General features: G+C 38.7%; 1 protein-coding gene and 8 non-coding genes across 10 annotated transcripts; 4 read left to right on the plus strand and 5 right to left on the minus strand.

Annotated features, from left to right (window-relative positions):
- Positions 1-771: 771 nt before the first annotated feature.
- Positions 772-48,990, minus strand: LOC142350226 (kynurenine--oxoglutarate transaminase 3-like). Of its 2 annotated transcripts, none has more exons than XM_075401987.1 (9): positions 48,739-48,990; positions 47,691-47,983; positions 44,755-44,921; positions 39,143-39,291; positions 36,307-36,527; positions 17,794-17,959; positions 7,741-7,868; positions 4,224-4,441; positions 772-1,159 (listed from the first exon to the last, which is right to left on the minus strand). In XM_075401987.1, the coding sequence occupies exons 1-9, from the start codon at positions 48,740-48,742 to the stop codon at positions 994-996; spliced, it is 1,512 nt and encodes a 503-aa protein (XP_075258102.1). In that variant the 5' UTR covers positions 48,743-48,990; the 3' UTR covers positions 772-993. The 2 variants fall into 2 exon arrangements, with proteins under 2 accessions (XP_075258102.1, XP_075258101.1); XM_075401986.1 differs by having other exon boundaries at positions 48,730-48,990.
- Positions 12,502-12,574, minus strand: Trnaf-gaa (transfer RNA phenylalanine (anticodon GAA)). The gene has a single exon. It is a non-coding gene; the product is annotated as a tRNA-Phe (tRNA).
- Trnaq-cug (transfer RNA glutamine (anticodon CUG)) lies at positions 13,204-13,275 on the plus strand. Its single transcript has one exon. It is a non-coding gene; the product is annotated as a tRNA-Gln (tRNA).
- On the minus strand, positions 13,383-13,454 carry Trnae-uuc (transfer RNA glutamic acid (anticodon UUC)). Its single transcript has one exon. It is a non-coding gene; the product is annotated as a tRNA-Glu (tRNA).
- Trnaf-gaa (transfer RNA phenylalanine (anticodon GAA)) lies at positions 15,205-15,277 on the minus strand. Its single transcript has one exon. It is a non-coding gene; the product is annotated as a tRNA-Phe (tRNA).
- Trnaq-cug (transfer RNA glutamine (anticodon CUG)) lies at positions 15,901-15,972 on the plus strand. The gene has a single exon. It is a non-coding gene; the product is annotated as a tRNA-Gln (tRNA).
- Positions 16,080-16,151, minus strand: Trnae-uuc (transfer RNA glutamic acid (anticodon UUC)). The gene has a single exon. It is a non-coding gene; the product is annotated as a tRNA-Glu (tRNA).
- On the plus strand, positions 39,708-39,779 carry Trnaq-cug (transfer RNA glutamine (anticodon CUG)). The gene has a single exon. It is a non-coding gene; the product is annotated as a tRNA-Gln (tRNA).
- Positions 40,299-40,370, plus strand: Trnaq-uug (transfer RNA glutamine (anticodon UUG)). Its single transcript has one exon. It is a non-coding gene; the product is annotated as a tRNA-Gln (tRNA).
- Positions 48,991-72,089: the final 23,099 nt, after the last annotated feature.

A 72,089-nucleotide genomic window follows, 5' to 3' on the forward strand; every position in this document is an offset into this window, starting at 1 on the left:
GTTCTTTGGTCGTGTCTCTTGAATTGAATTATAATTGTTGAAAAAATTAAGGTCGGAATTTCAACAAACATCAGGGACTCAAAAGTGAAAAACATTGATTTCAAAACCAATAAACAATAATTTTAAACCCAACGAAATCTATAAATGGAAGCTCGTTCAAACAGTGCCATCTCTTATTTTAAAATTGTGTCAGTCAGTTGTTGAGAAACTTTATACGGGACGAAAACTTGTTGAGGAGGTTGTTTTATGATCAACACGGTGGCTCTGATAACTACTGGCTAGAAGTTGCTCTGCTAACATTTCTGTGTGAGCTTTAAAAGGCCGCATTTCACCCTCATTGTGTAAAACATTGATGTCTCCATTTTACAAAGCGAGTTTTATTGCGAAGAACAAAGTTTTGTCGTGTTTGCAGGTGGTTCGTTTCCATTCCTGATTGTGGAATCCCAAATGGGAGCACCGTAGTTCAGTATGCCCCCACCGATAGCTTTGGAAGTCACTGAGAGTGTCTCTTCTTCAGTATTTTATTACGGTTCTGTATTTTCTCTTTGGTACTCCTTCTTTGGTGCTCTCAGGTTCTCAATTATGGACGCCTCTACGCGGCAGAACTACAAGCGGACAACCGCGCCCTCAATACACTCTGATGGAGTGCGAGAAACGGGTTTTTGCAGCGAGGCCAGGCAAGCCCAGTCTCTCTGGTCCCTAGTATGCATTTGACCAAAACCTCGTCTACTCGGCCAATAATTTTATACCCTTTAAAGTGTTAAAAAAAACTTTGTGGCCATCTTGATTTTTCAGTTTAAAAACATTTTACATGAAATCCGTAATCTCACGTCTCTTCTAAAATTAAAATTGAGGTCCTAGCATCAACGTGACCAAATGTCCCTATTTCATATCCCACGAAAGCAACGCTTTCCGACTTTCGTTTGAGAGCGATTAAACTTCATAACAAGACAAAAAAAGTTCAGTTTAAATATGGCCACTCCCATTCATCAATCACATTTCCTCCTTCCACTGTTTCAAGATGGCGGCCGCCTTGTCTAGAGTCTCTTTGTTCTTGATGAAGCAGAATCGAAGGAACTTCTCTCCAATGTGTTTGTGTTGTGGACTGTAGAATGCGGACACTGGGATTGCTGTCAGTTTTTTCTCCTTTATCAGCCATCTGATAACACAAAAACAACACTTCTGTCGTCGTTAATTATGAAACAAAGCTCTCCACTTTTTCCAAATGAGGGCTCTGCCTTCTAAAGCCCGATACTTTTACGACAGTTTTCTTTTACGCAGAAACAAACCTCACATCGAAACTTTCACGATGAAAAATTAAATAAAGCTAAGAAAATTATCGGAAAAAAATTGTTGTCAACAAAAAATTTTAGGTTAGCCATTAATTTCTGACCAACTGGTTTCTCAATTAGTTGGGGATCAATTAACTGCGTAAATATTTCCATTACATTTTCATTGCAGGAGGCTAAAATTATCATTTCCACTCGAATTACAGAAGGTACGCAAATTTAAAAACACAGCCGTCAAATTGCCCGAAAATAGCCGCCCTTGACGCACATCAGGATTAAAACAGAAAACAAAAACAATACAAAAATTCACACATTTTTCCTAAATTTTGAAAAAAGGTGTTCTAATTCGGTGTGCAGTTTCAGTTAAATTCTAAAATTGTACTTTCAGCTTCTAAACTGAGAACTAGTAAGCTTAATACTAATTTCAGCAAGCAATCGCTCTAATAAACTTGTAACACTAAGACTTAATTAGTGAAAAACATTCTCGCCGCAAAACCACTCGCTTTTTCACTCCACTTCCTGTTTCGGCGTGACCAAAATCATCGCTTCAATTTGACTTCAAAACTCATAAAAATGTGTAGAGATCTTAAAATAAACATAGCCAGAAGAATTCCGGAAATGACTCGAAGATGTCTTCGCCACAAATCAGCCTGTTGAATAAATAGTTTCCGACGGCATGGCATCAAGCAACAACTAGCATCAAAGAGGAGAAAAAACTATCTTAACTGAAATAAAAAAAATTAAAAAAGTACACAAAAACAACCATGCTTGGTACCAAAGAACTTGTATTTAATTTGCAACAGAAACAGTCCACGAGCATTAGGCTTACATTCAGTGACAAGTAAAAGCAAAATAATACAAAAATAGGCCAGAAATTGCTTAAATAACCTCAAAACCAGAGAACTAGTTGAAAAATCTTCAAATTAGCGTACAACTCATTACCCGTAAAACCCATCAACTACCAAAAACCTTCCAATCGCTGTGAAAATACCGATGTTTCAAAAAACAAAAAAACGCTCGAAAAAACCGCACGTGAACAAAAAAAATGCTCGCTTAAAGAAAAAAATTTTCACACCTATATTTCTCGCTATTTTTCAAAAGAAGTCATGAACAAAAACACTTTTCTCTGCTCTTCGAATTCGTTCACTGAAATAACTTTTACAAACTTTATTCACTCCCTGAAATTCTGGTTTCCTTACTCGCTCACTTATCAAAAAACGCAGAAAACCGTTGAGAGGCTGACGGCTGCTATTGAACAAATTACAACACATTTTTATCATTATCGAACGCAGAAGAAAGATCTCACTTAACAATGCTTAGCCCCGAAACCGCTTGTGCTGGTTTCGCAGAAACCTCGAGAAACTTTGAAGCTTTAACTAAAAATTTCTGTCAAAGACAAAAAAGATCTTACCTGATTAACTCTGACGTTGAGCCCATAAGGAGTGGCGAAAAACTAAACTAAACTCTAACTTTGTTCTGGCGCTATCATTATCTTATTGACCTATCAATAAGATCTAAAATTCTCTAACCCACAGAAATTGTATTCTAACATCCACTGACCTCAAAGTGATTCAGTCAATCTAACCAAGCGATTAAAATTCTCAAGATGAAATGATAATCTATATTAAGAAACAAAATCCAACATAAAATAAAAATTTCGCATGGACATCTTACTTTTTAAAAAACAAATTGAAAACAATCAGCATAAAGAAGAAACATGAACCGACTTATGTCGAAAATATTGCTCTCGAACGACAGACGGGTAGAAAAAATTTTGAACCCGCTGGGTTTCGAACCATTGACCTCCCGCTCCATAGCCGGGCACTCGTATAGATATGCTAAAATGATTTCATATTAGCAACAAGCTTTACTTCTGAGTGAGAGCAATAGAGATCACTAAAAAGTGAAGAACGAAAGCGAGAAAAGGTCACTTGAGAAGTCGAAGCTCAAAATGGTCAAGCAAAGAATTTGCATTAAAAAGAACAACACGTTTACAATAATTGCTATGAACTTCGTTCAAAAGCAATTAAACACGAAATAAAAGCAATATGCTTATTAGCAAGACCACGAGGAGGTATCATTGGTATCAGTAAGATAATTTTTAATATGAAAAGCTTAATTTGTAGAAAAACTGACCGAACGTTTTTTTAAATACGGATTTCAAGAGCTTTCATATGGTACTACTTTTATTTTTCTATGAGGCGAGTGAAATTTTCCGATTTGGCCAGGAGAAAAACGCCAGCCTAACAAAAATATTCCGCCATTTCTTTGTTCCACGAAGTGTTATTTAAAAAAATTGGAGAGCACATGAAGACCAGACACCTTAAAAAAACAATCTTCTACAGAAATTTTGAGAGTCAAAAAATACAACCAACTACGACTGGACGAATTTCTCCCGAACAACAGGGAAACGGTTAGCTTTGGCTATAACTAGCTTACACTTAGGAAGGCCAACTGCACAGCAACTTAATAGCCCCGATCTTTCCCAGTTTGTCCTATTTCTTTTGACGAAAATCGAAAACACATTCTTCAATATAAATTTCGAGCATCAAAAAGAAAGACACGACTACAATAAATGCTTCGAACTTTGTTCGAGAGCAATTATTAAGCTCAATTGATGACTAAATTCACCGAGAGAAATAAGTTTTAAAGACGACATTGATTAGCCTCCAATGAGAGCTAGAACTATAAACGATTATCCATTTTACTATCCAAAGAAATTCAGCAAAAATGCTTTAAGTTTTCAATTACGAGTCATAAATTCTCTGAATATTTTTAAACGTTTTTTTTATTTTGCCTCTGAAGCTCAGCAAAGGATTCTCATTTTATTTCATCGAAACAATCGTTGAATATGTTCTTTTTTGCTGTAAGTACTCCTTACACATATATTTAAGTTTTACACATGGTTGTTATCAATTCAAAAAATTGATCAACCTGACGATTTTGAAGTCCATTAAACTGTCATCATTGGGATCTGCATCAGATAATGAGATTGGCAGCTTTGAATACTCTGCCATGACGAAGTAGCCACCTTGGGGCAAATGTGGTTCGAATCCGACCTCGACCAGAGATTTTGTGAGCATGTCTCTCGACTCTTTCAATTTCTCCTTGATCCACACGAAGTAAGAGTCTTTCTGGCCCATTATGGATTGCTGCAATGAGACGATAATTACCTTCACAGACCAGTTCACTTCATATTGAGAGCCATTATGTAGTTTTATATCAATGAGGAAAAATTTGGTATCTTATCAGCGAATGAGAGCGGAGCTATTAAAGAAACGGAGAGAAAATATTGGTCAACGAGATAGAGAGTACAAAATCGCCACATTTTTGGCGACTCTATTGGGTGGATCAGCCAATAATTTATTGTAAAAACCGAACTATAAAGGAGAACTCAATCTGTTTTAGAAAATTCCTTGGCTAAAAAAGACGAACAAAATTATTTTCTTGATTTTCATACGTTAGCATTTACATAAAACGAAAGTGCATATCGCAGCTAACAAAGAATTTGCTACATCAGACAAAACCTAAATAGGCACTGAAAAAAGGAATATATACATGCCATCTAACAATTTGTCTCTGAATCATGTCCTTTTTTACTCTACTTTAGTACAACCACGGGCAGCCATAATGCCAGAAAAGATACAACAAAAACCCAAACTACTAAACATATTTTTTCGAGGCTAGAAATTAAACGCGTGGCCATCTGACGCCTGAAGAATCGTTCTAACATCTGGAGGGGGCTCTGGCTTTTGTATTCCCTAGCCTCGGCATAGAGAAGCTAGCCAGAGGAAGGGCGTCCAATCCCCCCAAAAAAATAGTTTCACGCCTTGAATTCATACCTCTCTTCAGCTGTTTGGCAGAACTTCCATTTATGGACTACTGAAATTTTAAGGGAACAGGATATCAGATTAATGCCTTAAGCTTGACCCGTTTATCTCGGTTCTCAAAAACCAAAATTCAAACTGTTAACTTAAATATGGGATAAATACGGTCAGGATAATTAACACTAATTTTGCTAGAAAACAATAAAACAAAATTGAGCAAAAGTTCGGAAAAACGGAAAAAACCGATTTTTTAGGCAAAAATTAGCCCAAAATTTGCCCAAAAACCATGGAAGAAATGTTTCAATCGCTCCAATAATTGGCATGTGCTCATGGATCGCCGGTTTAGGGCCGCATGCAAAATTTCAAAATAATCCATCGGGTGCAATCCGAGAAAAACGAACAAAAACCAAAAAAGTGTGTTTTTGGGCAAAGTATACCCAAAAATTGCCCAAAACCTATGGAAGAAATGTTTCAATTGATCCACAAATTGGCATGCGCTCATGGATTGCCAGTTTAGGGCCGCATGCAAAATTTCAAGACAATCCATCGGGTGCAATCCGAGAACTTGACAAACTTTGCGTCTCGAGTAAAGGCCAATTCTTGTAGCTAGGCCCGCAGGGACCCCTACCCCCCGGGGCCCAAGATTCTTTTGCGCTGAAAGCTTTTGTAGTATCAACTACTCCTCAGAGCAAAAATGGCATCAAAATCTGCGGAGGCAATTTTATTGTCCTCAGTGGAGGCAAATCTCGCTGACACTAACTGAAAAAAAAACTTCCAGTAGAAAAATGTAAAAGTGAAAATTAATGTAAATAAGCACCAGCAATCAATGAAATATAGCCAGCAGATTGCCAGATACTAATGGCAAATTATACTGTTCAGAACTGTTAAAAGACAAAAGAAAAAAGCTGGTAGATTTCCAGCAAACAGCCTCGATAGCTTGGTGGATCTGCAGTCTCAACAATAAGAAATTGATTGTATAATTTATAACTTACTGTTCACTCTATTATCTGTTCTCACAAAACATTTAAGCAGAGTGAGACAAACTCAGTTGACCTGATCTCGTTGAACTAAAGTAAAAAGAGAGTCATTTTGAGCGTGTGAGGAAGTCTTTCTGAGAGTAAGGTAAGTCATATATGACCAAAAACTTACTCCCGTGCATGAACAAAAACTCACTATAGTTAGAGTGAAAAATCATATCATGCACTCAATTCAGTCAAAATTTCGTGAGGTCACATGGTCGTAACTAAAATTATTACGAAGTAAAAAAAACAGCAGGACAAGTTCTGACCAAAAATTCAAGGGATTTTCATTTACTAAACAAAAAACTAGACCTAAAAATGGCCAGGAAGGGCTCGGAGAACCAATTACAAAAAAACTATCCAATAAAAAAGAAAAATTGCCGCATCTGAACAAAAAAACCATTGGCCAGAAAATGAATTTTTGTTCAAACACCGTTTTCTTGCTCAATTTCAAAAGTGAAGTGAAAAATTGTCACACCTCAAAACCATTCAATTTTTCGCTCCACTTCTTGCTTCAGCGTGGCCAAAATCATTTCTCCAATTTGACTTCAGAAATCAGAATTCGAAAATGACTCCAAATTGACTGAATGTAAAAACCAAGAGCAGACCAATAACAACCCCAGCTTTTGTTTGCGGCTATTAATAAAGCAAGTTAAATTTTATGACCCTTCAAATGCAAATTTGATTCTAAAATGATTAAAAATTGGTCATTTTTAGAGTGGCGTAATTTTTTGAGTGAGGTAAGTAACGTATGATCAAAACTAAACTTGCTATTAACCAAAAAACTAACAAAGAACATAACAAAGAAAGAGAAATTGCATCACACAAAAATTTAGTTACAAAGCGTTAGAAGACATTTGAAAATGAAGAGTCAAATGGTCACAATAACACAAGAATCATCGATTATAACGAGGTATTGAATTGCACGTTCAAATCGGAAAAATACATAGTAAACTATCTCGTTTTGAAAAGAAATTGCACTAAAACAATACGAATTGACAGAATATTTATGAATCAAGGAGAAAGTCAAGTCCCATTTTATATCTAGTCAACTTGCTTCCATCGTTTTAAGCAGAAAAAATTGGATAGGCTGCACATGTGACCCATTTTAGTTCTCTTTACGCAAGCCGCTATCTGGAATGTCTCCGTGAGTACTCTGGTTATTTTGGTAAAACATTACTAGTGGCATCAGAGGCCACCGTTTTCCGGTATAAATTGACAAATATAAGGATATCCATCTTACTTACCAAAACGCCGCGGCAAAATGGGTTTTACCCATACATCCAAGTAAATTGAATCGCCTATTAAATATGCCAATTTATCCCTGGCAACGGACTGTAATTAGTATTAACAACTGAATACTTCAGCAGTTTTTGGATCTATTCTGTTTTGATTAGTTGTTTCCAAGCTTAGTGGGTTTATATCTTTTACGCCCCCATGCGTACGTGCTATTTTTTACATAGTAACGTGCCATACAACAACATATAAGTTGTTACTGGGGGGGGGGGGGCGTAAAGAACACTGGGGGGTGGCAAAATAGAATAGATCACAGTTTTTGTTAGTTAAAAAAACTATATTTTTAAATATATGATTTAAAAAACGAACCTCGTGTTCAAGACCAGCAGCTACTGCTTCTTGTAAGAGAGTGGCATTAGTGTATACTGTGTTCTGATGCAATCCCATTGCATACTTCAGCAACCCATTCGGTCCAATTGTCCATCCCAGTTTCCATCCTGAAACATCATTTTTATTATCAAGTATATTTCAAGTATACCTCAAACATCAAGTATATTATCATTTTTTTTAGATATTATCATTTTGATAACTGAAAAACATCGGGCGAAAAGATCTCAAACCAGAACCGGTGGGGAGGGAGGCATTATGGACTGTTTCAGCCGCTTCTAATCTTAAGGACTTCAGACTCCTGAAACATCATCAAACTGAGGGGGTCAAACTTTTAAGATTAAGATTAAGAACCGCCCTTCACACCATTGAATTGACTCCTCAAAACAGTTTTGGTGAATTGCATTCTTAGAGTATAGTTAGGCTAAGGGCTCTAATAAAACTTAATAATTCGTTTTTGAGGACAAAAAGTCAAATGAGAGCAATTAATCAAAAAGTATATTATCATTTTTTTTAGTTTATTTTGATAACTGAATAACCATCGGGCGAAAAAGATTTCAAATCAGACCCGTGGGGAGGGTGCAATTACAGAATGATTCAAAGGCTTAGTGACTTGAGTGATAGAAATTAATAAAACCTTATGAATTAATAAAACCTTATGATAATTGAAATTGAACCAAAATCAAATGGTACGCTATTTGAATTTAATATTTAACTGTTAACTATTTGATTTCGGACCCCCCCCCCCGCTTAGTGGGCTGATTAGTGAGACCAACAGAAATTTACGTTCGCGATTGCCTTTACATTCTGCGAAACAAAAAAGCCACTGATTTAAGAATAGATTACCAACCACTACGCCTCTTAAAGACGTAAAAATGTAAATTTCAGGTGCTTTCGAAAAAAGTGGAGCACTTATTTAATAGCCGCTTCTCTGGACGACGGCAGGTATAAAAATAAAAACAAAAAATAAATTGAACTCACTCAATTCCATTCTAACACAACGCAATAATTTGCACCAGGAGAGGATGAAATAAGAAATGTTTACCAAATCATAATTAGCCGGAAACTAGTTGTACCCGAAAAAAAGTTGTACCAACCAACGAGCCACAAGTTTCTCTCAGACAACTGGCATGAGTCTGGCTTTGATTGTTGCTACCCTTAACTTAGAGAGCTTACAACTTATAACTATAGGAATTACAACTTGGAAGTACAACTTGGAAACTATTGGAGTAACTATAGAAGAAAGAAAATTTCTCCGCTTCAAACAATATCATCAATTTAAATATAAATACAAATACTACAAGTAGTGAGCGGCTAGACAAACGGGGCCGTACAGACCCACCTAGTATCTGCCCCGTGTTAAAAGACATCTAAATAAAAAAAATTTAGAAGATAAAAACACCCTTTCTCCCATCTTTCCATTCCGATGCTACAAAATAATCTCAAAATATTTCGTTTCAAATCTTAGTTTGGTTTCTCTTTGTTCCACCACGGTGATGAAAGAATTTTTTACAAAAACACGTTTACTAAGTTCCTTTATTTTATCAGAAAACGGCCATTTCTCCTAAACAAGAAGAGCTAAAGCGGTCAAAATTTCTAACAACTTATAATTATAGCCAACTAACGTCCGGCGAATTACTCTCAAACGACAGGCAAACAATTGGATTTGTCAGTAGCAACGCGGCTTTTGCAGGCTAGCTTTAGCTTAACAGAGGGGGTTTGAGAGAGCATGATCGGGGAGAAGGAGGGTCAATGCGGGTGCGTGTTTGAAATTAAGGGTGGAATGTGTTGGAATTGGGGGGAGGGGTGAGGGGTGGACATGAGGGGCGATTGAAGGGGTTAAGTAGAGCGTGGTTTAACGGGGGATGAGTCAAATTCATATGCCTATCGCCGTTGGGATTAACTGGTTAATCTTATTTCTCCCGTCGCAAAACAAAATCGGTTGTTACAAAAATCAGGAACAGAAAACCAACAGGACTGAAACAATTGCAACACAATTTCTTTGGGAGCAATTAAAAAACGCAGAAACAATCAATATAAAAGAAAAATTAAAATCTATTCGATTTCGGAGCCCCCTCTTAGTGTGCAGCTTAGGGAGGCCAACAGGAATCTATGTCTCCTCAACAGTTTCGATGAATCGCATACATAGAGATTAGTAAGACACAAGGCTCCAAGAAAATTGCTGGGGTACTTACTGCCCGCCAGAATTTACGTGTTTAACCCGTTTTTGAGGACGAAAAGACAAAAATGGTGAGATGAAAAGAAAATTGTAAAAGAAAAATGTTAAAAACTTTGGATTTAACATCCAATTATTACTGGGGGTCAGAAAGTGAACGAGGGCACCCGAAACAAAATAAATCCTAAAAAATTAGTAACCTCATCTGGTACTTTAATCAAGCTATGTTCAGACCAAAAAAGGCTGGACGGCTAAAGAAGGACATCACTCTACAACGAGAAAACATGCCGCGATCCTAAAATGGAAATCATCCTCAATTAGAAAAATCAGAGAGTAGTAAGATTCACCATGAGATGCCAAAAAATACGAATTTGAAATTTGCTTCTCAAAATCAAGAAGTTCTGAAAAAGCCGATGTAAAAGTCAAATCATCAAGCAGACAAAAAAATATTATAGATTAAAAATAGTAAAATACCGGAAACCAATCGGATACTTAAAATAAAGCTAACATTACATAACAAACTAAGCTTTCTCTAAAAGGGCAAACATACTCGGAAAATATTTAGAGTAAATGCTCGAATAGAACGCAAACAAAAGTGCTGAAAATTTGAAAGGAATATGCTGAATGTGTTGACAGCCTAATTTTAGGAGCTGAATGTGCTGAATAACACACATTTCTTACAAAATTTTAGCAATTTTTTCAGCTCCTCCAAAAATTCTCAAAATCAGCTCTTTCAGCATATTCCTGGCACAATTTCAGCAAATTTCTTGCAAAAATCTTTCAGCACATTCATTAGATAATTCAACACTTCAAATTTCAGCACAACTCATACAAAAATTCAGCAATTCAGAGAACGAGAATTTCAGCGCATTCAGCATATTCCTTACATTAAAATTTTACGTGCATTTTTATTGCTCACTATTGCTTATATCGTAGTCACCAACCATGTACGGTCCTTCACCTTTGCAATTATGTTGAGCCATCAATTAATCGGAAATATGCGTTGTTTTTCTAATGATTAACTGAAAAGGGTCACACTTTCATCTTATCTAACGAAATGAAGACAATTATACTTAAACTACCTGGTTTAATTCAATCACGTAATTTGCCTATATACTCCAGCTGCAATAACTGCTTTATCTTAAGACAATTATACTTAAACTTCCTGGTTTAATAAGTTGACAAAATTATTAAGTCCCTTGCCAAAAATCCAACTGTTTTGAAGTTGGACTGCTCTAGTGCAATGCTGTTCAGTCTTGCTCAGGTGCTGTTTCTATATGTACAGAAGCAGGAAAAAATTTCTTCTGTATTCCAAATTGTTTACGGAAAGCGTTGAAAATGCGTAAGATAAGGGCTGGAATCACTGAAATTTGTGTAAGAAATGCGCTGACAACTGCTCAAAAATATTTTTCAGCGGATAAATCCTACAATTATCCGGTTAATGTGTCGACAAGTGCTCAATTTATTAAATAAATGTGTTTAAAAGACAGCACATTAAGCGGATAATTATGTAAAATTTATCCGCTGAAAAATGTTTTCTTTCAGCGGCTATCAGCGCATTTCTTACATAACTTTCAGTGAAAACCTCGAGCCGGATTTTGGGGCAGCATTTCGTTGTTTATGTTATTATTTTTCATCATTGTAGAGGTAGGGAGGAGTAACACCTCTTTTCAAAAACATACCCGGCAGATTGCCGGAAAATAGCCGCCGTTGATTCCAATAAGCATGATTGGGATTAAAAGAATAGAAGATTTTTTTAAATTTTTGTACAAAAATATATTTTTTTAATTTTTGTACAAAAATATTTTTTAAGTCCGATTTATTTTGGTGGCATTTCGTAGTTGAACATACTTCTGTTTCTTAGAGAGAGGCTACAGGGGCTACTATCAATACCAATAAGCATTAGAGATGGTAACTAAGACTTACAGGAACGACGTTCAAATAGCGGGCATCTAAAATTGGGCTTTATGGGTTTATCCCGTTTCTACTTCTGACTTCAATTTTTTATACTGACTCTGTTCATTTTGAATTGCTTTGCTGAGCAACTGATGTTCAAAATCACTTTTAGCAGAATGAGAGAAGAGAGAAACTAACCTAGAGAAGTCAAAAAAATATCACGCAAAATGTTGAAAAAGCGGCAAAATGAGGTAAAGCGAAACATTTTTTTATTCGACGAAGTAACAAAACATAGCAGGACAAGTCCTGACGTACAATTCAAAAAATTTTCATTGACTAACACCTAAAACTAGACCTAAAACGGACTATGAATGGATTGGCCACTAGCGAGAAAGCGAATTTTTGTTCAAAAACCGTTTTATCACTCTACTTTAAATTTAGAGCGAAAAAATTTCACGCCGCAAAACCATTCGCTTTTTCGCTCCATTTCCTGTTTCGGCGTGACCAAAATCACTACTCCAATTTGACTTCAAAAAATCATGAAAATGTGTGAACAGATCTTAAAAAAAGACAGCGCCCCAATACAATTCAAATTCTTTGAATTGTAAAAAAAAATAGGAGCGCTATAATAGCCGGCTGAGAAGATGAGGGCGGCTATTAATAATAAGAACTGCCGCGACCCGGGATCGAACCAGGGACCTTTAGATCTTCAGTCTAACGCTCTCCCAACTGAGCTATCACGGCTGTTGTAAGCAATCATACCATCACATGATACTATTTCAATTCGAAAACCTTGTAGCACACTACTCCTCGGTTACTTAATGTACCTCACGCAGAATCGCAAAACTTGATATTGTTCTGTAAAAACGCAAATCTGTGAAAATTTTGCAAAAAAAATTTACGTGTTTCCCATTATAGCCACCAGGTTAGTGGTCATATAAACTATATCCACCATACCGTAAATATATTGTTTTTCGTACTTGTCTTCAGCAAAATTCTCTGTTATATTCGGATTTATTTATTCCATTAAACGTTAAGTCAATGATGCGTGAGTGAAATACAGAGGGTCGGATCATATACGATACACCAGCACAAGAAGGTGCCTCCTTGTGTTACTTTGTAATGGCTCCTATCCTTTAGCTGGGATTCGAGCGGCGGGGGGAGGGGCAGCAATATTTGTTGCCATTTCGATAGACTTTGCCACAAACCAAGTAGCCACAAACCAAGTATTTGGGTTGAAGTAAATGTAGATGAAAATCACGTCTGGAAACAGAAAGGCTTTAATATTCTTGATTCACGAAAACAACCTCTTGAATACTAAATTTCAACCGCATTGTGAGAACTACAAAGGTTGTCGCGTACACCTGCACAACGGTCCCATGGTGTAATGGTCAGCACCTTGGACTCTGAATCCAAAGATCCGAGTTCAAATCTCGGTGGGACCTTTCTTTAACCATAAACGTCTGAATGTCGGGAGGTTTTTAATAAACTTTTGCCATTGTATGCCAAACTTTAGAAGCATGAGCGCAGAAATTGAACGGAAATTAAAACTTTCCCAATCCGGGAGTCGAACCCGGGCCTTGTGGGTGAAAGCCACAAATCCTAACCGCTAGACCAACTGGGAGTTGCCTTCTCTTCAAGATGAATTTTTGTAGTATATCATAGCATCATCAAGCGTTACCATCAAGTATCACGAACAAACGCCTAATGGTAAATCAACAATGAATGCACCTTTGCTATCCAAAATTAAGGACATAAATCTTAGCAATAGGAAAAAAAATTCCCAATTGGAGAGTCGAACCATCAGGGACTTAACCTTTCCAATTCTTGTCGAATCAATAGAAAACGAAAAAACTAAATTGCAGAAGCTGAAAATAAACTGGAGCTTCACTCTCGAGACCACCAAAACAAGAGTCACGCAGGAAAAGCCGAATGAACTGCTCACAAACGATAGGCTGAAGTGGATTCAATTGCAGACTGCTTCAGCTCAATACGTCATCTAGTGTCTCAAAACGACCACAGCATAATGTAAACTGACGCATTGAAATAAGGTTTAGTGCATTATTTATTTAACTTTTAGAAGTAAACTGCAACCTATTCGGGTCACTTGCTTAAACATCTGAACGAGGGAAATCTTAATCACACAAAAAACAACAAGTCACCATAAGAAAAGCCTTCGAAAATTCAAACAACCCGACGTGGGATGAGATATAAGCCGAATACTCGCTTAGGCCAAAGAAATGCTTGTAGACATTAGGGTACAATTCTCAGCTTCAATTTTAATGCAATTAGACCAACTGAACACCAGAAGCAAAAGAAGATAATATGTTCGGTGAAAAAAGCTCTGTAAAAACAAAACAAAGAATTTATTATTTAAATAGTGCCGACGATAATATTAAGGATTCCAAAAAAAATCTCATTCACTAAAAATGGAATAATAAACCTAGAACATAAAAAAAGCATTAGAGAAAAACCCAATAAATCATCTCCGACATGATTATATACATTAGGAAACCAAGTTATTAAAAAACATTAAGAAATTAAATAACAAGCCACAAAACCATCATAGCCGTTTTACGGCAGAACCGTCCTGAAAAGCAAAACAGCTACGAACCCGGAACAATAACACAATGCTTTCAAAAATAGTGGATATGCTCGTTGACAAGTATTTCAACTTAAATTCTGTGATTGTTTCTAGACTCCTACGGAGCAACACACTCAAAAAATACTACTTTTTTGGTATTGCACGAAAAACCTGACTCATAGGGTGCTATGACTATGTAGCGTTGATATTTTATTATTGAATTAGAAAAAATCAAACGACTGAATTGCTCTCGAACGGCTGATGATGCTCTTGATTATATTGAAACCTGCCGTGGAGGACGGGTACCAAAGGGGCATTCGGTTCACTATGCGACTTCAAATAATGATATAGGTGTTTTATAGGCCACTAGTACTTTATAGGTGTTTCATTTAAAGTGAAAAAATGTGAACAATTTTCGCAAACTTTTGAGTTGACTTTTGGTAGTCCATTTACTTCTATGAGAAACAAACAAAAGTTTTTTTACTTATCTTAAATTTAACCTCGACTATCAACTCAGGAAATCCTAACTCAGTTTAACTGTTAAGGTAGATTTGCCTTTCCTTAAAAGCGAAAAAAATTCACGCCGCAAAACCACTCGCTTTTTCGCTCCATTTCCTGTTTCGGCGTGACCAAAATCACTATTCCAATTGGATTTCAAAAATCATGAAAATGTGTGAACAGATCTTAAAAAAAAGCGCCCCAATACAATTCAAATTCTTTGAATTCTAAAAAAATAGGAGCGCTATAATAGCCGGCTGAGAAGATGAGGGCGGCTATTAATAATAAGATCTGCCGCGACCCGGGATCGAACCAGGGACCTTTAGATCTTCAGTCTAACGCTCTCCCAACTGAGCTATCACGGCTGTTGTAAGCAATCATACCATCACATCATACTATTTCAATTCGAAAACCTTGTAGCACACTACTCCTCGGTTACTTAATGTACCTCACGCAGAATCGCAAAACTTGATATTGTTCTGTAAAAACGCAAATCTGTGAAAATTTTGCAAAAAAAATTTACGTGTTTCCCATTATAGCCACCAGGTTAGTGGTCATATAAACTATATCCACCATACCGTAAATATATTGTTTTTCGTACTTGTCTTCAGCAAAATTCTCTGTTATATTCGGATTTATTTATTCCATTAAACGTTAAGTCAATGATGCGTGAGTGAAATACAGAGGGTCGGATCATATACGATACACCAGCACAATAAGGTGCCTCCTTGTGTTACTTTGTAATGGCTCCTATCCTTTAGCTGTGGTGCGAGCGGCGGGGGGAGGGTCAACAATGTTTGTTGCCATTGCGATAGAATTTTGTAGTAAACTGCCACCAACCAAGTAGCCTCGGGATTTGTGTTGAAGTAAATTGAAAATCACGTCTGGAAACAGAAAGGCTTTAATATTCTTGATTCACGAAAGCAACCTCTTGAATACTAAATTTCAACCACAGAACTACAAAGGTTGCCGCGTACTCCTGCGCAACGGTCCCATGGTGTAATGGTCAGCACCTTGGACTCTGAATCCAAAGATCCGAGTTCAAATCTCGGTTGGACCTTTCTTTAACCATAAACGTCTGAATGTCGGGAGGTTTTTAATAAACTTTTGCCATTGTATGCCAAACTTTAGAAGCATGAGCGCAGAATTTGAACGGAAATTAAAACTTTCCCAGTCCGGGAGTCGAACCCGGGCCTTGTGGGTGAAAGCCACAAATCCTAACCGCTAGACCAACTGGGAGTTGCCTTCTCTTCAAGATGAATTTTTGTAGTACATCATAGCATCATCAAGCGTTACCATCAAGTATCACGAACAAACGCCTAATGGTAAATCCACAATGAAAGCACGTTTGCTATCCAAAATTAAGGACATAAATCCTAGCAATAGGAAAAAAAAATTCCCAATTGGAGAGTCGAATCATCAGGGACTTAACCTTTCCAATTCTTGTCGAATCAATAGAAAACGAAAAAACTAAATTGCAGAAGCTGAAAATAAACTGGAGCTTCACTCTCGAGACCAGCAAAACAAGAGTCACGCAGGAAAAGCCGAATGAACTGCTCACAAACGATAGGCTGAAGTGGATTCAATTGCAGACTGCTTCAGCTCAATACGTCCTCTAGTGTCTCAAAACGACCACAGCATAATGTAAACTGACGCATTGAAATAAGGTTTAGTGCATTTATTTATTTAACTTTTAGAAGTAAACTGCAACCTATTCGGGTCACTTGCTTAAACATCTGAACGAGGGAAATCTTAATCACACAAAAAACAACAAGTCACCATAAGAAAAGACTTCGAAAATTCAAACAACCCGACGTGGGATGAGATATAAGCCGAATACTCGCTTAGGCCAAAGAAATACTTGTAGACATTAGGGTACAATTCTCAGCTTCAATTTTAATGCAATTAGACCAACTGAACACCAGAAGCAAAATAAGATATGTTCGGTGAAAAAAGCTCTGTAAAAACAAAACAAAGAATTTTTTATTTAAATAGTGCGGACAATAATTTTAAGGAATCCAAAAAAATCTCATTCACTAAAAATGAAATAATAAACCTAGAACATAAAAAAAGCATTAGAGAAAAACCCAATAAATCATCTCCGACAAGATTATATACATTAGGAAACCAAGTTATTAAAAAACATTAAGAAATTAAATAACAAGCCACAAAACCATCATAGCCGTTTTACGGCAGAACCGTCCTGAAAAGCAAAACAGCTACGAACCCGGAACAATAACACAATGCTTTCAAAAATAGTGGATATGCTCGTTGACAAGTATTTCAACTTAAATTCTGTGATTGTTTCTGGACTCCTACGGAGCAACACACTCAAAAATACTACTTTTTTGGTATTGCACGAAAAACCTGACTCATAGGGTGCTATGACTATGTAGCGTTAATATTTTATCATTGAATTAGAAAAAATCAAACGACTGAATTGCTCTCGAACGGCTGATGATGCTCTTGATTATATTGAAACCTGCCGTGGAGGACGGGTACCAAAGGGGCATTCGGTTCACTATCCGACTTCAAATAATGGTATAGGTGTTTTATAGGCCACTAGTACTTTATAGGTGTTTCATTTAAAGTGAAAAAATGTGAACAATTTTCGTAAACTTTTCAGTTGACTTCATGGTAATTTTACCATGAAACACATCCTAACTCAGCTTAACTGTTAAGGAAGATTTGCCTTTCCTTAACTCACCTTAACTTTACTTGAACTTTACTTGAACTTTACCTGAACTTTACTTGGAAAGTTAAGGCCTCGCTACCTTAAAAAACACCTAAATTCTACGGTAACTTGCCTTAAAATCACCTTAATTAGTGTGTAAATTTACTTTAACTTTATTTAGTGTGTATATACTTGCCCCCCCCCTACCTGTGGTGTTGAATGTTTTCCCAGCACTGCATACAGTGAGAGTCCTGTCCCACATTCCCTCTAGAGTGGCCATCCTCACATGTTCAATCGTACTCCCATCTCCCTCCTCTTGTCCCTCATACACCATCCACTCGTACACTTCGTCACTCACACAAATCACATCGTGCTGAAACATTCAAATCACACTCTGATAATTTGAGAGTAGAAATATGCGTGGCTAATGAGATATTGCATTAAAAACGGGTACTAGTTGCAGTCATCACAATCTAATATAGTCCATAATTTTATGCATTACTGAAGTAAGGAAATATCCTAAGTCTTAGCTCTCACTGCTCGAGCAAGTATTTAACAGCCGAGCTAAGTTGAGCTTGTTGTTAATTGCGGCCATTCCAATGCTGCTGGGCTAGAATTCCAGCCAGTGGATTGAATCCTCACAGAATTGAAAAAAAGTGATTCTACAAAAAAATACTGACTTTATATTGTTGGTTTAAACTTCCTGCCATTTGGCATAGTCTGTATGATTGATTCACAATGTCGACATACACTAAGGCAACAACACTGTAAATTGAGGCACTTAAGAAAAACATGAAGATTGCAAAGCACATTTATTGGTAATCAAATAACAGCTTGTGTTCTTCCAACTTCAATCAGGTAAAGACAAATCGAATACTTCATGGAATTCGCCATCATCAGTTCATCTCCCGAAAAAAGATGATGATAGTACCATAAATATGAGCACATAAACCCACACAATCGGGTTTTCTTTGCCAACTATTTCAATAAACTGTTCAAAAAACAAATTTAAGTTTCTTAATATAATTTTATCAACAAGAGTCAAACAGACCATTTCAATATGGATCACTTTCAATTATGGCGAATCACACAAATAATATGGTGCTAAAACAATCAAAGATAAGTTCGGAAAAATTACTTTAAAACAGTTGCTACGAGCAGAAAATTTCCGGTACCGATTTTCTTCAAAAACGAGGGCTAAGGTCGGTGTGAAATATCTTTTTTGAAAAATCTTTTTTGCTTGCGGAGTTGACATGACAACTGATAGAGATTATTAAGGCTCTACGAGGTCTGCTCGTAATTTGTCCTCCTTCCCAGTTTTTCTCATTCCCTAGGATGAAAAAGTCCTGAACATTTTCGTCGAACGAAAAATAGATTGCGCAATACTGGCCGGACGAGAAATATGCTGTGCAAAATTTTTACTTCCTACTGATGATGTCGAAAAAGATTTCAAATTTATCTAGACGACTCATTCGAATTAATTGTTTGTTTTTATAATTCTCTTCTTTGAAGTTGGGTTCGACTGGTTGCGTTTAGTTCTTACATTTCTCAGGTAAATATGTAGAATCGAAGAACCCCATAAATGGAGTATTCATTGCTTGAACAAAAATTACTTTGTTGTACAGTTGCTGCGAGCAGAAAATAGTCTATAAACTTTCTGTGATGTTTTGTTGAAAAACAAGGAAGGTCGGTGAAAAGTAACTTTTTGCTTACGAAGCCGAGGGGCGTTCACTTGCTGCTTTTTCAACGCATTTTTCTTGTTTTTAACGAGCTTTATTGCTTATTTTTTGGAATAGAACACATCAGATATTTCTAAAAGTCCGAAACATTTTTGCTAAAGTGTTTTCGACCACTCTCGAATTCTTTTACAAAAAAACTTGATATTGCATGAAACAATCCTAATATAGGTTCGAAGCTACCAGAACGCAAAAAAGGTAAGGAAAATAGAACAAACTGCTGGCTCGCAAAAAAAAAATCGCGAGGCGTTTTGTTTTGGTATTCGATAGCTTGTGAAGTCAATCCTAACTCTGTGAGAGCCAACTAGGACGAAGGAAATGACAACTGATAGAGGTTATTAAGGCTCTAAGAGGTCTGCTCCTTCTTTGTCCTCCTTCCCAATTTTTCTCATTCCCTAGGATGAAAAAGTCCTCTGAAAATTTTCGTCGAACGAAAAATAGATTGCGCAATACTAGCCCGACGATAAATGGGTTGTGCAAAATTTTTACTTCCTACTGATGATGTCGACAATGATTTCAAATTTATCTAGACGACTCGTTCGAATTAATTGTTTGTTTTTATAATTCTCTTCTTTGAAGTTGGCTTCGACTGGTTGTGTTAGTTTTTACATTTCTTAGGTAAATATGTAGAATTGAAGACCCCCATAAATGGAGTATTCATTGCTTGAACAAAAATTACTTTATTGAACAGTTGCTGCGAGCAGAAAATAGTCTATAAATTTTCTGTACCATTTTGTTGAAGAACAAAGAATGTCGGTGTAAAGAAACTTTTTGCTTACGAAGACGAGGGGCGTTCACTTGCTGCTTGTTGCGGCTGCTCAAGAATCTCAGTGGAACCGATATATCACAGCCTGGTTCTCGAGTTTTACGCCGGCCTGGTTCTTCACTGGGTTCGATTGACTAACGATCTCGCAGAAATAATTAGTCGCTCGGACGTATTAAAGGACTGTAACTTTAATTTTGTTGATTGAAGTTAAGAAAATCCTTAGTGATAATCTATGTTCAATCTCGTGCTGAAGTTTGTAAGGCTTCAACCAGTAGCTAGTAATGTTGCTAACTTCTCGTTAAGTAAGCTCAACTAACTTATAACCCGCAAGATCTTAAGATCTAGCAAAACTTAACAAAAAGACTAAAGTTGTTAAAGAATCAAATTTTAGTCAATATGAGAGCCAACTGCTCTTGGTAACAGTTTCTAATGGTTCTAAATACAATACGGTTTCACTAATCAAACAATTGGGTAAAAGTAAATAATCAAATATTTATCATTTATAACATCATTGGTACTTGTCTCTGATTGGTTAATCAAGAAAATGATTTAGGTCATTATTTACATAGTAAATGTCAAATTACTGCAATATTTACTTTTGTTGACATAAGCACGGATGGTTATTACGAAGCACTAAATGACTCGAATGTACGGTATTTGACCTTTAATGGTCATCTAAAGTATCATAAAATAAACAACTTAATAAATTTAACAATAAATAACAAAATATCAAAAAATTCCAATTTTGCACCATATAAAAGCTAATAGCCACACTTGTGGGTCTGATGCAATAACTTTCGTTAGGTCCATGAGTAGCTTAGAGGTAACCTTAACCGTCTGCCATAACGTCGGGTTGCTCGGGTTTTGCCTTCCCAAAATCGGGGGGTGGACAAATTTTCGGTCCCAACTTGTAAAAATTTTCAGTTTTGACCATTTTTGAGTTTTGACAAATTTCAAGTTTTTTCAGTTTCAAAAGTTATGTCTTGCTATCTGATGGCTTTTCTAGCTCATTTGAAGTGGCGCCAACATCGCCGGCCCTGTTCTCGATCTCGGAAACACCATCGTAGAATACTGGCGCTAACATCACGACTGGCCGGTTTAGCTCTCCATGTGCCATTTTGACTCTCGCTGATCTCACAACTCCGTCGTTGCCAGTGAAGATCTCAATGACTCGTCCAAGCTTGTATTCACAGCGTTTCACAGAGTCATCTACTAGCCACACTAACTCGCCTTCTTTCAGGTTTCGCACATGTTCTTTTGACCACTTCGATCTCTGGTTCCATTGTGGAAGATATTCGCGAGTCCATCTTTTCCAGATCATCGCGGCATATGCTTGAGCCGTTTTGAATGAATTTCTCAGGTCATGGTAGCGTTCACTGGATGGCATGAATGGTGCACTCGCGTTCTCTCGTCCTAGCAAGAAATGATTAGGTGTGAGTGCTGTAAAATCTTCAGGGTCGTCACTTACTGCCGTCAGGGGTCTTGCGTTGAGAGTCTGCTCTACAAGACACATTGTTGTACTGAGTACCTCGTCGGTGAGGCTTCTGTTGTCCAAGATTGCAATCATGACCTTCTTGCAACTTTGAACCAGTCTTTCCCAGATTCCACCAAAGTGAGGAGCTCCGGGAGGGTTGAATTTCCAAACAATCTTTTTCTGTGCCACTCTCAATCTTATCTTTGTCCCACTCGTTCATGAATGCTTTCAGCTCATTGGCTGCTCCAACAAAGTTTGTTCCGTTGTCACTAATGATGGTATTTGGGTAGCCACGTCTTGCAATGAATCTTGTCACTGCAGCTAGACATGACTCGGTGTCCAATGACTGAGCAACTTCAATGTGTACTGCTCTCGTTGTCAGGCAAGTGAAGAGGCAGCACCATCTCTTCAAGGTACGTCGTAGGAACTTGACTTCGAAGGGTCCGAAGTAGTCGACTCCGGTATGAGTGAATGGGAACACATGTTCATCAAGTCGTTCTCGGGTTAGATCTGCCATCGGTGGGTGAATTGGGTTGGCGTTCCTGTGTCTGCATCTGATGCATCTCGACTTGATTTTCCTCAATGCATTTCTCAGCCCGATGATCCAGTATTCTTGTTGGAGCATGTTTCTCACATATTCTGTGCCCTCATGTAGGTTGTCTTGATGTGCTTTCTCCAACAGAAGTTGTACAACTGGATGTTTTGCTGTTAACAATATTGGGTGTTTTGCATTGTAGTCAAGGTTTGAATGCTTCAGTCGGCCTTTTACTCTAATTGTTCCATCTTCCTCTATGAAGGGTGACAATTTGGCAATGTTTAAAGTTTTGGAGATTTCTTTGCTGTTTGCTATAGACTTCGAAACATTCGGGAAGCTTTCGTTTTGAACAAATCGAAACAGTATTTGCTCTGCTTGATGAATTTCGTCTGCTTTGAGGGGACCCTTCTGCTTTGTCTTGAACCTCATGAGGTATGCAATGAAGTTTCTAATGAAGTTTCATTTCGTCAACTTGAATCCACCTTTGATGAGGATGTCTCTGACTTTCTGATAAATTTCAATCGCTTCTTGAGGTGTTCTGACTGACTTGAGGAAGGTGTTGAAGGAACTGTATCGTCTCCAGTCAAATATTTGGTCTAGTTTTGTTTCCGTTGCTACAGTACTCATAACCTGCTCAGGCTCGAGTTCATTCACTTGGCACCACAGCTTTGGCCACTTTTCTTCATCTGCCTGGAGCCATGCCGGCCCGTTTAGCCATACGGACTCCTTGAGGCCTTCGATGGACATTCCTCTGGTTCCGATGTCGGCAGGGTTTTCGACACCTTTGACGTGTCTCCATTGATCCATAGATGAGTTTTCCAATATTTCCGCTGCTCTGTTCGCAACGAATACTTGTTGTTTCTTGTGCGCTGCCTGTAGCCACTGTAGCACTGTTGATGAGTCGGTCCAATGATAGATTTTGTCAATTTTGACATCATGTTCATTGAGTATCTGCTTTCTGAGACGAACTCCATAGACTGCGGCTTGAAGTTCTAATTTCGGTACCGTCATATGTCTGATGGGTGCCACACGACATTTCCCTATTACATATGTCAGTTTTAGCGTTGCTTCATCTTGCAGATATGCCACAATGCACATTGCTTCCTCTGATGCATCTGTAAAGATGTGTAGTCTCAAGTTTGTGCATCCGTTTTCAAAATAAAGGCGATTTATTGACATTGTCCTTATTTCTCTCAACTCAGAGCACCAATCACTGAACAGTTTTGAGTGTTCTGCTGACAACTCTTTGTCCCATTCTTGTCCCATTGCTGCCCAGATGCTTTTGAGTAGAAACCGCATTCGTATGGTGAATGGTGAACATATCCCAAGTGGGTCGAACACTGCTGAGACAAAGGATAGGACAATTCTCTGAGTTATTTTTGCTGGAACTTCTTGCTCAGTTCCACGACAGACTATGAGACTGTCTGTGTCCACATTCCAGTTGAGTCCTAGGATTGAGGATGATTGTGGTTCTGCTTCAAAAGTTTTCACACCTTTCTTTGATCTGTCTGTCTCTGGAATGTGTGACTTGACTTCTTCGACACTTGTTATCCATTTCGTCAACTTGAATCCACCTTTGATGAGGATGTCTCTGACTTTCTGATAAATTTCAATCGCTTCTTGAGGTGTTCTGACTGACTTGAGGAAGTCGTCCATGTAGAAGTTTCGCTGGACAGCTTTGACAAGATTTTCGTCGTTGACGTCATTATCTTTCGCCACTTGGTGCAAGGCGTAATTTGCACAAGTCGGCGAGCTTTTCGCCCCAAAAACGTGTCGTGTGTACTCGTAGATTTCTATTCTCCGCTCTGGATCTTCTCTCCAGAGGAATCGTAAACATCGGCTGTCATCCTTTGGGACAGCTACTTGAAGAAACATTGCTTCTATATCGGCTAAGGCTATTTGGTGTTCTCGGAAGCGAAATATGATTCCGATCAAACTCTGCAGCAGGTCTGGCCCAGGTAGAAGTTTGTCGTTTAGGGCTACACCTTGATACTTTGCTGCTGCGTTGCACACTCTTCTGACTTTTTCGGGTTTAGACGGGATGATGTGGTAAATACCATTGCAGTTGGTCTTTGGTTTCATTCAGTTCAGCTTGATCTACTTTCCGAACGTATCCGGCGTTGACATCTGTGTCGATGGTTTCTTGGTAGCGCTTCTTTAGCGCCTCGTCTTTCTGTAGGCGTCGTTCTAAGGACTTGAGTTGCCCCATTGCAGAGTAGAAGTTGTTTGGTAACTTCACTTCGTCCTCTCGCCACAGAAGTCCAACTTCGTATCTTTCACCATTGAATCGCGTTGTTTGCTCCAACGTCTTGATTGCTTTTTGTTCCTCTTTCGAATGACCGGTGACATCAGAGTTTTAAGCGTAGGACTCGATATCCCACCACTTACTCAACTGGCTTGCTAATTTGTCATCTGCAATTGATGTTGCTGTGGTCGCAAAAGTTGCTGCTTGCTTCGCTGGTAGGGGTCCACTTAAAGCCCAACCAATCTTTGATTTCACTGCCCATGGTGCAGCTTTGTCTTCTGACTTCTTGAATTCAAAAGGGTGATGAATGTCGTAGCAATCTTGTCCAAGAATCACTTGAACATCGTTTAGGTTGTAGCTCTGATCTGGCAAATTCCTCAAATGTGGGTAACGGTCTTTCAACTCTTGCAGTTCCGCAATCTGGTCCCCCAATTTCAGTTTCTCGTGCACATAGAATTGCACTGTTGTCAGTGGTCGAGACTTCTCATGCGCTGAAACAGCTATCGGCACTATTTCAGTCTTGACATCTTGTGAGCCATGGATCCCTGCTACTGATAGAGATGCTTTTCGGCCTTGGAGTTGGAGTATCGACACCACTGATTTGTCCACAAATGAGATTGAGGATCCCGAATCACACATTGCTAGTACAATTAGGCTTAAGTCTCTGTTTGTCAGCTTGATTCGTACCACTGGAAGTCCTCCTTGGGTGATGTTAGTTGCTACTGCCGTTGTAGCACCTGAGACATTCTTTGTAGTTTCCTGCTTCGGTAGTTCAATGTGCAAAAGCCTGTTGTGTCGTCCTCCACAGCTGGGTACACTGCATGTCCTGCTTTTGCAGTCCTTCGACATGTGGCCTGGTTTCAAACAATTGAAACACAGTCGGAACTTCTGGACATGCTCTCGTCGTTCATTTACTTTCAGTGATTTGAACTTTTCACACGTCCAAATCGGATGTTGTCCGTCTTTGAAGGGACATTCGAAATTCTTGGGTTTGCTTGACTCTTCAGCGTTTGAAGCAAAGGTACTCGTCTTCGGTTTATCACGGCTTTGAAATTTGTTTCTGTCAAACGACGAGTTTGTCTGTGCTAACAAGTTCTCATGAATTGCAGCTTTGGAGGCAAACCACTCCTTGAAAATAATCAGGTTACCTCTCAGTAGTCGACGATCTTGCATATACTGCAACCGCTGTTCTCTCAGTTGCAGAGAAAGTTTTCTCGTTGTTGAACTTAGCCCTGCTTCTGCTTCTAGATCTGATGTGTATCCAAGTTGAGTCAAGGTGTTCACCACATTTGTAACCACATTTGCGAATTTAACAATGCTCGTAGAATCGTCATGCCGAACTGGAGGATGAGTATGTATTTTCTTGAATTGCGCGTTGACTATGAAATCTGATCTGCCGTACTTCTCACAGAGTATATCCCAAGCGTGATAGTATGATTGCGAGCTGAATCCCATTCCCGATATTGCTGCCTTTGCTTGACCCGTGAGACTGGTCTTGAGGCATTGCATCTTTTCTGTATCGCTGATTGGCTTTTGATGAACAACAACATCAAAAAGACCTGACCACTCTGGCCACTCCAGTGGGTCTCCTGAAAACTCAGTCAGTTTTAGTTTTGGCAAGCCACTGGCACCACTGCTTGGTACTGGTTGGTAGATTACTTGGGGAGTGGTGTGATTCATTGTGCTCCTGTTTCTGCTCTCGGCAGACCTGTTCCGAAAGTTGTTAATGGGACTCTGACTCCTGTTTCTGTCTCGAACTGCTGACGTTCGCTGCTGCTGAAACGTCGTCCTTGTCAACGGTGGTGCTGGTGGGTCCGTTACTCTAATTGGTTTACGAACTTCTGGTTTCTTGAGAATGCTCGGTTCAGCCAGTTGCGTTGAGAAAAGCCTTTCGCCTGGTTGGAACAGCGGGGTAGTTTTCGGGTAGGTGCTGAAACGTTTGTCAGCTCTGTCCTTGGTGACATTCGTTGGAGGGTCGATAACAACATTTGGAGAGAGTGGCCGTTGAGGGACAGACTGTTCAGCCCCTGCTTCTGCCCACCTTGCTGTCCTTTCTTGATTTCGTTTTGATCCAACACTTTCTATCTCATCTGCCACTGATCCGGATGCTCTTGAGCTTCCTTTGGTCAGCTCAAGTTTCATACGTCTTTGTTCTTCTTCTTCCTCTGCTTTCTTTCTTTCGTTTTCGAGGGCTCGCTCATGCTGTCGAAAACGCAGTTCGTCTTCTTGCTGTTGCATCCTCAGACGTAATTCTTGCTCTTGTTGCTGTTGTTGTAACTCTTGTTCTCGCCGCTGTTGTTGTTGTTGCTGTTGCAAACGTAACTCTTCTTGCTGGCGACGAAGTTCTATTTCTTCACGCTCTTACTCCAACTGGCGCTCTCGCAGTCGTTGCTCTGTTTCTTTCTTTGCTTTTAGGTGTTCGAGCTCCATTTCTTCGATCTGTCGCCTTTTTGATGATCGTGAGTTGGCAATACTGGGTTGTTTTCTGCTTCCATGTGTAGCAGAATGCTTGGAAGAGACCTCGTTGTTCTCCTCGGCGTTTTCTATTGCTCCATTACCTGTATCAATTACAGTTTCGTCGTTTGGGTCTTTGTCACCAGCCGATGTAGTTGACACTAACGATGTTTGGTTTCCACAATCCTTGCTGAGCCTGTACTGTTTGATCAGGTCTTGGTAGTGACTCCTAGCATTACTGAAATTCGTAAACCCATGGTGACAAGCTTCTGTTTTCGCTATTCGAAGAGCTTCTGCACAAATTTCATCTAGCTTTTCTAATAACCGTTCCGCCTGATCACACAGTATCTGTTTTTCGGATTCGCTTAAATTTTCTGCTTTCAATTTCTCTTCGAGTTCTAACAATTCGTTCGCGATTGGAACATAATCTCCCAATAATTTGTACTCTCTCAGTGTATCTTTCCGGTAGTCGACGACTATTGCGCGACAATCTTCAATGCCTCGGAGATCTGGTACTTTGTCAACTACCCATCGCAAGACCTTCCTCTTTTCTTCTAACATACGCTTGGTGTCATTGTCAAAGCTTTCAAAATACTTTGGTTTTAATAGTAACCTCTGCTGTTGTCGGTTGTCTTCCAAGTTGTCGTATGTCTCGAAGAAACATCGATAAGCACCTTCGGCCGTCATTGTTTTGTTTTGTGTCAAGAAGCCTTCTAGCTCGTTGAGGTATCTGGAGAAGGACTTGAGTAGATCAACTTGCTCTTTCTCTAACGTCTTGAGTTGACCACTCGCCTTCCAATCAGCTGTCTTCCAGTGTCTGTTGGGACTTTTGCTGGCCATCGTTGCTGGTTGTGTTTTGGTCCACCAGGTTGAATCGAAGATTCGTTGTTGTTCGTGCTACTGCTGTTGGTGTCCGGGTTGGCGGACCAAATGTTGCGGCTGCTCAAGAATCTCAGTGGAACCGATATATCACAGCCTGGTTCTCGAGTTTTACGCCGGCCTGGTTCTTCACTGGGTTCGATTGACTAACGATCTCGCAGAAATAATTAGTCGCTCGGACGTATTAAAGGACTGTAACTTTAATTTTGTTGATTGAAGTTAAGAAAATCCTTAGTGATAATCTATGTTCAATCTCGTGCTGAAGTTTGTAAGGCTTCAACCAGTAGCTAGTAATGTTGCTAACTTCTCGTTAAGTAAGCTCAACTAACATATAACCCGCAAGAACATATAACTGCTCTTGGGTAACAGTTTCTAATGGTTCTAAATACAATACGGTTTCACTAATCAAACAATTGGGTAAAAGTAAATAATCAAATATTTATCATTTATAACATCATTGGTACTTGTCTCTGATTGGTTAATCAAGAAAATGATTTAGGTCATTATTTACATAGTAAATGTCAAATTACTGCAATATTTACTTTTGTTGACATAAGCACGGATGGTTATTACGAAGCACTAAATGACTCGAATGTACGGTATTTGAACTTTAATGGTCATCTAAAGTATCATAAAATAAACAACTTAGAAATTTAACAATAAATAACAAAATATCAAAAAATTCCAATTTTGCACCATATAAGTGCTAATAGCCACACTTGTGGGTCTGATGCAATAACTTTCGTTAGGTCCATGAGTAGCTTAGAGGTAACCTTAACCGTCTGCCATAACGTCGGGTTGCTCGGGTTTTGCCTTCCCAAAATCGGGGGGGGGGGTGGACAAATTTTCGGTCCCAACTTGTAAAAATTTTCAGTTTTGACCATTTTTGAGTTTTGACAAATTTCAAGTTTTTTCAGTTTCAAAAGTTATGTCTTGCTATCTGATGGCTTTTCTAGCTCATTTGAAGTGGCGCCAACACTGCTTTTTCAACGCATTTTTCTTGTTTTAAACGAGCTTTATTGCTTATTTTTGCACTAATACAAGCTGTTATCTCAAACTTAATTCAGGGTGTAGAGCTGCCAACAAAAAGTTTTAATCTATGGAATTGAACACATCAGATATTTCTAAAAGTCAGAAACCTTTTTGCTAAAGTGTTTTCGACCACTCTCAATTTTTTTTTACAAAACAACTTGATATTGCATGAAACAATCTTAATATAGGTTCGAAGCTACCAGAAAGCAACAAAGGTAAGGAAAATTGAACAAACTGCTGGCTCGCAAAAGAAAATCGTGAGGCATTTTGTTTTGGTAGTCGATAGCTTGTGAAATCAATCCTAACTCTGTGAGAGCAAACTAGGACGAGGGAAATAACAACTGATAGAGATTATAAAGGCTCTAAGAGGTCTGCTCCTTATTTGTCCTCCTTCCCAATTTTTCTCATTCCCTAGGATGAAAAAGTCCTGAAAATTTTCGTCAAACGAAAAATAGATTGCGCAATACTGGCCGGACGAGAAATGTGCTGTGCAAAATTTTTACTTCCTACTGATTATGTCGAAAATGATTTCAAATTTATCTAGACGACTCATTCCAATTAATTGTTTGTTTTTATAATTCTATTCTTTGAAGTTGGCTTCGACTGGTTGCATTAGTTTTTACATTTCTTAGGTAAATATGTAGAATTGAAGACCCCCATAAATGGAGTATTCACTGCTTGAACAAAAATTACTTTGCTGAACAGTTGCTGCGAGCAGAAAATAGTCTATAAATTTTCTGTACCATTTTCTTGAAGAACAAAGAATGTCGGTGTAAAGAAACTTTTTGCTTACGAAGCCGAGGGGCGTTCAATTGCTGCTTTTTCAACGCATTTTTCTTGTTTTAAACGAGCTTTATTGCTTATTTTTGCAATAATACAAGCTGTTATCTCAAACTCAATTCAGGGTGTAGAGCTGCCAACAAAAAGTTTTAATCTATGGAATTGAACACATCAGATATTTCTAAAAGTCAGAAACCTTTTTGCTAAAGTGTTTTCGACCACTCTCAATTTTTTTTTACAAAACAACTTGATATTGCATGAAACAATCTTAATATAGGTTCGAAGCTACCAGAAAGCAACAAAGGTAAGGAAAATTGAACAAACTGCTGGCTCGCAAAAGAAAATCGTGAGGCATTTTGTTTTGGTAGTCGATAGCTTGTGAAATCAATCCTAACTCTGTGAGAGCAAACTAGGACGAGGGAAATAACAACTGATAGAGATTATAAAGGCTCTAAGAGGTCTGCTCCTTATTTGTCCTCCTTCCCAATTTTTCTCATTCCCTAGGATGAAAAAGTCCTGAAAATTTTCGTCAAACGAAAAATAGATTGCGCAATACTGGCCGGACGAGAAATGTGCTGTGCAAAATTTTTACTTCCTACTGATTATGTCGAAAATGATTTCAAATTTATCTAGACGACTCATTCCAATTAATTGTTTGTTTTTATAATTCTATTCTTTGAAGTTGGCTTCGACTGGTTGCATTAGTTTTTACATTTCTTAGGTAAATATGTAGAATTGAAGACCCCCATAAATGGAGTATTCACTGCTTGAACAAAAATTACTTTGCTGAACAGTTGCTGCGAGCAGAAAATAGTCTATAAATTTTCTGTACCATTTTCTTGAAGAACAAAGAATGTCGGTGTAAAGAAACTTTTTGCTTACGAAGCCGAGGGGCGTTCAATTGCTGCTTTTTCAACGCATTTTTCTTGTTTTAAACGAGCTTTATTGCTTATTTTTGCAATAATACAAGCTGTTATCTCAAACTCAATTCAGGGTGTAGAGCTGCCAACAAAAAGTTTTAATCTATGGAATTGAACACATCAGATATTTCTAAAAGTCAGAAACATTTTTGCTAAAGTGTTTTCGACCACTCTCAATTTTTTTTTACAAAACAACTTGATATTGCATGAAACAATCTTAATATAGGTTCGAAGCTACCAGAAAGCAACAAAGGTAAGGAAAATTGAACAAACTGCTGGCTCGCAAAAGAAAATCGTGAGGCGTTTTGTTTTGGTAGTCGATAGATAGTGAAGACAATCCTAACTCTGTGAGAGCGAACTAGGAAGAAGGAAATGACAACTGATAGAGATGATAAAGGCTCTAAGAGGTCTGCTCCTTATTTGTCCTCCTTCCCAGTTTTTCTCATTCCCTAGGATGAAAAAGTCCTAAAAATTTTCGTCAAACGAAAAATAGATTGCGCAAAACTGGCCGGACGAGAAATGTGCTGTGCAAAATTATTACTTCCTACTGATGATGTCGAAAAAGATTTCAAATTTATCTAGACGATTCATTCGGACTAATTGTTTGCTTTTGTAATTCTCTTCTTTGAAGTTGGGTTCGACTGGTTGCGTTTAGTTCTTACATTTCTTAGGTAAATATGTAGAATTGAAGAGCCCCACCAATGGAGTATTCATTGCTTGAACAAAAATTATTTTGTTAAACAGTTGGTGCGAGCAGAAAAGAGTCTATAAATTTTGACATTTTGTTGAAAAACAAGGAAGGTCGGTGTAAAGTAATTTTTTGCTTACGAAGCCGAGGGGCGTTCACTTGCTGCTTTTTCAACGCATTTTTCTTGTTTTAAACGAGCTTTATTGCTTATTTTTGCACTAATACAAGCTGTTATCTCAAACTCAATTCAGGGTGTAGAGCTGCCAACAAAAAGTTTTAATCTATGGAATTGAACACATCAGATATTTCTAAAAGTCAGAAACATTTTTGCTAAAGTGTTTTCGACCACTCTCAATTTTTTTTACAAAACAACTTGATATTGCATGAAACAATCTTAATATAGGTTCGAAGCTACCAGAAAGCAACAAAGGTAAGGAAAATTGAACAAACTGCTGGCTCGCAAAAGAAAATCGTGAGGCGTTTTGTTTTGGTAGTCGATAGCTTGTGAAATCAATCCTAACTCTGTGAGAGCAAACTAGGACGAGGGAAATGACAACTGATAGAGATGATAAAGGCTCTAAGAGGTCTGCTCCTTATTTGTCCTCCTTCCCAGTTTTTCTCATTCCCTAGGATGAAAAAGTCCTAAAAATTTTCGTCAAACGAAAAATAGATTGCGCAAAACTGGCCGGACGAGAAATGTGCTGTGCAAAATTATTACTTCCTACTGATGATGTCGAAAAAGATTTCAAATTTATCTAGACGATTCATTCGGACTAATTGTTTGCTTTTGTAATTCTCTTCTTTGAAGTTGGGTTCGACTGGTTGCGTTTAGTTCTTACACTTCTTAGGTAAATATGTAGAATTGAAGAGCCCCACCAATGGAGTATTCATTGCTTGAACAAAAATTACTTTGTTAAACAGTTGGTGCGAGCAGAAAAGAGTCTATAAATTTTGACATTTTGTTGAAAAACAAGGAAGGTCGGTGTAAAGTAATTTTTTGCTTACGAAGCCGAGGGGCGTTCACTTGCTGCTTTTTCAACGCATTTTTCTTGTTTTAAACGAGCTTCATTGCTTATTTTTGCACTAATACAAGCTGTTATCTCAAACTCAATTCAGGGTGTAGAGCTGCCAACAAAAAGTTTTAATCTATGGAATTGAACACATCAGATATTTCTAAAAGTCAGAAACATTTTTGCTAAAGTGTTTTCGACCACTCTCAATTTTTTTTACAAAACAACTTGATATTGCATGAAACAATCTTAATATAGGTTCGAAGCTACCAGAAAGCAACAAAGGTAAGGAAAATTGAACAAACTGCTGGCTCGCAAAAGAAAATCGTGAGGCGTTTTGTTTTGGTAGTCGATAGCTTGTGAAATCAATCCTAACTCTGTGAGAGCAAACTAGGACGAGGGAAATAACAACTGATAGAGATTATAAAGGCTCTAAGAGGTCTGCTCCTTATTTGTCCTCCTTCCCAGTTTTTCTCATTCCCTAGGATGAAAAAGTCCTGAAAATTTTCGTCAAACGAAAAATAGATTGCGCAATACTGGCCGGACGAGAAATGTGCTGTGCAAAATTTTTACTTCCTACTGATTATGTCAAAAATGATTTCAAATTTATCTAGACGACTCATTCCAATTAATTGTTTGTTTTTATAATTCTATTCTTTGAAGTTGGCTTCGACTGGTTGCATTAGTTTTTACATTTCTTAGTTAAATATGTAGAATTGAAGACCCCCATAAATGGAGTATTCACTGCTTGAACAAAAATTACTTTGCTGAACAGTTGCTGCGAGCAGAAAATAGTCTATAAATTTTCTGTACCATTTTCTTGAAGAACAAAGAATGTCGGTGTAAAGAAACTTTTTGCTTACGAAGCCGAGGGGCGTTCAATTGCTGCTTTTTCAACGCATTTTTCTTGTTTTAAACGAGCTTTATTGCTTATTTTTGCAATAATACAAGCTGTTATCTCAAACTCAATTCAGGGTGTAGAGCTGCCAACAAAAAGTTTTAATCTATGGAATTGAACACATCAGATATTTCTAAAAGTCAGAAACATTTTTGCTAAAGTGTTTTCGACCACTCTCAATTTTTTTTTTACAAAACAACTTGATATTGCATGAAACAATCTTAATATAGGTTCGAAGCTACCAGAAAGCAACAAAGGTAAGGAAAATTGAACAAACTGCTGGCTCGCAAAAGAAAATCGTGAGGCGTTTTGTTTTGGTAGTCGATAGATAGTGAAGACAATCCTAACTCTGTGAGAGCGAACTAGGAAGAAGGAAATGACAACTGATAGAGATGATAAAGGCTCTAAGAGGTCTGCTCCTTATTTGTCCTCCTTCCCAGTTTTTCTCATTCCCTAGGATGAAAAAGTCCTAAAAATTTTCGTCAAACGAAAAATAGATTGCGCAAAACTGGCCGGACGAGAAATGTGCTGTGCAAAATTATTACTTCCTACTGATGATGTCGAAAAAGATTTCAAATTTATCTAGACGATTCATTCGGACTAATTGTTTGCTTGTAATTCTCTTCTTTGAAGTTGGGTTCGACTGGTTGCGTTTAGTTCTTACATTTCTTAGGTAAATATGTAGAATTGAAGAGCCCCACCAATGGAGTATTCATTGCTTGAACAAAAATTACTTTGTTAAACAGTTGGTGCGAGCAGAAAAGAGTCTATAAATTTTGACATTTTGTTGAAAAACAAGGAAGGTCGGTGTAAAGTAATTTTTTGCTTACGAAGCCGAGGGGCGTTCACTTGCTGCTTTTTCAACGCATTTTTCTTGTTTTAAACGAGCTTCATTGCTTATTTTTGCACTAATACAAGCTGTTATCTCAAACTCAATTCAGGGTGTAGAGCTGCCAACAAAAAGTTTTAATCTATGGAATTGAACACATCAGATATTTCTAAAAGTCAGAAACATTTTTGCTAAAGTGTTTTCGACCACTCTCAATTTTTTTTTACAAAACAACTTGATATTGCATGAAACAATCTTAATATAGGTTCGAAGCTACCAGAAAGCAACAAAGGTAAGGAAAATTGAACAAACTGCTGGCTCGCAAAAGAAAATCGTGAGGCGTTTTGTTTTGGTAGTCGATAGATAGTGAAGACAATCCTAACTCTGTGAGAGCGAACTAGGAAGAAGGAAATGACAACTGATAGAGATGATAAAGGCTCTAAGAGGTCTGCTCCTTATTTGTCCTCCTTCCCAGTTTTTCTCATTCCCTAGGATGAAAAAGTCCTAAAAATTTTCGTCAAACGAAAAATAGATTGCGCAAAACTGGCCGGACGAGAAATGTGCTGTGCAAAATTATTACTTCCTACTGATGATGTCGAAAAAGATTTCAAATTTATCTAGACGATTCATTCGGACTAATTGTTTGCTTTTGTAATTCTCTTCTTTGAAGTTGGGTTCGACTGGTTGCGTTTAGTTCTTACACTTCTTAGGTAAATATGTAGAATTGAAGAGCCCCACCAATGGAGTATTCATTGCTTGAACAAAAATTACTTTGTTAAACAGTTGGTGCGAGCAGAAAAGAGTCTATAAATTTTGACATTTTGTTGAAAAACAAGGAAGGTCGGTGTAAAGTAATTTTTTGCTTACGAAGCCGAGGGGCGTTCACTTGCTGCTTTTTCAACGCATTTTTCTTGTTTTAAACGAGCTTCATTGCTTATTTTTGCACTAATACAAGCTGTTATCTCAAACTCAATTCAGGGTGTAGAGCTGCCAACAAAAAGTTTTAATCTATGGAATAGAACAAATCAGATATTTCTAAAAGTCCAAAACATTTTTGCTAAAGTGTTTTCGACCTCTCGACCTGCATGAACCAATCCAAAAACACGTTCAACACTACCAGCACGCAACAAATTTAAGGAAAATTGAACGAACTGCTGGCTCAAGCAAATCGTGAGGCGTTTTGTTTTGGTAGTCGATAGCTTGTGAAGTCAATCCTAACTCTGTGAGAGCAAACTAGGACGAGGGAAATGACAACTGATAGAGATTATTAAGGCTCTACGAGGTCTGCTCCTAATTTGTCCTCCTTCCCAGTTTTTCTCATTCCCTAGGATGAAAAAGTCCTGAAAATTTTCGTCGAACGAAAAATAGATTGCGCAATACTAGCCCGACGATAAATGGGTTGTGCAAAATTTTTACTTCCTACTAATGATGTCGACAATGATTTCAAATTTATCTAGAAGACTCGTTCGAATTAATTGTTTGTTTTTATAATTCTCTTCTTTGAAGTTGGGTTCGACTGGTTGCGTTTAGTTCTTACATTTCTTAGGTAAATATGTAGAATTGAAGACCCCCATAAATGGAGTATTCATTGCTTGAACAAAAATTACTTTGTTGAACAGTTGCTGCGAGCAGAAAATAGTCTATAAATTTTCTGTACCATTTTGTTGAAGAACAAAGAATGTCGGTGTAAAGTAACTTTTTGCTTACGAAGCCGAGGGGCGTTCACTTGCTGCTATTTCAACGCATTTTTCTTGTTTTAAACTAGCTTTATTGCTTATTTTTGCACTTATACAAACTCAATTCAGGGCGTAGAACTGCCAGCAAAAAGTTTTAATCTATGGAATAGAACACATCAGATATTTCTAAAAGTCCGAAACATTTTGCTAAAGTGTTTTTGACCTCTCGACCTGCATGAAACAATCCCAAAATACGTTCAACACTACCAGCACGCAACAAAAGTAAGGAAAATTGAACGAACTGCTGCCTCTCAAGCAAATCGTGAGGCATTTTGTTTTGGTAGTCGATAGCTTGCGAATTCAATCTTAACTAAGTCAGGACGAACTAGGACGGCGGAAATGACAAGAGAACCATTTACTTAAGAGGCCTGCTCCTTATTTGTCCTCCTTCCCAGTTCATTCCATTTCCTGGGACAAAAAGTCCTGAAAATATTTGTCGGACAAAAAATAGGTTGTGCAACACAGGCCGGACGAAAAATCGGCTGTGCAAAAAATTGTTACATCTTACTGATGATGTCGAAAAATGATTTTTTATCTAGACGACTCATTCGAAAGTACACTGTAAGTTTGCAACTAAATAATTGTTTGTTTTATAAATCTCATTTTTAAAGTTGGGTTTGACCGGTTGCGTTTAGTTCTTAAATTTCACAAAAGAAATGTATAGAATTGAAAACCCTCATAAATGGACATTTTATGCTCAACATGAGCAAAATACGACATGTAGAATGTAGATCTAACTTTTCGACACAAAGCGGCAATGGCCTCCAATTCCTCCCGCCTGAACACTTTCCCAAGTGGGTTATTGGGAGTGTTGATCAGAATCAACTTGGTCTTCTCATTGAAAGCTGCTTCTAACTGTTCCATGTTCACTTTCCAGTCATTAGCCCTCAGCAATCCATCAGAGCTGCTCTTTTGGTCACTTTTGGGAGGTTCCAAGGGAACATACACTGGTTTGGCTCCTGAAACCGAAGACGGTCATAATAATTCAACCCAAAAACATGTAGGTGAGCATTAATCACAAAGACTGACACTACAGATTATGCTTAATCAAGTTTGAAAATAACAAACTTGATTAAGCGTAATCTGTAAAGAATTATTTCACGTTATAATGAGCAGCCACATTAATTGAGTATTAGGGAATCCTAATTGAGTTATTTAGATACGCCTTCCCCTTCAAAAGAGTGGAAGCATAAGGCAAATTGAATTGAATCGAAAAAATTGAATCGAAATTATAAAGGAACCCTAATTATTCTTATTGACGGTAGAGGTTATTCTGGTCAAAAAAGCTGTATCAAGTTTAATTGCAGAGGTAAGAAAACGATTTGAGCTACTAAGTATCACCTTAATTGTCTCAAATTGATACTAACTGATGCAAATTAAGCCTTTTGATTTTGACCAATCAAACACCGCCAATTTGCGCGAACATTTTATCTGAATTAACTAAAACTTCTGTGGGCTATCAAGAATCAGCTAAATCAAAAAGTTTAAGCAAGCTCTTCCTTAGGAACAAAATAAATAACCCACCAACGTCGGCGGATAACTTGATCCCGAACGAGTGGCTTGAAGCTGGCTTTGGTTGTTTCTGGTTTACTTTTAGGTTGGTGCATGGTTGCGCTGTACATGATGAAATTATGGCTGCTAAGCATTATCTGCGAATCGGATACTTAAGAGACCAGCACGCATCTCGCATAACTGCACGCACAGTCACTTAACGAATTCGGAATTTGATCACATTTCTCCCGTCGGGAAAATAACACAAAAAGGCCAATAGTACCAAAATAGTCGCTACAAACTTTGTTTCGAGGGCAATTAATTTGAAGACAGGTTGTCCTCAAAAAACATTCAAATTTTTAGTTGAGGTTAACTCTTGTGCTATTCCGCCAGTTTTTTACTTGAGTTCTAGTACCAAAATGTAATAATAGTAAACTATTCTCCAGTGCTTGTTTATCCATAGTTAAAATTTTATTTTACAAAATAAGCAATAACTTCACCATCAAAAGCACTATAAGATCTACTGATCTGCTTGTAGGTGTCTCTTAAGACGAGGAAAAATTCTGAGCTATGTTTTCCTCAACCAAAGAAACAAACGATATACAAAACTTCAAAATAACAAAAAAACTTTCGGTCGGTTTAAGTAGAACAATTTCACAAAAATAGAAGTTGAGGTCGTAGCTGAGTCTTACTAGATAATCATTACAAGAAAAGAGTTATTCAGCTGTTAATGATTAAACCTTAGCTTGGGGGGTTGTTTTACTTTGTCGACGAAAAATTTATCCAAGCGTAAGACAACCTTCAAAAGTTCTTCCAACTTTGTTTACGATGCATTTTTTGAAATTTTGTGATTACTGCCAATTGCATTTACTGTTTGCTCGTTTCTTGTAGGAAAATGTCGTACATATGCAATTCAGCTGAATTGCATATTCTCAGCTAAATAGGTCTTGTGTTACTCACTTAGATATCTATTTTTTTTAAAAACTGAATCATATATCATCCTGATGATTCCATTAAATTTTTAGTAAATTTTTGCACTGCTGTTCTTTTTGCAGTCGCATAAATTATAATGCCATATTGCAAGACTGGTTTTACATATGAATCAAACATAAACCGACTTGTGTCGTAAGAATTGCTATAGAACGACAGGCAAGGCAATTTAATTCAGGGGCTGTAACCTAGATAAATTTTTGTTTAGGAGTACAAAAAAGGCGACTACTCCGGGATTCGAATCATGGTCCTCCCGATCCCTCACCAGAAACACTACTCACTGGGCTATCAGACCCTCCTTTATGCTATGCTGCAATCGAATTTATAATAGCGACAAGCTTTAGTGAGAACACTAGAGATCACTCAAAAACTCAGAACGAAAGCGTGAAAAAGTCATTTGAGAAGTCAAAGAATGTTCTAGAAAAGCGCCAAAACGGCCAAGCGAAAAACTTGTATACAAAACACCAACACGTTCACAATAATTGCTACGAACTTCGTAGCAATTATTGTAAAAACCACCTTTATTTAAAAAAAAACCAACATTTGTTGATGAAGCATTTTTCTTAGCTTGTAAATGGCACTAATCTGTTTTGAAGAATCAGATGAAAGCACTCAAGCTCAAAATAGATTCCAACTGCTGAAGGTTCTGCAAGAGAACGTAATCAATCACTCAAATATCGAGGAGCCAAGCTGAAAACTGTCACTTAAGATCCAAATCAATCAAATGCAAACATTGTAAAAACCTTAAAGGACACGAAACAATTGCTTTGAAACTCAGTTAAGGTTGAGGAAAGCTCTCCAAACATTTAAAGCATCACTGTTATTGGGAAAAGTCGAACTAATCTATATAACTGATCACAGCACAGTTTGTCAAGCAAGTGAAACTACACTTGGGAGGTCTGTTGTTTAAACAACGAAGTCAGTCAGAAGTAACTTCAACTTGACGGAACACCCACCGACAATCTGATATACCTAAATTACACGAGGGAATTTCAGGGTGTAAGGTCTTCGATAATTTTCATGCCTCTCATATAGTTTAAAGATCCGAGGAGTAAAAGATTGTTCAATGTTCAAAAGCTTTTGGTCGTCTAACCTGACATTCCGACCATGACGTCATAGCAATCGAAGAATGGCTCCAGAATGATGGCCTCGTCTCCTGGACCCAACAGAGACACCAAGATAGCATAGAGAGACTCATAGGCGCCAGTGCTCACCATCACTTCACTGTTTGCGTCTATTGATCTGAAACCAATAATTTCCATGCAAAAAAATACCGGATCAATTCGGTCCCCCCAGTGTTTTTCTGACCACCACGCAAATTATGTAATGCTATATAGCACGTTCCTATTTTGAAAAAAAATACGAACGTGGTGGGGGGGGGGAGGGGGGAGGGGGGAGGGGTCGGAGGAAGCTAATTGCCCAATAAACTTTGAAACTTTGGATGAGACAGAATAGATCCCAATTACCAACTTGGAACTTCAAAATGGGTTATTTCACCGCTAAATTAAAGTAGCTTCTTATGGTAAAATAATGTCAATCGGGGTTCTAAAATGTCCTCCCTGGAACGCTAAGGTGCTATAACGTGAACCAGTCGGTTTTTGGAAGTTACATAAACCACAATAAATAGGGCGTCACAGGGTCTCGTAATGCTTTTACATGGTCCCATGGTGTAATGGTTAGCACCTTGGACTCTGAATCCAAAGATCCGAGTTCAAATCTCGGTGGGACCTTCTTATTATTGAACTTCAAAAAAATTCCAAGTCGTGGAGTCGAACCCGGGCCTTTTGTGTCAGAACCACAAATCCTAACCGCTCGACCAACTGGGAGGTGCTAAAATTTCAGGCATATTCATATATAATCACAAGATACCCTCATGAAAATCAAGAGTTCTTGCAAAACTCGAATTGTCTCAAGGAAGTTCTCATTTCAGGGGCGAACCATGCAACAATAAAATCAACCTGAACTGTGGACGATGCTACACAGCTTAATTGGGTCTTTCCCATTTTAGCCCCCCACTTATCGTAGAAATATGGTAATTGGGTGGGCCATACGTTGTATGGATAGTTTCGTTTGTGGCCACAATAACTTATGCATATTGTATAAATACACAATAATTAACAATTGTGATGCAAAGGACGCGAAAGAATATCACAATTAGACACGATTCTATGTTCATGTTGGCCCTCTTGCAAAAAATCTAAATCTGACAAATTGGTATTTGAAATTTGCTATAATATTTTACTAACAACGGTCCCATGGTGTAATGGTTAGCACCTTGGACTTTGAATCCAAAGATCCGAGTTCAAATCTCGGTGGGACCTCATTATATTGCTGAATTTTCATCCAGGGCACAATAATACATGATGATGGTCCAGTAAATACAAAGTTTCACCAAACTACTATCGAGGTCGCTCCAGTAAAATCACAATTTTTGACAGGAAAAATAATTTAAAACCAGATACAATTCTTCAAATATTATTTGAAATCAAAAACTTGGAACAACCTTGGAAGCTTTTCCCCGTATCCGGGAAAAAATCGAGACTTGTCATTGCGTACCTCTGTAGTTACACGCTTTTTTAAATCTGTATATGGTCAGACCAATTAGCAAAGCATGAATTTTATCATTTTATTCTTGATACCCAAGAAGGTAAAGCATTCTATTCTTGAATTCACGTGATTATTGGTTGACGACTATCAACTCGTTTCCCAATTTCCACGAGGACTGCCCAATTTTTTAGTATATATAAAACTTGCAAATTTAACAGTAAATTGCATCAATCTATTATGTAGTGTTACATAGCACGTTAACTTGCTAAAAAAACATGTGCGTGGTATGGGTTATTTCACTAAAATAGCAGCCTCGATTATAATTAAACAACAAACGGGGGTCTCAAATATCTTTCGAAATTAAGTTAACAATAACTATGTAGATTTGGGAAGTGCCAAAAACCTCAAAAAAGGAGGTCTATCAATATTTGTTTGACGGTCACATGGTGTAACGATTCGCACCTTTTGATTTTCAATCCAAAGATCAAGTTCAAACCTCTGTGGGACCACATTATGTAGGGCATGTGCATGTAGGGCACAATTATATATGATGATAGTCCATCAAATACAAACTTTCACCAAACTACTACCGTGGTTGTTCTATTTTACCATTCAAACCAGATACAGTTCCACAAAAACTTTGTGAACTCAGAAACTTAAAGCAACCTCGAAAGCTTTTCCACGCAACGGGGAAATCGAGCATTGTCCTCGGTCACCTCTGCTGCATTTATTTGCCTTTTTAAATACATATACAGCTAGATGGGCCTCAGACTGAATGCGCTGATGGGCCGCAGACTGAATGCGCTTTAATTTGCATTAAAAAGAACACTTTATTAGCCATAGCAGTCATAACAAGTAACAGAGAGTTTGACAATTGTTATAATACTGCCCGGAGTGTGGTTATTTATTTTAGTACATAAGTGTATAAAATTAAATTAAATTAATTCTTAGCTCGACCAGATAATGTTGATTCGTGAGTCGTGGTTTAGAGAACTTTTTTAAATCTGATAGATTTCCAACTAACCGACCCATCAGTTGTACATTGTTTATTATCAAAAAAAGATTTAATATAAAAAATTTTCAATTCTTTTGAGAAGGTTTTTTTTCAAACCCCTTAGTACTTTAGGAAGTGAGTTCCAATCCTTTGATGCAATTTTTATAATTGAACGTTCTAATTTTTGAGTGTGACATATAGAATTAAAAATATGTCACAGCTAAAGTTTTGTCTGATGCACCAAGTGGTCAAGGTTGTAAAATCTAGAGGATTAAACGCGGGTAAAAGACAGTTTCTCAGTTTCCACATATAAGTGGTTCTTTTCAATTTGATTAAATATTCAACAGGGAGAATAGAATGCTTTAATTTGAGATATTTGGTTGAGTCCATTCTATTTCTAGAGTAACAGGCACGAATGGCCCAATTTGGTTGCTTTCCAAGCTGGATTCTGTTTGGATTAACAGTAATGAATAGTCTAGATGGCTGATAACAAATGCGTTCAAAACCGTTTTCATTAGAAACGTTGGTATCCGATTAGGAGTGTATGAACTGTTTTAATTCCACGCGCCATTTTCTTTAAAAGATGCTTCACTTCGTCTTGAAAACTGAGATTTTTGTCAATATGTACCCCAAGATACTTGACGCTTTTGGACTCTGTAATAATTTTGTTCCCGATTTTTATTGATTGATTCGCTGAAATTTCTGTTGCGGCTGAATAGAATGAATTCAGTTTTTGATGGATTCAATTGTAGTTCTAGACTCGTGAAATATTTGGTCAGGAGTATTACATTTTTTTCTATAATTGTTTTGCACTCTTTTTGTATAGGAGAGGAAGCAAACAGTAATGTGTCATCTGCATACTGTACCACCTCGCAGTTCTTATCAATTTGATCTCGTAGATCGTTTACATAAATATTAAACAATAGAGAAACAAGCACTGTCCCCTGAGGCACACCACGTTCTAGAGTAATCGCATCTGAATTTACGTTATTAAATAGAACCCTTTGTTATATCTCCGAGATGAAAATTTCTATCAGTTTTATGGTTTTAGAGTCGACAACTAATCTTCCTAGATTTTTTAAAAGGATAACATGGTCTATTAAGTCAAATGCTTTTGAAAGGTCTAGAAAAGCAGCAGCTACAATTTTGTTTTTATCTGTTTGATGTCTTATAATTTCAGTAGTATAAACGAGAGCGACAGTTGTAGAATGTTTCTTCCTAAATCCGTATTGAGAGCGACTTAGTAGTTTGTTTTCTTGTAAGTACTCTGTCAATTGCTCTTTGATTAAGATTTCAAAAGCTTTTGAAATTCAGGGTGTTATTGATATAGGTCTGTAACTGTCTGGTTCCTCGGGGTCGTTCTTCTTATAAATTGGGGTTACATCAGCGGTTTTTAGAGTCTCAGGGAAGGTAGAGTTGTTTATGCATTCGTTTATAAGGAAACATAGATGCTTGTTGACTACAGAAACTGCATCTTTTAAAGCCCAGGGGGTAGCGCTGAGGGTCCCTTTGGTTTGTTTCTACTGAGCTTCTTAATGCACTGTAAGCATTCAAATTCTGTAATAAATCTAATCGAAAAAGTTTTGGCTGATCTACCCGCAAAGTCTTCGATATAAGTTTCGTCTGATAATATGAACTTTCCTAGCTGTGAAAACCTTAAATTAAGAAGATTTGCCATTTTCTTGGGCTCCGTGACATAATCATTGACGACATTTTTTAAACTGTAGATATGGTTTCTTCTTCTAGCTGAGTTTCTTATTTCATACATAAGGTTCCAACGTTTTCTGCTATTATTAGATGACATAACTAATGAAAGATAAAATTTGTTGGAATCATTGTTAGATGAGCAGAACAACTTCTGTTTCAATTCGGAGAAGTTTTTGAAATTTTTCGATTTCGAACTAGAGTCACATTCTTTTTGTAATTCTTTGTTTTTCTCTTTCAACCAAGTTTGTGAACGAGCAAAGCATGACTTGTCGTTGCTGATGAACATTTTTTAGTGGCGCGTGCTTTTTGCAGTACTCTAGTGAAAATTTTAGTGAAATGTTCAATAACTTTTGAAAAGTTTGTTTTGTTGCATGTACAAAGCTTTCAGCACCTCATTTAACTGCCACGCCAAGTTTTCTGGATGACAAAAGTTCAACAATCTCAGAACTGGCCTCTTGTGCAATACATTTGGCTATGAGGCGTCGAAAAACTTACTTCGTACCTTACGTACACCTCATTTTGTCTTTTTTAGCGCTGTAAGCAAAGCAGAGAAAACTAAGGATACCAAAAATTAGGTCTCAAAATTATTGGAAATGGACTTCAAGAACCAAATAACTTGAAATCAAATACCTTGGTAAAAAATACCGACAAAAATCCTTAAAAAATCATTTCAAAACAATTCAAATTGTCGTACATGAACCAAAAACCACAATCGAGAAAGCGAAACTCGAGTTGAATTTTTTTCTAACAGTATTTTAAAACAAGATCAACAAAAGCTATTACTTTTTGGTTCCACTTCCCGTTTAGGTATGATCACAATCACTGCTTAATTTTGAACTAAAAATCATTGAACAGATCTTGGCAACTATATAAAAACAAACAGGAATTCCACAAAACAGGAAAATCATTAGCTATTAGGTTTGCTCTCCTAAGCTCTATTTTATATTACCTTTATTACATAAAAGAGGAGGTTTAATTTAGGAAATTGATAATTATTGAAGATTAATTTACTAGATCATCAAATATTCTTGAGGTTTAAATCAACTTTTGCTATATATAAATCAGGCGAAGCTACCAGTCTTTTCATCTCTTTATGATTTGATCAAGAGATCTGAAATTTTAGGGAAAATTTTTTGTGAAACGACTTGTCCTTCCAGAGTCAAAGAAGTCTTAGACACACAAGTTGAGACAAAATGGCAAAATATTTACGTAGAAAGAAAGTGGTCGCAAGAAAATGTCAAGAATATGTTAACTTCTGTACTGGTTTTCTGAATTTCTTTACAATGACTTTTCAATTACAACTACATAAATAGAACCGGGGTTTACTTCACATGAATCAAGACTGAAGTTCAGGTAGTGGCGTAGTATTAACAGGTGAAAGTATAAAATTTACAACGGGAAATAATGCTCACTTTTCGTATCAATCTACCTATCGGAAGCTGATCCTTGATACTGACCTTCCGAACTGTTGTCCATACAAACTGGCGATTGCATTCACCAGCCGAGGGTGTCCATATCCCCTAGTGTACTGGTGTAGGAAGTCATTCTCAGTGGCTTTCAACAGCGCCTGCTTGGCTGCTTCTGGAGGAGGGTAGTCTGGGAAACCCTGGCCCAAATTGCACGCCTGAAATGAACCACAAGATTTTCAAACGCAATCCAAGATGTCCGCGTTGATTTTCTACTTTTTACTCGTAACTTAAAAATGCTATTTTCGTGTGCCAATTAGGTAATTAAAAAAACAGTCACGCTGCTTTCTGCCCAGTTCTGATTTAATGCTCGGTAGAACCCAACACTTGATGCCTTGCGGGCATAGCGAATTGTTGAAACATAAGTCATTACGAGCCATCCCCCTACTTGAATATAGTGCTACCTTGAAGAATTTGGGGAGAAAGGACAAAGGCATCGTATATTTACTATTTAATAAAATCGCTCTGATCCCACACCGAGAAATGTATCGGACAAACAACAATAAAGCTTGTTACTCATTTTGCTTCAAAAATTTCCTGAAATGTCAGTTTTCTGTAATTTAAACCAAATCGACGAACGACCTCCTAAACTAATTTCCCAATATGATGTATTACTTTTTGTCGCTATCTCATGTAAAAGGCAAAAAACTGTCTCAATCTGTGCTCCCCTGCAATTTGTATCTACTAGCTTTGCTTAATGGAAATATTTATCGTTACAGATAACTAAGTGGTTTCATTCTAAAGCCCTTGCACAGAATATATACATTTTTCATTTCGTTTTACTTAAGAGATCAGATTTTGTAAATCTGGGATCTGATTTACAATAAATGAAAAATTTATGCAAATCAATTGAGTTCGATAATACGTTCAAAATTGATTATTGATACGGTAAAATTGCAAGAAAATTTAAACACATAAATATCTGAACCAACACTTAAATGGATTAAAGAATGAAAACATAATCAACTAACGTCCGGCGAATTGCTCTCAAACGACCGGCGAGCGGTTGGCTTCGTCAGTAGCTAGCCACGGGGGGGGGGGGTGAACCGGGGGCTGATGGGGGCAACACTGGGTTGGGGGGGGGGACACTGGGTGGGGGGGGGGGGCAACAGCGCGGTGGAGGGTGGAGGCAATAGTGGGGGTGGGGGTCAACAGGGGGGGGTCTCAACCTCTAAGAACCGCCCTTCACACGATAAGTATAAGTCTCCAAAACACTTTGAGCTGAAACAGAGCTGAAAGGCTCTAAGAGCACTCAATGCCCGCTGGGCGCTAACTGTTTATCCCGATTTCAGGACGAAAAGTCAAAAGCGTCAGACAAAAAGCGGTCAAGCGGAAAATTGCATTAAAAAGACCGACAGGACTAAAATAATTGCTACAAACTTCATTTGAGAGCAATTAATTAGTAGTTCGAGTCACGAAAACGTTTTCACCTAAGTTTTTTAATCAACAATAATAAATACATTATTATTTTAAAACATAAACCGACAAACTTCGGATGAATTGCTATCGAACGAAGAGCTGGTGAGGGGGCAATTCAATCTAGAATGGGTGTAACAAAAATTTGTGCGTCCAAAAAACCGCCCTCACAAACTTAACTACTCGGCTATATAGGATTTCTTTCTATATCACTCACAACCAGTTTGTCTTAGCAATAAAATTTACTTCAGAAGAAGAGCCATTAAAATCAATCTAAAATTTAGAAATCAAGTATGAAACTAAAACCGAATAACGTTGGATAAATTGCTCTAGATCGACAGGCGGGGCCAATTTATTTAGAGGGAGTGTAGCTGACAAATTTTATTTGAAGCAAAACATTAGCCCCCACTGGGGTTCGTCCCGATTCACAGGCTTACATGTTAACAACTAAGAAATACCGGTTTTGCTATTAGATCGCTATTACACAATTGCTTTTTCAATTGCACAATTACACAATTGCATAATTGCTTTTTAAAAACTGTTTATACTTTGAGCTTCTGTGAATCACTTTTACATTAACGATTGAACACGACTAGACATACTTTTAGTCTAAATTTGACAGAGCTCAACAATTTTTTTCCGAAAAAACAATATTCGATTTAGTTAATAATAAACAAAAGCATAATACTACTAATCGCAAGAGTAATTAGCTTGATAATGCAAAAAAAATGTAAAGACAGAAAAAGTGATTATCAAATTTTCGAAACATTTTCACCATGAACTTACTCAACACGTCAACAATCAGTTGACAATTGGGAGAATTCAGTACTGGTCCCAGTCTTTATCCTCGTTTATCTTTCCTAAAGAAGTTTATCTTTCCACTAGACCTTTTCATTCTTCGATATGAATTGTATAACTTCAGATCACTCGTTCGCCTTTTTGTAACCACTCAATGAGAATGTTTGCAATTCAGTGTAAAAAAGTCCACTGATAATACTCTGCCAACCAATTTATGAGGACCTTATGAAAAAAATTGAATTACTTCCGCCGAAATTTGTTGAGAGGCGTGTAAGCGTTCAATTAGACAGTCCTATTGTCCTGCTTGAGAGCACTGATTGTAGCAATGACAGACCACTAAAGTAACTTAACAGATTCGGGCGGATGCTCTGTATCTGGGTGCGCATAACGTACTGGGGTCACAAACGGCAAAGACCCGAAATGAAACTAGAAATCGAATAATTGGCACCGGATTCGTGATGGAAATGCACGAAAAGTGGAAGATTTTTTGGTACTTTCGAACGTCACCTAAGAAAAAACTGGACTGAGACATAATGTAGTTAAAGTGAACCTATTTGCTCTGAAATTAGCGTATTTTTAGCAATAGATGATTTCAGAGCAAATAGGTTCACTTTTACAACATTATGTCTCAGTCCAGTTTTTTCTTAGGTGACGTTCGAAACTACCAAAAAACCTTCCACTTGCACAAACGGAAAAGATCCTTCATTTCTAACCTGATATTTGATAGTCAGTCCCACAATATCTGTCCACACACTTGGACTGAGATAGGGCACCACTAAAGGGTTCCCAAACGTCTTCTTGTAACCCAATTTTGTATCACTACTTTCTGACATTGCTCTGTTGAACGTAACCAATGACCCACCTTTGAGCTCTGCTTTGTTACTACCACTAAAACTGGACAAGTTGGTTCTACAAGCTGATGAATTGATTAGACGAGTTGAGGATAATCGCAGTATATTGTTGATAAAGCAAAGATTGTACGGCGCCGATTGCAATCGTTTCAGGACTGTATTTAACAAAGTTCAGTTCTGAGCAAATATCAAATCTTTTGTCGAATAACTGGACTCGATCAAAGATTCTGCTAAAAAATTATGCTCATTTCTCAACTCCATTTTTAAAAAACTTAGTTTGTGCCGCGCCTCAAAAGAAGAATTTAGTTCTCCAAATAAAGCAAAAATAAGTAAATCATATAAAATAACAAAGAAAAATTTTAAAAATGTTTATACTGAGTATGTGGCAATATGGAGAGGAAAAACAACGGATCCACTGTGGCTCAAGCGTTTTCCCTGGCATAAATGAGTAAATGAATGAATCATTTTTTCTTAATTCGGGGAAAATTTTACTAAGTGTTTTTGGTATTGAATATCTTGAATACATTTGGGAGTTAAACCGTTGATACTATTCATTGCAATTAAAATTACCTAAAGACAACACAGAATAAATAGGAAATAATATTCTGTACACTGCCATTAAATTAAAATTGATCACAAATTAATAAATTACATTTCAATTTTTCTTTTTTTTTAAAATTTACCTATACGAAAAAATCTAGTTTTTCTTGCCGCTATACCATGACCATCCGTCCCACATCAACGCACCTCATCCACCCCACCACAAGTATATTTTTTGAACAAAAGCTCAAAACACCATTTCCAATCCAACAACACAAAAAGAATAAGTCTTGTCTTCTCGCTATAACCAGACACACCCTCACTACCTTCTTTTTTATATCAAAAATGCTCAAAACAGAACTATGTTGACTCATGGGAACAAATAAGCAGAAATGGTAAACAAATAAAAGAATGTTTCAAGGTCTCAAAGACTAAGAACGTTCAAAAGATTTAACAAATAAATACATCAGATGCTGCAAGTACTCAGTACTTAAACACACAGGTTCAGAATCAATTAAGTATCGTATGCAAATGAACTTTATCGGGCAAGTCAAATAAATTAGAGGTCAAATTACCACATCAGAGTACGAGTCACTATATTAACCGATTATCTTCATTCAAGAACCTGAAACAAATATCATTTGAAGCCATATTAATTAATACTTTCCTCTATAATTGATCATTTCAGAATCTTATTTTGATTCGTTCAATAAATTAAGAAAGTTAACAGAATGTCCGCAGGTTTTAAAAATTTAACACTCAATCAAACGGAACGCATCTCCAAAAACCGCATACAATTTTTGCCATCAAAAGATGACAAGGTCGAACTATCGTAATAAAATGAGAAAACTGAACTATCGTACTAAAATGAAAGTTGGAATCAAATTATTTTTTAAAATGTCTTTTCCAACGGTCAAATTTAAAAAGATTAGGAGGAATTTTAAAACGGTTAGGAGGCAGGTTAGGAAATGTTTGCTGGATCAGCAAATTTTGGACAGCGATAGCTCTCACGAAACAACTACAAAAACACGAATGAATCGCTCTTGTAAATCTTACGAGAAAAAGGTGCTTAAAAATAACGATGCCTTACAATTTTGGCTGTATCCACAACAAGCTGCGGAAAAAAAACTTTTTTTAACAAGTATATGCATAGACAGCAAACCATGGGGATAAAAAGAAGCGCCCTCGATTCCAATGAACTCAGTAGGGGAATTTGTTCAGTAAAATATAGGCGCCAAAAAGATTAAAAATAATAGAGAAATTGAGAATTTTTCTTAAATCAAAGAAGTGTCAAATTTTGCTTATTTGGTGCGCAAATTCTGTATAATCGGTTAGATTCTAAAATTACGTTCCATTCAGCTTCTAAACTGAACGCTATTAAGCATAATACTATCGCTTTAATGAACCTTACGCACCTGACTTAATGACAGGGTTTTATACGTTTATGCCGTTTCTTTTGATTTTGCTCTTTTGACTTTGACCGTATTCACTACCTTGCGTATATCAATGAGTGAAAGAATTTAAAATCAATTCAGTTGTAACAGCGAATGAGGTAAGTCAGAATTCAAATGCGAAAACTTATGAAAAACTAAAAACAAACCGACTAATGTCCAAGAATTGCTCTCGAACGACAGGCCGACAGAAAATTTTTTGGCCATGCCGGGATTCGAACCATTGACCACCCGCTCCATAACCAAAAATATTCAAATGCACTACATACTGGGCCATGAGTAACTTACTTTCGTTATGCTGCAATCACCTTATATTAGCAATTAGCTTTACTTCGGAGTGAGAGCAATAGAGATCAAACAAAAATGAAGAACGCAAGCGTGAAGTCACTTGAGAACTCAAAGAATGTTCTAGAAGAAAAGAGCAAATTGGTTAAGCAAAAAATTTGCATAAAAAAGACCAACACCGTTACAATAATTGCTATGAACTTCGTTTATAAGCAATAAAACAAGATCAAAAGCTAAAGCGAATTAAAAAAGGAGGCGCCTAAATAATAGCTGTTGAAAGGCTATTAAAAAAACAAAAAATAAGTTCAATTTTGAGTGAAATTGGCTTCTCCACTTATTCCTGCTTCTTGCTGGGATAAAAATGAAAATAAGATTACAACTAAACAGAACGAACGAACACAACCACCAAACATCGGTCGAAGACGCGGCAAGCGGTTGACTTGGTAAGTAGCTAATTGCGGCCTAGCTAGCGTAATTGAGGGGAAGTGAGCATAAGGGGTTAGGGGAGGATGGGTGAGAACTCGGGGTGTAGCAGGACGTGATAAGGGGTTACGGAGGAAACAGGTGGACTGGGGCGGGGTGAGGGGGGGGCGTCAAACTATAAGAGTCACTCTTCGCACCATGAATTTCTGTCTCACAAACTTTCGCAGAATCTCATAATTAGTGAGTGGTAAGCGTCAACAGAACTCTACGCACTCCGAGGTTTAGCCGTTTTTGATGAACAGAAATCAAATGGTCAGACGAGAAAAACATAACCGACTAAACGTCGGAAGAATTGCTCTCGAACGATTGGTGGGAGCTCTAATCAATTGCAGCAGCTTCATTCGGGGGGGGGGAGGGGAGGGGGAGCCTAAATGGGACTAAGAAGTTCAATAGGGGGCTTCAAATAACCACATAGAGGTTAACATATTCCACTAAGATTTAAAGTAAAAAATGACACCAGTTTCGGCGCACTTTTCATTTGAATTTTAGTAATAAATTGTTGCCAATTGAGTTTAGCTGCTTGAAATTGTGGTTGAGAGAGATTTTTAGATCACGCGAAACCCACAAAGTCAGTGGCTTAAAAGTCACTCGAAAAGTCAAAATTGTCAAGCGAAAAATTAACAAAAAAGACACGCGTTTACAATAATTGCTATGAACTTCGTTCAAGAGCAATTAATGAGGATTATGACATCCACGAGGATTATGAAATACTGTTCATCAAAAACACCCCCTAGATTTAACGTAAGAATACTCCAACTATGGATGAAAAAAGTCGGTAAAGCGTAAAATGTTAAAAAAAAGACCGTAGAACTTCGCTTTATAGCAATTAAACGCCAATTAGGTTTAGAATTAAATTAGACTTCTTACACGATACTGAACAAAAATGTTTTGTATTGGAAATTTAAACGTTATTTTTTGGTTTACACTGTTTGAACGTTGTCTTTTATTTGGTTAAGAAGCTAGCCAAAATGAAACTAATAAAGCATTTGAAATAAAATCAAAAAAAATATTGGCAACAGCAAACGCAATAGTATAACAGGATGCCCATTAGCGAGCACTGGTTCTTAAATTTAATTTCTACTCGGATAGAAAACTAAGTAAAACTGAAAAGGTTTCGACTACCTTGACGGCAACTGCTAGCAACTTATATCAAATCAAGGCTGGATATTTCTACAGAGCGACTAATATTCCGATACCAGATAAAATTACTAACGATGTCCTTTTTAACATACAATGTGCCAGTTAATTTTTCAAGCTGAGGTTCCTTATCAAAATTTTAGTGTAACTTCTGCTCTCTTTGATATTGAGTTGGTTCGTCAGCAGTGTTGAAAATGTCTTGCATTTGTAAGCAAAATTTTGACGAGTTGTGGAACTAAAGAGTATCAAGTCAATCTGCAATATCTTTTAGACATTTGAAAAAGCTCTCAACTTAACTTTGATGTTCCTATTTGCAGAAACTTAAAAGCAGCTCACATGCAACTGACGCTCCACTCACAACCAGAATTAATCCCGCCTTTTGTAAAGTACATGTTCGTCACTCATTTTGAACCCCAGTTTAATACTAAGCAAAAAATGATTATGATGCTTAAGCGACTTCTGTGGGATGCAACGGCTGCAATGGCTGGTTTTAGTTTAGCTATATCCAGCAAAAATGAGTTTAGCTAGCTGAAGCTGGTGTATATAGCCTATTTACGAGGGATGCGAAATAAACTCTCCATTATACTATCAACCTGTGTACGGTGAAGCCTACAATTAAGAGTGCGGCCTACTAGTATAGCCTAATTTGCTATCACTGATTTAATGCTCGCGAGCTGTACCGATTACAACAATACTCAATGATATTCAATGCTTTATTTGAGTATCAATCTCTAGCAATTTAGACTTTGCAAACGTCTTTGATCATCATTACACGCTCATCTTTGATTGCATTCACGCGCTTTCATAGGCACAGACTTTTTAAAGACCATCTTAAACCCTCTAGTTCTAAAAAAACTCCAGCGAGAGCAAGCGAGTGCTCATTCATATCCAGCAAAAATGAGTTCTCATTCTCTTATCTATGCTCATATTTTTATGCTCATTTTGCTTGCTATCAATGGTCATTCAATTGCGTTTGCTGGAGGACTTTTTCAGAACTGGAATTGTTAACATGTTCTGTAAAAGAGTCATGTTGAAGAAAGCGTGTGAATGCAATCAAAGATGAGCGTGTAATGGTGATCAAAATACATTTGCCAAGTCTAAAGAGCTGGAGATCGGTACTCCAATAAAGCATTGAATAGTATTGAGTATTGCTATAATCGGTACAGCTCGGGATGGAGAACTAAATTAGGATATGCATTGGCAAATATTAATGCTTTACAATTTTATTTCAACTGCCCATAACAGAAAAATTGGTCAGTTCATTCAAAACAAGAGCATGGTGGTATTTCGGCGATTCCCAAGTACGGCGTAAGGCTCTAAGAGAGCTGCTCAGTCACTCCAGCCGCTCATTGGCTTTTGCTTTGCATCTGGTTTTGACGAAAACTCGATAAAGCAAAAAAATTGCATAACATAAAAAATTGCACTAATTAAAGTGCCGTAAACAAAATTTGAGAGTAATTAAAATCTTCCATAAAGTTTAGTTGTGCTGTGCACCGATTTACCGTTTGAAATTGAACAACCTAGTCGAAAGTTTACTCTACTTTTTCGGCATATTGAGCTTGATACGCTTAGCCAACTTTCATCACGCAGAAGTGACAATTTCACGAGTCGAATGAAGTTTCCAAATATCAAAAAAATCGTTTTACACTGATTTTATGCTTTGTTGATCATCTTAAACTTAGTAACTTGAAATTTCTTGTTTTTCAACCGCTGCTTATTACATTAACTCTATTGAATGTTGATATACTGAAAGCAATGCTGACATCGAAACAATACGTACACCTAAGTCGAAATGGCACATTTAAGGACTCGGTAATTTTATGCAATTACGTCTGAGCTGCCTGAATGCCCATATCTCTCATTTTTCTTACTTAATACATATGAGCCAACACTTTTATCTCCCGTATACAAAAATGAACGGTCAAAATGCTGAAATTACCCTCTCTTAAACGTGCCAATTCAACACTGGTAAGGTACCGTGACGAACCCCATTCTCCCAGCGACATCTGATAATCTCTACTTACAGCTATCACTCGCTTCAGTATTGTGAAATTAGGTATTTTCAAAATTTATCCGCCTTCTCAATGAAATTGATCGGAAGAGAGGGAATTGTTTATTTACAACCTTTTTTGAAAGCTGCATACTAAGTGCAATAAAAGGATGCAATTCTAACTGCAATCATATTCCAGCCAAAACAAATCCAATTACAGTCAAAATCTTCGGAATCACATTCTGCTCACTTCAAATGGGAAAGGAAGGTTTGTTAAAAAAGATCAAATCAGCAATATTGAATTATTTCAAATAATCAATTTAAATAAACACAATCAAACAGCAGAATGGACTAAACAGCATCACTAAACACTTCACTAGTGGTAAATAATCAATTTTGCAATTACGGACAACGCTCCATTCACACGAAATGAAATCACAACGAAAGCAGATAATAATTAACAAGCTCACAAGAAAATCACTTTTCGCAGCAAGGTAAATTCACAAGTTAGAACACCACCCCAAAATGACAGTTACTTGCATTATAATTTTAGACACTTCAAAATCCCCAACATTTATAACAAAACAATCTAAATGATAAAAGATTAGGCATCCAATTCATTTTTAGCTAGTGCGGTCAAATATTTAGACAAATTATCAAATGGAAAAAATATCAATTAAATTATCAACCCATCACTATCAGCTGAGCAAGGAATTTTCTTCGTTTAACAATTCTTAACATCAACCGACTAATGTCGGAAGGATTGCTCTCGAACGCCATGCGGGTGGAAAAAACTTAACCCACCGGGATTTGAATCATTGACCTTCCGCTTCAAAATCATATGCACTTCCGAATGTGCCATTTGGCCCTTATTGCTACTTTGCTGTAAACGATTTTATATTAGCAACAAGATTTACTTCGGAGTGAGAGAAATAGAGTTCACTCAAAAATGAAGAACGAAAGCGTGAAAAAGTCACTTAAGACAAAGAATGGTCAAGTGAAAAATTTGGTCAAGTAACCTTGCCTATTGGCGATGAAGGGTAGCAGTGCTTAGGGCACCTTCAAATAGAGGGGGTAACAGCTCGTGTAGGTACCCCTCTAAAAACTAATAGCCGTCCCAAGCCCGGATAAAGAGCGAGGGTTGCCCTGGATTGGTTCAGCAAGCCACCAAGGCGAGAATACTTCGCTAAAAGAAACAAAATACTGAAAAAAATCGGAACCCAAAACCTCCTCCGCGATGATGGAGGCTACGACCGGGGAACCTTAACCAGTTCCTCTGGCCCGAAAACAATGTCTAAGCTCAAAAGGAACCGACTATCTGACACATTGAAAATGAGCTTCTGGAAATGCCGCAGCTTCTGCTCTGAGAGGATAGCCAGTGACTTGGCTGAGACCCTCTTTGCTCCGCAGATTTCAATTTGTGCACTGGCAGAATAACACCTGAGAGGTGATGAAACAGCTGAAAAAAACGGCTTAGTTTTTGAACTCAGGAATTTCAATGAGTGAAAACAAGACAAAAGCAGGAGTTAGTCTAGCTTATGACCCTGCAAAAGTCAAAGTCATCGACTAGGCAGCTGTGTGAGACAGGAACGCAGTAGCTTGGCTGATAGCCAAAGCCAAAGACACAAGACAGCACGTTGTTATTACCTATGCTCCCACAGAAAACTGCAGCACAGAGTACATGCAGCATTTGCAAGAGCTGAAAGAGGCCTGCAAATTACGTTCCTCAAAAGTAAAGTCATCTAGTGAGTTCCAGCTACTAATACTCGATCCTAACGCAACATTGGGAAAAGAGATGCATAAGCATTTACCTAAACAGATGGAAGATTCCTTCCTGAAGAGAGTAGCAGAAATGGTGAACTCATGACTGAAATGATCACCGAGTTAGGCCTTCCCGTCAACAAAAGTTTCTTAAAAAAAACCAAGGAAATGAGCTAGCGGCATCCAAGGACTGAAAAACGCTCACTGAAAGACTATTGTCTAAGTCCAACGAACTCGAGAATAATGGTTCAGGACTTGAGGTTTTCCTGGCGCGATAGCCAAGACAGCGATCACGCAATGATGATCCTGCTCATCAGGGATTAATCCCTTGAAAACCGCGAGCCAGACATAGGAGTTGAAAGATACAGTGTAGACATAATAGGCAAGTGTGATAAGATATGCTGAACTCCAAAAGAGCTCGAAAACTTGCGCACGAAAGAGAAGGCAACATCAATTGATCCAGCTGAAATTACGGAAAAATTAAGGCAGATAATTGAAGAGCAAGAAAATGATGGAAGATCTGATTTCGATGGAAGTTCTTGGGCAAGTCACTTGACCTCAGCCGAAATTGAGACTCTGAAAACGAAAGTCAAGTGCATAAAAGTTATCTTGCAAGCAAGTGTCCAAAAGTCAAAAGGGATGAACTTACCATGAAAGTTAAGAAAATCGCATCCGCCTGCAAAGACCGTGCCATTCAAAACCGGCTGAAATCCTATGAGGATTTGCAAGACACACAAGATATCAAAAACGCTTTCAAGTCCCTCAAAGAAGCGCTCAGGTGCTATCGAATCTCTTGGTTTGAGAGGAAACAAAAGTGAAGAAAAATGCCTGACAATGAAATGTTTCACCAACACTTTACTGGGCTTTTTAAAGCCAAGCTACAACAATATGAGCAGTCTCAGAAGAGCAACAGTGAAATTAGGGCACCTCCCACATTCTTTGAAGTTCGAAGGCAACTTCAAGCGCTGAAGACGGGCAAAGCTCCTGGCCAAAGCGGCATTACCAATGAAACATTCAAGCTCCTTTGCTGTAACCGATTTTATAATAGCAACAAGCTTTACTTCGGAGTGAGAGAGACAGATTTCACTCAAAAATGAACGAAAGCGTGAAAAGTCACTTGAGAAGACAAAGAACGGTCAAGTGAAAAATGTGGTCAAGTAACCTTGCCTATTGGTGATGAAGGGTAACAGTACTTAGGGCATCTTCAAATAGAGGGGGTAACAGCTCTTGTAGGCACCCCTCTAAAAACTAATAGCTGGTCCCATGCCCGGATAAAGAGGGAGGGTTGCCCTGGATTGGTTCAGCAAGCCACCAAGGCGAGAATACTTCGCTAAAAGCAACAAGATACTGAAAAAAATCGGAACCCAAACCCTCCTCCGCGATGGTGGAGGCCACGACCGGGGAACCTTAACCAGTTCCTCTGGCCCGAAGACAGTGTCCAAGCTCAAAGGGAACCGACTATCTGACACCTTGAAAATGAGCTTCTGGAAATGCCGCAGCTTCTGCTCTGAGAGGATAGCCAGTGACTTGGCTGAGACCCTCTTTGCTCCGCAGATTTCAATTTGTGCACTGGCAGAATAACACCTGAGAGGTGATGAAACAGCTGAAAAAAACGGCTTAGTTTTTGAACTCAGGAATTTCAATGAGTGAAAACAAGACAAAAGCAGGAGTTAGTCTAGCTTATGACCTTGCGAAAGTCAAAGTCATCGACTTTGAAGCTGTGTCAGACAGTAACGCAGTAGCTTGTCTGATAGCCAAAGATACAAGACTGCACGTTGTTATTACCTATGCTCCCACAGAAAACTGCAGCACAGAGTACATGCAGCATTTGCAAGAGCTGAAAGAGGCCTGCAAATTACGTTCCTCAAAAGTAAAGTCATCTAGTGAGTTCCAGCTACTAATACTCGATCCTAACGCAACATTGGGAAAAGAGATGCATAAGCATCTACCCAAACAGATGGAAGATTCCTTCCTGAAGAGAGTAGCAGAAATGGTGAACTCATGACTGAAATGATCACCGAGTTAGGCCTTCCCGTCAACAAAAGTTTCTTCAAAAAAAAAACCAAGGAAATGAGCTGGCGGCATCCAAGGACTGAAATACTCTCACTGAAAGACCATTGCCTAAGTCCAACGAACTCGAGAATAATGATTCAGGACTTGAGGTTTTCCTGGCGCGATAGCCAAGACAGCGATCACGCAATGATGATCCTGCTCATCAGGGATAAAATCCCTAGAAAATCGCGAGCCAGACAGGAGTTGAAAGATACAGTGTAGACATAATAGGCAAGTGTGATAAGATATGCCGAACTCCGAAAGAGCTCGAAAAGTTGCGCACGAAAGTGAAGGCAACATCAATTGATCCAGCCGATATTACGGAAAAGTTAAGGCAGATAATTGAAGAGCAAGAAATTGATGAAAGGTCTGATTTCAATGGAAGTTCTTGGGCAAGTCACCTGACCTCAGCCGAAATTGAGACTCTGAAAGAACAAAAGTCAGTGCATAAAAGATATCTTGCAAACAAGTGTCCAAAAGTCAGAGTCAAAAGGGATGAACTTACCAAGAAAGTTAAGAAAATCACATCCGACTGCAAAGACCGTGCCAATGAAAACCGGCTGAAATCCTATGAGGATTTGCAAGACACACAAGATATCAAAAACGCTTTCAAGTCCCTCAAAGAAGCGCTCAGGTGCTATCGAATCTCTTGGTTTGAGAGGAAACAAAAGTGATGAAAAATGCCTGACAATGAAATGTTTCACCAACACTTTACTGGGCTTTTTAAAGCCAAGCTACAACAATATGAGCAGTCTCAGAAGAGCAACAGTGAAATTAGGGCACCTCCCACATTCTTTGAAGTTCGAAGGCAACTTCAAGCGCTGAAGACGGGCAAAGCTCCTGGCCAAAGCGGCATTACTAGTGAAACATTCAAGCTCCTTGAAGAGGAGATAACTCCCATCTTGACTGAAATGTTCCGTAGCCTGTGGGAAAGAACAGAATTTGTACCACAGAAATATAAAGATGACAAAGTGATCAGTCTGTACAAAAAAGTGGACCAAATGGATCCCGGAAGTTACAGATCACTTTATGCTTGAAACAGAGGGTAAATTGCTCTGTAAAATCCTGAAAGAGGATCGATGATTTGACTGTAATGAAGCTGGACTGTTATCAGTTCAGCTTCAGAAAAGGTCGAAGTACCGTTCAAGCTATTTGACTACTACGGAACCTAGTACAGACTGCAAGAGAAAAGAAAGACTTGTACATGGTGTTTATTGATCTCGTAAAAGCCTTCGACTCTGTAGATAGAGGAGCTCTGATGAATACACTGATCGAAGACGGGGTCAATAACCCAAGGAGAAGCCTGATCTGGAATATCCGTTCTGGTGCGGAGGGTGTATTAGAGCGTAGATACAAGTGTCTTCTCGAAAGAGGGGTGAGACAAGGCTGTGGACTTAGCCCAAACCTCTTTAATCTGATCTTTTGCAAGATATGTCGAGATTCACTCAAGTATGACAAGGATGTCCAAAGACACCTTGTACACGCTGATGACCTAGTTCTCCTCGCTAGAAGTCAGTCGGAATTGAAAGAAAAGCTCGCACTATTTGATGAAAAAGTAGTGGAAGCAGGAATGGAAATTTCCATCCCAAAAACAAATAAAGGTAGACGGAAAGAAATTGAAAGTGGTGTCGGAGTTTAATTACCTCGGCAGTATAATAACCACCGACTCTGATATCAGTAAAGCAGTCTCAAGTAACTGCAAAAAGGCTGGATTGTCAGTTGTAAAGCTCAGGGCAGCATTAGTCAGTGGTAACACAACACTTAGATTGAAAACTAAGTGTCGACGAATTGAAATCTTTGTAAAGCCAATCCTGTTATATGGCCTTGACACCAGCATCACTGATATAGAGAAAATGAGTGCCGTGCTAAAAAAAAAAGCACGAAAAATGTTGAATTAAATTGAATGACAAACGAGTGATGCCTATAAAGGAATTGAGCAAAACTGTCCCTCTAAAGGACATAGGGACCGAATTGGCGGTAAGATGAGCGAGCCAATCTCTGGGTGAAACTCAATAATTTACAGTCCCTGAGCTACTTTGGGTCTGCAAAAGCCGAAAGACATACACCAAAGACTGGCTAGCAACACTCAAAAACGACTCGAAGAGACTAAAAGTCGAAAACATCGAAGAGTGGATGAAGAAACCACATTCGATGAAATATTCAGACAAGGTTGATACCACCCATGAAATCTGTAGGCGAAGGACCACAGATAGTGGAGTGCTTTATGAAAAATTGTAGACGCATATTTCCACTACAAAGGAAATGAACAGAGCTGTGAGAACCAATCATGATGCAACAACAATGGAGTCAGAATTAGACCCAGAAAAGATCGTAATGCCAACAACACCGCTTTGCTGCCCCTTGAGTCGCATACAATACATACAAGACAGTAGGCTGGTGGAAAGATCACATGAAAAATGCTCACCCGCAATGCGAGATATGAAAGTAGCAAGTACTGATGAACCGGTCGCACAAACAAGCTCAGATATAACTGGACAATAGCAGTCAAGTGTTTCAATGCCCGAAATGTCCTCGACAATATAATGTCAAGAAGAGCCTAGTGAATCACTGCTACGAGAAACATGGTTGGTCCTACATTAAAGGCAGAGAGGTCGGAAGGAAAGACCAGAGGCTCTCAACCCGAAAACTCTCCTCTACCTAGAGATCCGGACAATCCTGGGGCCCCGTCTCACGGGAGTCAAATGATCTGATCTGATCAGTCTCCTGTTGCAAACCCTCAAAGGTCTGATGACTACATATCGGCTGTCGGATAGCGTTTCGCTGCCTACCAATGGGAGGAGCCACCCCACCGGGATTTGAACCATTGACCTTCCGCTTCAAAATCATATGCACTGCCGAATGTGCCATTTGGCCCTTATTGCTGCTTTGCTGCAACCGACTTTATATTCGCAACAAGCTTTACTTCGTAGTGAGAGAAATAGAGCTCACTTAAAAGTGAAGAACGAAAGCGTGAAGAAGTCACTTGAGACGTCAAAGAATGGTCATTAAAAAAAGACCAACACGAGTACAATAATTGCTATGAACTTGTTCAAGGGCAATTAATAATTTAGAATCAGGTTGCAGTGACTTTCATTTTGGCTCATCCAATGACTGAAGGATGAAAATCTCCAGAAAAAAGTGAAAAAGGTTGAACCGTAGAAAAGAGCGAAGCGAGGTTAAAAAGAACGCCCAATGCACTCTCATTGGAAATGTTGGATCGAATTGTTGTATCGAAGTGCTGTATCGAAGTGCTGAAAGGGTGGTATTATAACCATAGTCTCAGGTATCACTAAAGTAGCTGCAAGTAACTGCCAAACGTCAGTTCTGGAAAAGGTGTAAGTTAGAGTGGAATAATCCGATTGAAGACAAAATGTAAACTGATATCGACCAGCTGAGTGCGTTGCTTAACAAAGCACGTCAAATGGTCATGAAAATGATTAACCAGAAAGGGATGGGAATCATGAATTGAGCGAAGCAGAACCTCTGAAGGACAGTGAGCCGGAATAGCGGTCGAGCTAACGTGAGGAGACCGACCGAGCAGTCAAAATTTGACGAGTCTCCATAACTTTCGGTTTTCAAAAATCCAACGCCATATTCCAAAAACAGGCTGCAAGCACTCGAAATGAAGGGACATGTGCGCTATGATTGTGGCACCAACAAAAATGTATCAGAAATAGTCCCTATAATTCAGACAAATACTCTATGGACACTAATCCATTTGATGACTCACTCAATCGGGTCTCTTCTATTGTGGTGCTGAGGCAGGAACTGGTGTGTAATATCCTACATGCACTTCAGAGCATCTCCGTCGTCTAGACCACCTCACATGCTGAGAGTGTTGAAACGAGAGCAAGTATGGAATAAATCCTCATTGTTGTCGTGCAGTTGATCAAGCTTATCTACTCCGGTAGATTACGAATCTCTAACCACACTTGGCGACTGAGTCCTACCATCGGCTTTTTCTCAGGCGCAGTTCGTCTCAGATAACCTCCACCCTCTATCCCTTCACTGTCACTAGCACCTCTGCTCACCATTTAGCAGAGGCCGGCATTCTTTTGGATATTCAAGTCACTATCACTAGCAAATCTGCTCTCACCATCCGTCCGTTAATCCATCCTTTATTCTCTTCCGCCCATTTTCACAGGTCATCTGGTTTCATTTTTTTTCCGTTTGCGTCTTTTCCTGTCTCCATTTTTGTCGTGTCCTTTTTTCCTTTGTCTGGTGTATGATGTAGTATGTTGATTTTCGCTGTAGTAAAATTTTTCTGCTAGTATCCTGGTTAGTTGTTTGGACGTGTTGCGTTCTGGGGTGTGAATAAAGTTTATTCTGGAGTTAAGGCTAGAAAGTGTTTTCACCTTTTCGCCATTGCATTGATAGTACACTACTTCGTTGCCGTAAGTTACTTTATCAGAGATATAGAAGAACCTAGACTTGTGCTAGTTCGTTAAGCGGTCGCTTCTCTCCTCCTTCCTAGGGTGTGACTCAAGTTTATTCTGGAGTTACGGCTGGTTTGTTTGGTTGAAGGTGGCTGTATTCTGTTAGCATAGCCCCGCCCGCCTTCTCAACCGTTTCTTCCGTTACGTGCGTCGTCCTTCCGACGTTTCCGTCCCGTCCCCATCATTTAAGTTTCGTCGGTCACTGTTCACCCGGCGCTTACTCTGGGTGTTTAGGTGCAGTTAGCAGAATTCAATAGTGAACTGCTATTATCATGTTGCAATTGAGATCCGTCAACTAATTTATTTATCGATAATTGTCAACCGATGAACTTGGTTATAATCAGCAAAGAGTTCTAATTTGCCAACACCGAACTACTAGCGACGACAGATTACCAGCAGTCATGAGCCATCAAGGTAACTTTTTGGTACAGGAAGCAGAGAGCTGCCCTCAAACAACACCTCCCTAATAATCCCTGATACATAGAACAAATGTTTCTTCAACATATATCACTGACACATTTTTGGCTTTACTTAACGAAAGAAGTGTTCTTGCAACCTTGACATCTGTCATCTTTCCTACACCCCTGTTTCTCTTTCCATACGGATCTCGAGGTGTAGGAAAGATGACTGATGTCAAGGTTGCAAGGACACTTCTCTTTCGTTAAGTAAAAGGAAAAATGTGTCAATTATAAATGTTGAATCTTATGTATCTACATTTGTACTTACATTTGATCTATGTTATCAGCCATTATTAGGGAGGTGTTTTTTGAGGGCACCTCTCTGCTTCTTGTATCTTGATGGCTCATAACTGCAGGTAATCTGTCGTCGCCAGTAATTCGGTGTTTGCAAATTAGAGCTCTTTGCTGATTATAATCCAAGTTCATCAGATGACAATTATAACTTAATTCTCACTAAAGATACTGAAATGCTAGAGTACGAATGCAAATAACTTGAATCTTTAGTGTCTAATCTTTCATCGTTCCAGACAAAACAGATGACTATCTGAGCTGTATGACTATCCGACCTGTATGACTATCTGACCTGTATGATTTCCAAAGCGACATTCATCCAAGGTGCTACATAAATCTGTTTTTCAGAGGTCATCATGCTTCCAGTCTATGGCACTGACAGGAGTGAGTATAAGTGTCCTATCTGCAACAGCTTAAAGTGAAGCATGACTCGGCCAATTATAGAACCCACAATTGTGTAATTGTGTCAACCTTTGGGCGAAAAAGATACACGAAGTCAAAGGCATAGCAAGCTTGAGAGATCTAAGACTAGGGTCAAACATCTAAAAGCGAAAAACCTACTGAGTTAGCGGAGGCCTCCGCTAAGGTTTTGGACCTCTGTAGAGCATTGCCCATCTCGCAATCATCATCAACAGTTGAACAGTCGATTCGAGCAGGTAACTTTCCTCGCCAGTTCATTGAAAAAATGAAACAAGCGCACAAGAGAAAAGGGTTACACAGGCGTGGTCTTAGTAGCAACATCAGTGTTGCGAATTGACTCGTGATGGGCCACGATGATAGCAAAGGGAGTGACCTTGAATCGTTCCTTTGTGTTTCATCTGCGACTGAAGAGGTTTCAGCTCACACGTAGGAATTACGTAATAATAATCAAGGTTAGAGATGTCTACATAAACATACTGCACAAAATGAATGACAATTGACCGCAACAACGAAGGAAAAAGCTATGTGCTAAGTATTGTTCTGAAACTATCAGCCTTGACCTCCGAGTTGATTGATGACCGCTCAAACGAGTCAACAGATAAAAGAGAGGGATGTGTCATAGGAAGGCGAGAACCGGTGGAGCGCATATCTACATTACTGAATTGAACCGCCACAAAACTGCCAGATGACAATTATTGATAACTAAAGTCTCATTAGAGATACTGAAATGCTAGAGTACGAACTGCAAATAACTTGAATCACTAGTGTCTAAACTTCATCGGTCCAGACAAAACAGCTGACTATCTGACCTGTATGACTATCCGACCCGTATGACTATCTGAGCTGTATGATTTCTAAAGTGACATTCATCCAAGGTGCAACATAAATCTGTTTTTCAGAGATAATCATGTTTCCAATCTATGGCACTGATAAAGAGTAAGTTTAAGTGTCCTATCTGCAACAGCGGTACAATGCTTAATGCGAAGCATGTCTCTGCCTATTATAGAACCCACAGTTGCGCAATTGTGTCAACTTTTGGGCGCATAAGATACACGACGTTAAAGGCATTCCAAGCTTGAGAGCTGTACGACTACAGTCAAACTTCTACAAGCGAAAAACCTACTATTTTCCTGAGGCCTCCCCTAATGTTATGGACATCTGTAGGGCATTGCCCATGTCACAATCATCATCAACAGTCGAATAGTCGAGTCGAGCAGGTAATTTTGCTCACCGGTTCATTGAAAAAATAAAAACAAGCGCACAAGAGAAAAGGGTTAGACAGGAGTGATCTTAGCAACGGAGTGATGTTGCGAATTGATTCGTGATGGGGCAAGATGATAGCAAAGGAAGTGTTCTACTTCGATTTCAATCCATTGGAACGTTCCTTAATGGTGTTTCATCTGCGACTGAAGAAGTTTCAGCTCATACGTAGGAATTACGCAATGATAATCTAGGTTGGAGATGTCTAATTAAACATACTTCACAAAATGAATGACAATTGACCGCAACATCGAAGGAAAAAGCTATGTGCTAAGTATTGTTCTGGAACTATCTCAACCTTGACCTCCGAGTTGAATGATGAACTCTTAAACGAGTCAAAGATATATGAGAGTGATGTGTCATAGGAACGCGAGAACCGGTGGAGCGCAGATCTACATTATTGCAATGAAACGCCACAAAGCTGCGAGATGACAATTATTGATAACTAAAGTCTCATTAAAGATACTAAAATGCTAGAGTACGAACTCCAAAAATAACTTGAATCTCTAGTGTCTAAACTTCCATCGGTCCAGACAAAACAGCTGACTATCTGACCTGTATGACTATCCGACCCGTATGACTATCTGACCTGTACGATTTCTAAAGCGACATTCACCCGAGGTGCAACATAAATCTGTTTTTCAGAGATAATCATGCTTCCAGTCTATGTCATTGATAAGAGCAAGTATAAGTGTCCTATCTGCAACAGCGGTAGAATGCTTAATGCGAAGCATGTCTCTGCCTATTATAGAACCCACAGTTGTGCAATTGTGTCAACTTTTGGGCGCATAAGATACACGACGTTAAAGGCATTCCAAGCTTGAGAGCTGTACGACTACAGTCAAACTTCTACAAGCGAAAAACCTACTATTTTACTGAGGCCTCCCCTAATGTTATGGATATCTGTAGGGCATTGCCCACGTCACAATCTTCATCAACAGTCGAATAGTCGAGTCGAGCAGGTAACTTTGCTCACCGGTTCATTGAAAAAATAAAAACATGCGCACAAGAGAAAAGGGTTAGACAGGAGTGATCTTAGCAACGGAGTGATGTTGCGAATTGACTCGTGATGGGGCAAGATGATAGCAAAGGAAGTGTTCTACTTCGAGTTCAATCCATTGGAACGTTCCTTAATGGTGTTTCATCTGCGACTGAAGAAGTTTCAGCACATACGTAGGAATTACGCAATGATAATCTAGGTTGGAGATGTCTAATTAAACACACTTCACAAAATGAATGACAATTGACCGCAACATCGAAGGAAAAAGCTATGTGCTAAGTATTGTTTTGGAACTATCTCAACCTTGACCTCCGAGTTGAATGATGAACTCTTAAACGAGTCAAAGATATATGAGAGTGATGTGTCATAGGAACGCGAGAACCGGTGGAGCGCAGATCTACATTATTGCAATGAAACGCCACAAAGCTGCGAGATGACAATTATTGATAACTAAAGTCTCATTAAAGATACTAAAATGCTAGAGTACGAACTCCAAAAATAACTTGAATCTCTAGTGTCTAAACTTCCATCGGTCCAGACAAAACAGCTGACTATCTGACCTGTATGACTATCCGACCCGTATGACTATCTGACCTGTACAATTTCTAACGCGACATTCACCCGAGGTGCAACATAAATCTGTTTTTCAGAGATAATCATGCTTCCAATCTATGTCATTGATAAGAGCAAGTATAAGTGTCCTATCTGCAACAGCGGTAGAATGCTTAATGTGAAGCATGTCTCTGCCAATTATAGAACCCACAATTGTGTAATTGTGTCAACCTTTGGGCGAATAAGATACACGACGTCAAAGGCATAGCAATCTTGAGATATACGACTACGGTCAAACTTCTACGAGCGATAAACCTACTGATTTTGCGGAGCCCTCCGCTAAGGTTATGGACCTCTGTAGAGCATTGCCCATCTCGCAATCATCATCAACAGTCGAACAGTCGATTCGAGCAGGTAACTTTCCTCGCCGGTTCATGAAAATGAAACAAGCGCACAAGAGAAAGGGGTTAGGCAGGAGTGATCTTAGCAGCAACGTGAGTGTTGCAAATTGACTCGTGATGGGGCTCAATGATAGCAAAGGGAGTGACCTACTCATAGTTAAATCGACTGAATCGTTCCTAAAGGGTGCGACTAAAGAGGTTTCAGCTCACACGTAGGAATTACGTAAAGATAATCAAGGTTGGAGATGTCTACTTAAACATACTTCACAAAATGAATGACAATTGACCGCAACATCGAAGGAAAAAGCTGTGTTAAGTATTGTTCTGAAACTATCTCAACCTTGACCTCCGAGTTGATTGATGAACTCTTGAACGAGTCAAAGATATACGAGAGTGATGTGTCATAGGAACGCGAGAACCGGTGGAGCGCAGATCTACATTATTGAATTGAACCGCCACAAAGCTGCGAGAAGAAAATTATTGATAACTAAAGTGTCATTAAAGATACTGAAATGCTAGAGTACGAACTGCAAATAACTTGAATCTAGTGTCTAAACCTCCATCAATCCAGACAAAACAGCTGACTACCTGACCTGTATGACTATCCGAACCGTATGACTATCTGACCTTTAAGACTTCTCAAGCGACATTCATCCAAGGTGCTACAAATCTGTTTTTCAGAGATAATCATGCTTCCAGTCTATGGCACTGATAAGAGTAAGTATAAGTGTCCTATCTGCGACAGCGGTACAATGCTCCATTCGAAGCATGTCTCGGCCTCTTATAGAACCCACAATTGTGCAATTGTGTCGACATACGTGCAATTGTTTGCAATTGTGTATACGTCAAAGGCATACCAAGCTTGAGAGATCTACAAGCGAACAACCTACGGATTTTGCGGAGACCTCCGCTAAGATTATGGACCTCTGTAGGGCAACGTTCATGTCACAATCATCAGCAATCAAATAGTCGAGTCGAGCAGGTAACTCTGCTCACCGGTTCACTAAAAAACGAAACAATCGCCCAAGAGAAAAGGGTTAGGCAGGAGTGATCATAGCAGCAATGACAGTGTCGCGAATTGACTCGTGATGGGGCACGATGATAGCAATGGGAGTGATCTACTCACGGTTCAATCGATTGAATCGTTCCTTAATCGTGTTTCATCTGCGACGAGGTTTCAGCTCACACGTAGGAATTACGTTATGATAATCAAGGTTGAGATGTCTACTTAAACATACTTCACAATATGAATGACAATTGACCGCAACATCGAAGGAAAAAGCTATGGGTTAAGTATTGTTCTGAAACTATGTCAACCTTGAGCTCCGAGTTGATTAATGACCTCTTAAACGAGTAAAAGATATACGAGGGTGATGTGTCATAGGAACGCGAGAACCGGTGGAGCGCAGATCTACATTATTGAATTGAACCGCCACAAAACTGCCAAATGACATCATAACTAAAGTCTCATTAAAGATACTGAACTGCTAGAGTTGAACTGCAAATAACTTAAATTTCTAGTGTCCTAACTTCCATCGGTCCAGATAAAACAGATGACTATCTAACCTGCATGACTATCCGACCTGTATGACTATCTGACCTTTATGACTATCCGACCTGTATGACTATCTGACCTGTATGATTTCCAAAGCGACATTCATCCAAGGTGCTACATAAATCTGTTTTCCAGAGATAATCATGATTCCAGTCTATGGCACTGATAATAAGTAAAAGTGTAATATCTGCAAGAGCGGTAGAATGCTTTAATCGAAGATTCCAGTCTATGGCACTGATAAGAGTAAGTAAAAGTGTCCTATCTGCAAGAGCGGTAGAATGCTTTAATCGAATTGTGTCTCTGCCGATTTTAGAACCCAGAATTGTGCAACTGTTTCGACCTTTCGGCGCATAAGATACAAGACGCCAAAGACATACCAAGCTTGGGAGGTGTACGACTACGGTCAAATTTCTACAAGCGAAAAACCTACTGAGTTTGCGGAGGCCTCGGCTGAGGTTGTGGACCTCTGTAGGGAATGGCCCATGTCACAATCATAGTCGAGTCGTAGCAGTTAAGTTTGCTCACCGGTTCACTGAAAAAATGAAACAAGCGCACAAGAGAAAAAGGTTAGGCAGGAGTGATCTTAGCCGCAACGTCAGTGTTGCGGCACGATGATAGCAAAGGGAGTGAGCTACTCACGGTTCAATTGATTGAATCGTTCCTAAATGGCGTTTCATCTGCAACTGAAGTGGTCTCAGCTCATACATAGGTGCTAAGTGCTAAGTATTGTTCTGGAACTATCTCAACCTTGACCTCCGAGTGTATTGATGACCTCTTAAACGACCTCTTAAACATATATACGAGAGGTATGTGTCAAAGGAACGCAAGAACCGGTGGAGCGCAGATCTACGTTATTGAATTAATTCACCACAAAACTGCCTATACATTTTTCCTCAAAAAAATTCAATCTCTGGAAGCATCTATGCTGAGGAGGATCCAGAGCATTAACCCTTTTGTTGGGATCAAACGCTGATTGGTTATATCCACGAGGTCAGTACAACCAACTAGGCTTGAATCATATGCTTGTCAATCATTACAATCGAATGTCGTGCGTTAGAAGTTCGTTAGTTGGCTCCGAGTGCAATATTCGAGAGAAATCCGAGATCTCAGGGCGGCGATGGAGCTTTCGGCTGGTAGGAACTGTTCTGCCGAAATAGCAAAAGCATTTCTGCCTTCTGAGTCGACTGCGGCCACCAAAATCTATGTGCAGCGTGGTCAACAGTGCTGCGCTATTTTGTCATTCGGCTGAGTCCGGTCGGGTCGCCGGTGTTGATGAAAATTGATCGAGTCAGACTAACTCAGATCCTGCAAAAGCGAAAAATAGTGCAGGTAGCAAAGCTTCTTTGGTAATGAACAAATCATTCATGACTCGTACTGAAAATTGACATGACTCGTATTGAACTTCACATAATGAATGACAATTGACCGCAACATCGAAAGAAAAAGGTATGTGCTAAGTATTGTTCTGGAACTATCTCAACCTTGACCTCCGAGTGTATTGATGACCTCTTAAACGACCTCTTAAACAGATATACGAGAGGTATGTGTCGAAGGAACGCAAGAACCGGTGGAGCGCAGATCTACGTTATTGAATTAATTCACCACAAAACTGCCTATAAATTTTTCCTCAAAAAAATTCAATCTCTGGAAGCATATATGCTGAGGAGGATCCAGAGCATCATTCCTCTTGTTGGGATCGAACGCTGATTGGTTATATCCACGATGACAGTACAACCAACTAGGCTTGAATCATATGCTTGTCTAACATTACAATCGAATGCCGTGCGTTAGAAGTTCCGTTAGTTGGCTCCGAGTGCAATATTCGAGAGCAACCCGAGATCTCAGGGCGGCGATGGAGCTTTCGGCTGGTAGGAACTATCCTGCCGAAACAGCAAAGGCATTTCTGCCTTCTGAGTCGATTGCGGCCAAAAGCTATGTGCAGCGCGGTCAACAGTGCTGCGCTATTTTGTCATTCGGCTGAGGCTTGAATCATATACTTGTCAAAGGTTACAATCGGATGTCGTCCGTCAGAAGTTCCGTGAGTTGGCTCCGAGAGCAATATTGAATGACGTATTCCAACTCAGGGAGGCAATGTGGGTTTTTTGCTGGTAGAAACTATCCTGCCAAAGGCAATGCTGCATACTGAGTCGACTGCGGCGGCCAAAAGCAATGTGCAGCGTGGTCGTCAGTGCTGCGCTAGTTGGTCATTTGGCTTAGGCGGGTCGGGTCGCCAGTATTGATGAATATTGACCGAATCAGACTAACTCAGGTCCGCCAGAAGCGAATAATGTTGCAGGTAGGAAATCTTCTTTGGCAATGAACAAATGATTTACGACTCGTACTGAAAATTGAAGTTTCAGTCGAGTCAAAAACACGTGATGCCGCTTCCCAGGCTGTTGAAAGAAAGGTGTGCGTCAGAATTGGACAGGGAAAAGTGTGCATGGCACTAGAGCAATTGAGTACAAGTGCCAATGGAGCGTCCGAAGTGTTGGACATGTTCCGGGCACCGTGTTGCAATGAAACACAATTTGTTGTCTTTAGAAGTCACAACTACTTCGTTACTGGCCAGAATTTGTCAATTTGGAAAATAGTCGACTCATCGGACACTGCATCCGATTCGAGTGACGACGATGTGGTGATTGCTGTCCAAGGTTTGCCAAAGACAAATGTTGCCTGAAGATTTGAGGCCACTTTCTTTACTGTTGGTAAGACTGGGGGTCTTTAATGAGTAATTTTGGTGAACATGGTACTATGAGTTGTGCTTTTGCTCTTTAGAGTCAAAGCCCTCCAAAGTGCCAACAACTAGTTCCACTCAGGAAGATCTACGGGATCTCTTGGAAACCATGGGAGGTAATAGGAGACCCCTACAATTGAAAGCGTTGACAGTTGACGAGTTAGACTGAACTTGGGAGTTTTAACAAACTGGACTGAAGCAAACTGAATCACTTGTGTTGCATGTGAAGTTCACGCTTATAAGACTGTCTGGCATCATCACGTTCTGTAAATTCACTCCCGAACAGCCTTGGTAAAGGATATTTCCATCATCCTCATCATCTTCATCAAATTGACATCATTGTCCTGTCTACACAACCTAAGACTTGATCGAATATGTGAATGACAATTGACCGCAACATCAACGGAAAAAGCTATGGGCTAAGTAAAATCTTAAACTTGACCTAGCGAGTTGATTGATGACCTCTTAAACGAGTCAAACAGATTTATGAGAGAGATGTGTCAAAGGAACGCGAGAACCGGTGGAGCGCAGATCTACATTATGGAATTGAACCGCCACAAAACTGCCTATATATTTATCCTCAAAAGTCAAACTCTGGAAGCAGATATATGCTGACGAGGATCCAGAGCATCATCCCTTTTTGTTGCGAAAGAACGCTGATTGGTTATATCCACGATGCTAGTATAACCAAGTTGGCTTGAATTTATGCTTGTCAAAGATTACAATCGGATGTCGCCCGTTAGAAGTTCCGTGAGTTGGCTCCGAGAGCAATATTGAAGGCCATAGTCGAACTCAGGGAGGCAATGGGGTTTTTGGCTGGTAGAAACTATCCTGCCAAAACAGCAAAGGTAATGCTGCACACTGAGTCGACTGCGGCCAAAAGCTAAGTGCAGCGTGGTCGTCAGTGCTGCGCTAGTTGGTCATTCGGCTCAGGCGGGTCGGGTCGCCAGTATTGATGAATATTGACCGAATCAGACTAACTCAGGTCCGCCAGAAGCGAATAATGTTGCAGGTAGGAAATCTTCTTTGGCAATGAACAAAAGATTCACGACTCGTACTGAAAGATGACAACTTTCAGTCGAGTCAAAAACACGTGATGCCGCTTCCCAGACTGTTGAAAGGAAGGAGTGCGTCAGAATTGGATGGACGGGGACAAGTGTGCATGGCACTAGACCAATTGAGTACAAGTGCCAATGGAGCGTCCGAAGTGTTGGACATGTTCCGGGCACCGTGTTGCAATGAAACACAATTTGTTGCCTTTAGAAGTCAAAACTACTTCGTTATTGGCCCAAATTGGTCAATTTGGAAAATAGTTGACACTTCGGACACTGCATCCGATTCGAGTGACGACGATGTGGTGATTGCTGTCCAAGGTTTGCAAAAGACAAATGTTGCTTGAAGATTTGAGCCCACTTTCTTTACTGTTGGTAAGAATGGGGGTCTTTAATGAGTAAA

Source organism: Convolutriloba macropyga, chromosome 12 (assembly GCF_964194025.1).
Source record: "Convolutriloba macropyga chromosome 12, txConMacr16.3, whole genome shotgun sequence".
Taxonomy (NCBI): Eukaryota; Metazoa; Xenacoelomorpha; order Acoela; family Convolutidae; genus Convolutriloba; species Convolutriloba macropyga.

What these genes read in the sequence shown, in the direction of transcription:
- LOC142350226 (XM_075401986.1), bottom strand. An exon ending in TATGGACAACAGTTCGGAAG is followed by an intron (nt 39,292 to 44,754) that starts GTCAGTATCAAG and finishes TATTGGTTTCAG; the next exon opens with ATCAATAGACGCAAACAGTG. An exon ending in CGTCATGGTCGGAATGTCAG is followed by an intron (nt 36,528 to 39,142) that starts GTTAGACGACCA and finishes CTTCGGTTTCAG; the next exon opens with GAGCCAAACCAGTGTATGTT.